Genomic DNA, 72,089 nt, shown 5'->3' on the forward strand with positions numbered 1-72,089 from the left:
TCAAACACTGTGCTACATGAAAGAAGCCGGACACAAAAGGCCACATGTTGAGTGACTCTACTTATGAGAATTGTCCAGAAAAGGCAAGTCTTTAGAGACAGAAGATAAACTAGTGGTTGCCTGGTACTGGGAGGGAGGAAATGGGGGTGACTGCTAAAGTTTATGGGGCCTGGGGGGTGGTAATGGTGAAAATATTCAGGAATTAGATACGGCGATGATACGCACTGTGAATATACTACAGCCCACTGACCTTGGAAAGGGTAAACTTTGGGGGTATGTGAATTCTCAATAAAGCTGTTATTTAAAAAAAAATAAAGAGGAACAGGTTATTATTAATGGCTGATGTTTATTGTTCAGGTTCCAATTTTGGAGGTTCTGTAAGATACACACTGAAACATTCCCATTTGCTCCGTGTGGGTTTCCCATGGTTAGAAGAGTGGCCCAGAACAGAACAAGCCCAAAAGCTTGACTAGGAAGTTCCTCACGGTCCCGTTCACTCCCCCCACATGACATCTAGGACACTGTCTGGGAGATCCACACTAAATGGCTAGTTCTGTAGATGAATCACTAAATTTTCTCTTTTTAGAAAACAGAATTATGTACATTATTAAAAAATGGCAAATTTGTTTTAAATTTATCTTTTCCTTGAATCAGGGCCCTAAGTTATCTACCTTCCCTGTGTCTGATGTCCCTTTAAATGCTTCTCTCAATAATTGCTGCTTTTTTTTTTTTTTTTTTTTTTTGGTACCAGGAATTGAACCCAGGAGCACTTAACCGCTGAGCCACATCCCCAGCCCTTTTTCCTATTTTATTTAGAGACAGGGCCTCACCAAGTTTAGAGCCTTGCTAAGTTGCTGAGGCTGGTATGAACTCACAATCCTCCTGCCTCAAGCCTCCCAAGCTGCTGTAAAGGCGTGTGCCACCACACCTGGAGCTGTTGTAGGGTTTTTTTGGGGGTTCCGGGGATTGAATTAGAGGCACTCGACCACTGAGCCACATCCCCAGCCCTATTTTGTATTTTATTTAGAGACAGCATCTCACTGAGTTGCTGGGGTTCCCTGCTCCTCCCAAAGTTTGAGGCCACATTTGGATGGAGCCCATTCTCCTATGCTCTTGTGATCCTCCTGCCTCAGCCTCCTGAGCCGCTGGGATTATTACATGTGCCACCATGCCTGGTGCTGTTGTAGTTTTATGAGCAAAGTGCTCCAAGCCCCTTGGTTGCAGGTATGGTCCAATTCCAAAACAAAAACGAACATTCCAGTCTGCCAACCCTAAGGAAGACTATGAGCAATGATGGTGGTTACATCTTTGCCTGATGCCTGGGTCTTTCCTCATAGCGGAGATGTTTTAAAGACTTCAAAGTGGTCAGCTCCCTGTCTCTGGGGTCTTTTACTATGTCAATGCGTATAGTGGGGCTTGCTGGAAATACCAGGGTACCTGCTCATGCAAGCCTGCCCCCCCAGGCCAGCCTCTACCTCGACCTGAGGCTGGCCCTCCTGTGCTGGTCAGTGGTTTACCCTATGCATTTTGGGGCTAAGCAGACAGACAGGGAATCTTAGGCCACAAAATCCAGCCTAGCTGACACCTCAGAAAAGCTACAGTGTCCAGCTGCTGTCTACAGGGGAATGACATGTCCTAATTTAGGGAAAGCGACCCAGGCATGTTGAAATACTGTCTGCACAAAGTGCACAGGGCCTTGACTTCGCGCCTCCGCCTGTGCTCTCTGGTGCTCTTCCCACCGCAGCACTGGCCTCAGCCCCGCACACGCCCGTCGGGCTCCAGCTTCAGAGGAGCTGGCGAAGGGCAGAGGTCAGGAGGGCCAGACACAGGACACAGCACACAGCTTCCGGAGGCTGGGGCTCCCTGCTCCTCCCAAAGTTTGAGGCCACGTTTGGATGGAGTCCATTCTCCTATGCTTTGTCTAGGTCCCCAGAGGGACAAATAACGCCATTACAGATGCCACACAGACCTTGAGTTTTCACTCTTTTCCTCTGCCCAATCCTAGGGGTTGTGGCCACTCATGGGAAGACCCACCAGAATATCGGAGAGCAGGAAAGGCACCTCCAATTTCACAGGTGGGGACAAAGCCCTAAAGAAGGGACTTCCTTCCGATCACTCAGTAAGTTATGGGGCAAAATGTGATTAAATTCTGTTTATTCCTCTGCTTATAGGCCACTGCTGTCCAGGCCCAGGCGATCCAGAGGGTTGGCCCAGAACAGGAATGGCCAGGAGATTTTGCTCTCATCACAATGGTACAGTCTTTGCACAACGTGCCTGTCCTTGTGAGAGTCATCCTTGTGACCTATGGGAACTACAGTCACTCACTGCCATCCATGTAGCTAGATTCATCTCAGTAACGTCAGGAGCAACAGTGACATGAAAGGGGAGGTCGGGAAGAATGGGTTCAGATGGGAGGAGCTATTCAGTCCTATAGTCTCAGAGCCTAAATTCTCAAAACTGGAAGGAGCTATGCATTAATGTAGAAAGAAAATTGGGAGACTGGCAACACGGACTCTGTATTGACATTTGGTTCTCAATAATAACATCCAAAATGCGTTCTGTTCTTATAGCATCAGGTGGAGGGTGTATGTTGCCTGAGTCTCTCTCGTGGTGGGAGAGACACGCTGATTTCTCTTTGGGACCTATGTGCAGCCAGGTGGAGGGCTGCTGTACCTTGGCTCTGATAAGGGTCGGGGAGGCAATCCCAGCCAGCCTGCAAACACATGGGCAGAGTCCCTTGCCCCGAGCCCGCAAGAACACGGTTGCTGGTGGGGCCGGCGATGGCAGCTCCAGGAGAGTGGAGAGGAGGCTGGGATGTTACATTCTTGAGGCCTTCACAGGTACATGTCATCAAAGCCCGGCGGGGGGAGATGGTCTGGGTTCGGTCTGAAATGGAAAGAGGGGCTGGTGAGTTAGAGGGAGGGAGGGCCAAGGCCACACACCCCTCGCCTGCGTGCTCTCCAGAGAGGCTGGTGGCTGTGGAGTTGAAGAGCGTGCACTTTACAGCCAGCAGCCTCCATTTCCATCCTGGCTCTCCTACGCTGGCTAAGTTAACCGAGCCCTGGGGTCTCAACTCTCACATCTATAGAGAGGACAGTACTCTCCACTGCCACAACGGCAGTGAGCTCCAGGCACATGTCGAACTGCACTACGTGTTAGTTCCTCCTGCACCCTGACAGCTCCCTGGAGAGAAGGGAGGCACAGAGGCACAGAGGGACGGTAACTCCTGGAGGCTCCCGGAAGGCAGCGGGCAGGGCCTGGAGGAGAGCCCACACTCCTGGCAGCAGCAGCGGGGGTAGTGGCAATCCTGCTGGCGGCAATCCTGCAATGCTGAGCTGGGCTAAGCTGCCGTGAGGTCGATTCTCAGCACATACTTACCCAGATGGGCTGGTCCCAATGGGCCCAAAGGGGTCAAAGCGAGCTCCTGGGGGCACAGCGCCTGGAGGAAGATGGTTTGGGAGGCCTGACGATGGGTCAATAAGAGCTCTCGGGAAACCAGATCTCAGGGGATCCACAACCATGCCACCTCTCCGACACCTGAGGCAGAAAGGACAAAGGTAAGCAGCTGAGGAAGGGACCGCCATTGGCACAGAGCCAGGAGGGCCAGAATGGACGAGGATGACTGGGAGGTCTACTCCAGGTGCCCCAGAAGGCCGTGCCAGTCAGAAGAAAGCAGGCAAAAGCAAGCCCACAAAGAGCACCTCTGCCCTGCGGAGGGGCTGGTGACAGTGCAGGAAGATGCGGAAGGCTCCCTATCCCTGCCTGTCTGTATCCCGGGGTCACCGTGATCGAAAATGGGAGAACTCGCCAGTTGGTGCACAGCTGTCTGCACAGGCTCTGGGAGGCACTCCCCAAGGTCTAGGGCTAACCGGAGCATTGAGACGATTCACCAAGCTGGGTTTCCCACCACATCCCTGAGAGCCACATGGCAATTTCTCACTGCCTGTGTGCTGCCCGAGTCCAGCTCCTGATGGCACCTGCCCTCGCGGAGTTCTGCAGACATGACCTCAAGTGCTCAAATGAGGATGAATGAGCTAGTGCTCCTTAATCCTGCAGTCACATCTGAGTGGCACTGCAGAGTTCCATGATCTCCCTACTCTCCAGCAGCAGGATGACAAAGATGAAGGCACCTTTCTGTGAGGTTAAGAGCTAGTCTCAATCATGCAGAGGATGGAGCCTGGCTGGGGCGTGATAACTCTGCTGGGTGCAAGGCGACCCACACAGAATCTAACGGGGCCCAGAGACTTCCCTTCCGCATGGAGGTGCCGTCCCCGTAGCCCTGAGCACCTAAGGTTTGGGCCCCAACGGTGCTTAACCCAGATCTGAAAGACCCTGTGTAGCTGGCATCCAAGGGAAGGCTACTGTCCCCCACCAGGTGCAGGGGACAGAGGGAGGACAGAAGAGCTGCCTGCTGGGCTTGCCCCATCCTCTCAGGCACTCAGGCCCTGCTGCAGCTCTGGGTTGGAGAGCACCCTAAGTGGCAGTGCCTTCTCAGCTGCCTGGCAGCAACTGCCTCCTTCACCCCGAAGGAGAGACTGATGAAAAGTTCTAAGATTAGAAGATGAGCTGGGGCTCAAAGCCACAAGAGCAACTGACGCTGCTGCCACCTCCCGAGTGGTACTCACCCAAAAGGGTCTAGGTCTTCTCCCCCGACAGCAAATGGGCCCAGGGGATCACACCTGAAACAAACAAGGGACAATTAGCACAAGTCCCAGATCAGCCAGGTGCCTGGGCTCCCAGGGTCCTGACCCTGATGCTTTTGGGTCTGCAAATGCATTCCTATCCCCAGGGGACAGGGGCGACACCTGCATAAGACCACAAGACGAGATATTTCAAAGTGGTCCCTGGCACAGATTGACACCAACCATTATCACAAGACCACTATGTGCGAAGAGCTGAACAAAAGCCGGCAACATGGAGGATCCCAGTTCATTTTTTCCCCCCCTTTTGCTATCCTGGGAATTGAACTCAAGGGTGCTTTACCATTGAACTACACCCCAAGCCTTTTGATTTTAAGACAGGGTCTTGGTAAGTTGCCCAATCTGGCCTTGAACTTGAGATATCCTCTTGCCCCAGCCTCCCAAATAACTGTGAAAAAGTGTGCACTGCCAAACCCAGCCAGGATCTTAGTTCTAGGTAAAGATATATTTTAACAGGGGCGACCTCCAGATACACTATTTTATCCACACCTTCTTCAAGTTTTTAAACTTTGTATAAAGAACCAAGAACTTTTACACCAGAAAAATATTGCTCAAAAACCAAACACTAAAATCACAAAGTTAAGACTGAAGAGCTTCCCAGGTGGAGAGAGAGGGCAGCACAGTCCCAAGCCACACACTGTGTCTCAGCCTTCTCTCCATCACTGCCCTTGCGTGGAGCTTCAGTGCCCCGTGTGCTGCGGGCCTGCTCTGCGCCCTCCCCACAGGAGAAGCACAGCCTACAAACCTCTCCCCTCTTCCTTGGAGGAAGCAAGGTACTGACTTCCTCCTTCTCTGAGAGTGCGTGATGAAGTGGAGCAGAAATGAGGGGACACTTTCTTAGAGCAACCCCGCAGCACCTCTACCCACACACAAAATGGCATCCCTCTTTCACTGTCGTACATAGCTTCACATTCTTTGATACAATAATTTTACACCTAGGTGTCCCCCTTGAGGAAGGAATAAGCATTCACGTTAAAATGCATCCATGAAGACCTCCATCAGGGAAACTGGAATCGGCCTCCCTGGGGACCAGTTAGGTCCAGCACCGTCTATCCCTATATGCAGGATGGAAACAAGAGAAACAATGTTCCCAGAATGCTTTAAAAATTATGTAGAAAATGCTCATGCTCGAGGCCCAAGTGTGGGGGGAGAGATCATCCAGAGCCCAGGGAACAACTGAGAAAAGTGCGTGGGGGTGGGGAGGGGACGACAGGTGTGAATAAAACTAGAGAGGAGCGTGCTGCAAGTGTGAGCAGTGGCACTCGCTCTGGGGGTCAGGTTCTTCTTTATATCTCCCATAAAGGATATGAAGATGAATGTAATAAAGCAAAAAAGGTTTAGTATTTTAAAATGCGTGCTTTGGAGGCTGCTCAGAGCCCTGGTGAGCAACACAAACCTGACGCTCTGGGGCCAGTGGGTTCCTGCCAGAACTGGAAAGCTGGCCAACGGCAGCTGATCTAAGCTTACAGGTAAGAAGCCACTAACTAGAGAAGAAATCCAAAATGCTTCTCCAGTCAGCTCCACCCAGAGGGCTGGAGAGGATACGGAAGTCTGGGTGGAACAGGGCCAGGATTCCAAGGAAAGGAACCCTTCCTGACCCAGGTTACTACCCCCCCAGCCAGGGCTCATGGAGCCGGAAGTCATGGTTTCTGGTGGCCTCCAACATCATGGGCCTCTCTGAGGACAGGCCAGGTGGTGCCTGTGGGCAGCAAGCATCTTATCTAGCTCCACAAAGTGCCCACTATAGGGCAGCGGACACAGGGCTCTGGGTGGTTGTTAAAATGCCTGGGGAAAGAGTCTGACTGTTCCTGAAATAGGAAGCCATTTTCATTTTTCTCTGACCACAGAGAATGAAAAACGCAGAAACAGAACAAGGAAGGCTGGAGGGGCAGCCACGAGGCCCACTGCAGCCATCTGCACACTCAAAATTGTCACAACATATTCTGTTCACAACAGTCTCACTGCAACACACGCACACTTCTGGGAACTCACGGTGCGTGTGCTTAGAACCCATTGGAAATAAATGGCACCCAGGATCCCTCTTCCTCTCCACAGCTCTTTTGGCCAAATCATGGTCCTAGGTATGCTGACTGAGACTCTAGGGATTTAAGTTTTTTTTCTCTCTCTCTCTTTTTTTTTTTTTGTATATGGTCCTTGAGCTCAATCCCTGGCTCCACCATCCGGAAATCAACTGAAGGACGGAGGAAACTAGCCACTGAGGAATGGCGAGGTCCTCTGGGGCAGGATGTCCTGGCTGCCAAAGCGGCCCCTCTCCTCAGGGAGTGGGTGGGGGGTGATCTGGAAGACACAGATTCCCTCCCAAGGAGCAGCCCTTTTATATCAAAAGAATAAGCCTCCCTTGGGCATGAAAGTTCAGCTGAAAGGACTAAGGACTGGGAGCAAGAAGTATGTTCTGGACTTTGGGTTTGGCCAGCAGAAGCCTGTCACAAAACCTCTGTATTTTAAAATACAAAATCTAGCAGTGCACAGAGGCCGCCATGACAGTGAGCCTCGGTTTCTGGTTGGCAGGAAAGGCCTACGAGGATGGGCTAACAGCGGTCCTGCTATTTACTGTGAGCTTGTGTCAGATCCTGTGTTATTAGTTTTTTAAAATTTAGTTTCTGAAAGATGGATTGTTCAGATTCAGTTTTCTGAATAGGTAATGCATTCCCCAGTTTCAAAATTCATGAATAAAAAAGGATACAAAGGTTCATCATTTTGGGTCAGATGTTTTGAAATTCATAATTTTTCCCTGTATTTTGGAAAGGTCAGATGGGAATACCAACATATTTTGTTTATTACTTCTAAGAAGGGCCCTGTAACCAATATGCTAATATTTGTCCAAAATGAATGAATGAATATTTACATTTAAGTGGGATTACTGAAGATATAAAGAATTTCATCCACTTCAGGTTAGGTTTTGCCATCGGTAAGGGTTTTTTTTTAATACTTATTTTTTAGTTTTTAGGTGGACACAATATCTTTATTTTATATTATATGGTACTGAAAATTGAACTCAGTGCCTCATGCATGCTAGGTGAGCGCTCTACCACTGAGCCACAACCCCAACCCCATCAGTAAGTTTTGATACCAAGCAAAATAAACTTTTTTGATTTCAAAATTGTGGACAAGAGATTATGGATCTGTAATAACTAAAATTCTCCCTCTTACTCTTGTCCCCCAGCCCACCCAGACAATACCAGTTTCTTATATGTTCTTCCAAAGATACTCTGCATCTCTGCAAATATGCATCTCTGCTACTTTTGAAACAAACCAATGTGCCGAGTTCCCCGTACACATAGTCCCGTCCTCACTGCAGCCCTGACTGAACCTAGTTATTTTTCGTATTTTATACATGAAGCTCAGAGGGGCCAGGTTTCCTGCACAAGGCCACAGATACTAGTAAATGGCAGATAGGATTCACCCTTGAACTGCCCACCTCAAAAGCCCAAAATCTTTTAATGGGGTGTGTTGAGACTAGTTACCCTTCATGTAATTATTATTATGTTCAGATTTAGATTTAGCATTTTATTATTGGTTTTCCAATCGTTCCCTTTATACTCCCATTTCCTCTTTCTTGTAATTACTTCATTTTGTTTTTGACTATTTCTTTTTTTAAATTTTGTTTTAGTTGTAGATGGACACAATATCTTTATTTTGTTTACTTTTATGTGTGCTGAGGATCAAACCCAGGGCCTCACACATGCTAGGCGAGCACTCACCCACTGAGCCCCAGCCCCTTGTCTATTTCTTTTTTTGTGCAGTTCTTTTTTTTAGTGGTTTCTCAGAAAGATTTCAATATACATAACTTTTCACAGTATACTTAAAAATAACATCTTACCATTTCAAGTGGAATGCAGAAACTTCACCAGTGCACACGTCCTCCATTTGCCATCTCTATCTCACCGCTGTCATATACTATATTACTCTGAAAACCCTATCCCAGAATATCATTAATGTTTGCTTTCAACTATAAAACACACCTTAGAGAGCTCAAGAGAACATTCTATTATATCACCCAGTTATTTTCCGTTTCTATTGCTCTGGCTTTATTTCTGACGGCCTGTTTCCATCCAGTGCCATTTCTTTCTGTCTGAAGAGTTTCCCTTTACAATTCTTTTTGTTCTCATTTTCATTTCATTGAGACAATCTTAATATCCTTCAGAAATGAAGGCAAACTAGTCACAATGGATATCGAATTCTGGATTAACAATTCGCTTTTTCTCAACACTGTAAGAATATTGTTTTACTTTTTGTAATCTCCATGGTTTATGATAAGAAATTAATAATCAAATTCTTATTTCCTGTGATTAATATACTGGTTTTCTCTAGTTGTGTTCAAGGTATTTGCCTTTACTTTTCCGCAGTCTGTGACATGTGACATCCTAGGCATGGACTTCTTCAGCTTTATCCTACTTATAATTTGCCAAGCTTTTAAGATCATTGGTTGATTTCCTTTGCTAAGCGGAGGTTGTCAGCCACGATTTTCTTTATGTATTTCTCTCTGCTGCACTCTTTCTGTGCTCCTTCTAGGACTCTAATGGCCCTAATGTGAGACCTTTTATAATCGTCTCATAGGTTTTCCCAGACTTTTAAAAATTTTTCTCTGTTGTTCAGTTCTTAGTTTTTACCGCTCTATCTTTAAATTAATAGACTCAAGTCAAATCGATTCATCCAATAATGGAGTAATTTTGTTGTATTTTTCAGTCCTAAAATGCCCACTTCATTCTTCTTTATATCTTCTATTTGCCTTTGTCTTTCTATCCATCATTCATTTCAAGACTATGTACCTTCCCGTCTTGTAGTATTTTTATAATAGCTGCTTTAAAGTCTTTGTCAAATAATTCTAACATGTGTGTCATCTTGGTATTGGCATCTGTTGACCGTCTTTTTGTGAGCTGAAATTTTCTTGGTTTTTTTACGCCCAGTAATTTTGGACTTTATCCCAGACATGGTGAACATTTTGCTATGAAAGGAAGGGAGAATCTTGTTATTTTTATTTTAGCAGGCAATTAACCCAGTTGCATTTGGGCCCCAGCTTCTGGTTTCAACGTCAGTTCTGTTTTTAAAGCCTTTGTGGTACTACTAAGATCTGTGCCATGTATGTGCTATCGGGGGGTCAGTCGGGGACCTGGACGGTGGGCTCTCCTGAGGCTCTAGCCTGGAAGTGTTTGACACACTGTTTCAGGAGCAGATCCGCTTATGGACAGTTTGCAAGGAAGGCCAGGAGTTCGTTCTGAGCGCTTTCCTCTCTGTTGTCTTTTGGTACTTTTCCAAGGGGATTTTTAAAATTTTTCAATGTGAATAATACAAAGTCCCCTTCCTTGACAGAACCCCCAGTGGCTTCCCACTGCCCCTGACCTTGGCCCCAAGGCTCTATGTAACTGGCCTGCGCCAACACCACTGTGGCACCTCCTCCCTCCACCCAATGGTGTACTGGGCTCCAGCCACTTGGACTTTCTCTTCCTTTGTTGAAAAACTAAAGCCATGATCATCATCTCTTCTGAAAGTGCTGACACACATGTCAGGAGGAGGAAACACTAAGGCTGAATCCGGCTCTAATGCTCATGAGCTGCATTGCTTTGGGCAAGCTGATCAACCTCTTGTGCTCAGTTTTCTTTTCTAGGAAATGAGGATAAGGATAGCAGCTGCCTCCCTGTCTTGTTATAAGGATTAAGAGAGACTACGTTTACATGTATTTTACACTTAATGTAACTCCTGGACACAGTTAGGACTCATTTAATATTAATCATGTTAGCATGTTAACTGTCACAATCTTATTGGATTCCTTCAGAGAAAAAAAATCTGGGGGGTCCCAACCAGGTAGTTTTTCAAAACATTCTGATGCCTCCCAAGGATCACCCAAGGATCAAATCAGCCCCGCAGCACACACTGCCCCTGGGGTTGGGTCCTGTGTTTATTTGCCTTTTCTCCCTTCACATGCTGGCACAAGCAACCCCCCACTCTGCCCGCCAACGTACAGACAAGATGGTTTCATGGCTCCACTAGTACCCACTCTTCCCTTGGCCATAAAAGCCAATTTCCCCAATGTCATAACATTTTTATTGGTCTTTTAAAGTTTGGCTTAGGCATCATCTCTGTGAAGTCTTTCTTTCTATCCTGTCCCACTTCAGGCTAATTGCTCTTCTCTGAATTTAAGCACATCTCAGACATATTTCTGTCACTGTTTTTTAAAAAAGATTTACGGTCTGGACCAAAAAAGGCAATTAGCCCTAATTTAATGGAAACTCCTTGAAGGTTGGGCCATATCTCATCGTGTATTCCGTGCCTAGGGACACATGAGGGACACTTAAACAAAATGACTTGGGGAAAAAAGCAAAGGCTTTAGTTAGCCTCAAGTTCCAATTCTGGCTTCACCAATTAACAGCTCTATGACCCCCTGGAAGTCACAAGATCTCCAAGGCCTAGTCTTTTCTTCCATAAAATACAGATAATATTGTCTATTTCTCAGGACTGTCACAGACATTAAAAGAGAATGTTTATTGCAGCACCCTGCCTGCTACATCACAAAGCAGTCAAGAAGTAGTGCCAATATTCTACTATTATAACACAACTTTCGGTTCTTACTGGCTGTGATGAAGCTAACTGTATAGGAACCTCAGCTTCCTTGCGTGTAAAATGGAGCTCTTACTGATCTGATGGAGGTGTTGAGATATTAAATAAGAACATGTGGATGAAATGCCTAGCAGGTTGTTGAGAGCAGGTAGTGCTCAATAATTAAACACGACATACAGAAATATTATTGAACTCACTTTGCTGTCCATGGGGAAGAACTATAAGGTTCAAGATTATTTGGCTCCAAGAGGAAAAGAAAGAGAGTAAAATTTAGGAATAAGTAATAATAGTTTCACAAGTAATAAAAATGAAAATTATTCAGGTGGCATAGGCAGAAGATATTCTTTTCAAAATATGCTACTGAATGAACTGGCTACCAATAGGGAAAACTATGAATTCTGTCCTGCACATAAAAATTTACTTTAAGTGGATTGAAGATCTAAAAAGGTAAAATGACAAACTTCTTAAAGAAAATATATGATATTTCTTAAACAAATCAAAACAATTACCAACTGTATAGGGAAAGACTGATAAGCTAGATTCTATTAAAAATCTAGAAAGTTTTAATAAAAAACCCACCATGCACCGAGTAGAAAGACAAGCCACAGCGGGAAGGGAGATTCATAACATAAATATCTGGCAAAGTTCAGAATATATAAGGAATGCCTGCAAGTCATAAAATGCCAGGTGAACCAACAGAGAAAATGGACAAAAGATTGAATTATATCTTCACAAAAGAAGAAATCCAAATAACCAGCAAACCCAAACACAAATAAACAAACCTCCAAACAAACAAAAACTTAAAAAAAAAAAAAAAAAAGACATCTGGCCTCTACTTTATCTTAGAAGCCTTTGGCTTTTTCCACTGTGTTGCCATCTGCGTTGAGGGTGCAGAAGCCGGGGTGAGTGAGCAGCTAAGGCCTCAGCATGAACCAAAGCAGTAGCGCCACCTAGTGGCCACATGCCTCCCTCACATCGCCCCCTCGCTTCCTGGACAGAGGAGTAAACATCAATTTTTAAAAAATTTCAATCTCAATTTTTGAGTACATGTCTTTTTAATATTGTATGATGACATGGGAAATATTGTATGCACACAGGACTTCTATTACATATAGTTATCTTGGAAAAAAAGTACTCATGCAGTTGTTTTTTACCTGAACTGCCCATTTGTGCAAGGAAAACCATTTCTACTAGAAAGAATGACAAACCATGATTACTTGACTTGGTAGTCAATATTTTCTCCAAAACAAAGTGTCCTGTTACTGGGCTGGGATTGTGGCTCAGTGGTAGAGTGCTTGCCTAGCATGCACAAGACACTGGGTTCGATCCCCAGAACAACATTAAACAAACAAACAACAACAACAAAAACTAAACAACAACAAAAACTAAGATAAAGTATTATGTCCATCTACAACTAAAAATATTTTTTTAAAAAGTATCCTGTTACTTCAAGGAAAACAAGGGACAGTATTTGCAGTCAATGATAAAATTCAAAACTTTAAGCAAAAAACAGTCAATTTGGAAATTTGTTTCCAACATGAGCTTGATGGCATTCTAGTATTCTGATGAGAATTACCAATGAAAGTGATTTTGGGATATTATAAAACAAAATGTATCATTCTTTTACCATATCTGTTAATCGATATTTTCCAAATGGCCAAATAACCTGATCTTCCAATATCGTGCATAGGGAGAGGATCCATTCAAAAAGCAGGATCCACAGTAGATTTTAATGTAACAGATGTATGCAAAGTTCACAGATATGGATTCAGATTCCACACCACCAACCCTTCAAGAAACTATCAGTTATTAAGTTTCGTGTAATAGCAAAGAAGAATAGACACACAAAGAATATTTGAAAAAGTTATTAAACTACTCTTTTTTCCAATAAAATACCTGTGTAAAACTTTAACAAAAACTAGTCCCCTAAAGATTGAATTTCACAGGCACAAGCGAGAATCCAGCTGGGGTGTAGCTCAGGGGTAGAGCATGTGCTCAGAATGCAGGAGGGCCTGGGTTCTACCCCAGCATCAGTCAGACAGACAAACTGAATCTAGCTATCTTCTATTAAGTCAGATATTAAAGAAATTTTTTTTAAATGCAAAACTATATCACTCTTCTCACTAATTTTTTTTGTTTTGAAAAGATATTTTCATCAAAGTTTGTTATTTAGGCTAACATGGGTTGCTATTTTTAAATGCATGAGTAACTGGGTATTTTTAAAGTTTGAGTTGTGATTTCTAATGCAGTAAGTGTTGGTAGACATCCAATAAGAGCTCTTTGGGGGCTCCAGTAAGTTTTTGAGAGTGCAAGAGCATTCTTGAGACCAAAAAGTTTGCGATCCACCAATAAAGGGGGTACAACTCAAGGGTAAGGGAAGTATAAGAAAAAAAAAGTGACACACACACACACACACACACACAGACACTATTTACAATAAGAAATTACAAATGCTTGAAATACCCCATGGAGGTCAGACAAAAGAAGAAAAATAATAATCAAATATCAGATACTAAAAAAGATATGTTTAGCATTTTAGTAAATGGATTATAAATATTAAAAAGAAAATAGAACACAAACTCTTGGGAACATTCAAAAATCACATGTAAAGACTGAGATTAATAGTGAATTTAGAATCACATAAACAAGAGTTTTATATCTAAAAGTGTATTTTTAGTGAAGCTGGCTAAGCTCAGGAAAAACTGGTTTTTCAAAACAAGGGACTATGGGCTGGGGCTCAGTGGCAGAGTGCCTGCCTCGCACGTGAGAGGTCCTGGGTTTGATCCTCAGCACCACATAAAAATAAATAAATAAAAGATACTGTGTCCAACTACAACTAAGACAATATTAGGAAAAAAAAAAAAAAAACAAGGGACAAGATTTGGGGCAGTTTCCTGACTATCTGAGGACAGATGAGCAAAGGGAAGTGGGTGAGACTTAAAATGACAAGAATAAAAAGTTAGGCTTAGATAGAAAAACCAAACCAAGTCCTTTCCTGATAGACAGTCTTTGCTCGTCTTTCCTAGAGCACTTGGGAGAGGGACAGACCTGCCATCAACGCTCAATTCCCCACTCCAGTGGCCCTTCCTCTCCAGCTGTACTTCTAACTCAGAAGCACCCAGCAACTAACAGCAGCAGGACACAAACCTAGTGGCAGACCAGGCTCCCTCGACAGGCTCCAGACACAGCGCACCCACACTCTGGAAGACAGACGTCTCTATCTAATGTTAGGGCAGACACCCGACTTGGGTGTGCATTTGGAGGTTTCCAGGTGTGAGACAGGTAGAATGTGGGTATGTCAGTGCACGGGGCAGGGATACACCTCGATGGCTGCTCAGGGTCTAAAAATTTTTACTTCAGGTCTAAAAATCTTCCCCCTCAACTGCTCTCTGGGGATTATTTTCTTAAATCTTGCCACCGTACTCTAATTAGATCACAGCCAGAGCACTTCATAGGGAGTGAGGACATCTGGAGGCCCAGCTCTGCCTCTTTATGAATGGCTGGTGACCTTAGGCAGGTCTTACTTCTGTTCCCTTCTGTGAAATAGGAGGTTACATCAGATACACCCTTCCCAACTTTTTCAATCACTCCTTATTGTTCTCCACCCTCACAAGAGGACCTAATATTTTCAAAGATTTTTGCCAAATAGGCTTATCTCCTATTACTTAAATAGAGGTATATAATTGCAAATCAGAGTAAAAAATTAATGGCAGTTCACATTTATCGAGCGCTTACAAGCCCCACAGGGAACTGTCCCTTCTACCCTGTCAACCCCAGCCTTACTACCTCAGCGTGGGCTCCAGACTGGGAGGTGCTCAGCTAGAGACTAAGGTCCCTGGTCTGTTGCCTTCTTCAGAGCAGAAGCCTGCAGTCTAATGCTGCCACCCTAACCTGCAGAGACCCTGGATGCGGCTCCCTCATGCAGCATGCTGTTTTGGAAAACTTCTAAGTTGTCGGAGAGGTCAAGAAAAAAAGGAACACTGGAATGCATCCCCTTCCCAAAAGTCCTTCTACATCTTTGCATTTTGCCAAAAAGCCTGGCCCGGGCCCTGTACCAAGAGCTCTGGAATGAACAGCTGACTCAACGCCTGGGCAGTACCCTCGACTGCTGCACGCAAGCCCCAGAGAAATGACCCGGGGCAGACTCTGGAGAGGAGACCACGCAGCCTTCAGAACCACCTGCGTCTCCCTTTTCTGCCTGGATACACCAAGACTTGGACAGTTCTGTTGAACACTTGGAGGCCAGGGAGGCGGCAGAGCGGCCGGCTGGGAAGGATGGCCGGATCCTGCAGCAGAGGCACGGGCCACCTATAGAGGACTGTACTCACCAGGGAGGCTGCCGGCTGGTGTGCGGATGGTGAGAGGGAATCCGGAGGGGGTCCACCTCTCTGGCTGTGGCAGGGGGGAACTCCCGATGGGGACTGCTCACACTAGCCTTGTCCCACTGCTCATGGATGGGTGAGATGATTCCAGACAGGATCCGAGACCGGAGCTCCTCACTGTTCTTGTAGGTCCTGCGGGAAGGAGATGAGGAGTCAGTAGCTTCTCGCAGTCCTCTGGCAACCCTGCATACCGTGTTCTGGCAGCGGCGGCGGGGGCGGCGGCCGTGATGGCCCTTGGGCTGTCTGCAGCGGTGGGATCGGGCCGTCTGGCGGACCTGGGTGAGGGGGGCAACAGCCCGGCACTGTCTCCGAGATTTGGGCCTAAGCTTCTTAGGCATCTGAGTTGCCCCTCCTCGCTTACCACCCCATTAGAAAGAGGTGAGGGTGTGGGGGCACAGGGCCTGGACTGGCTGCCTCTGCCTGCACCCCACCCCTCCTGCAGCCTCATTGTGTGTTCATCACCCCGTGTCATGGGAAGGGTCATGGAAGGGTGAACCAGTTCCTGATCTGGGCAGGCAGGGATCTGTGGGCTCAGGGCCCACTGCTGTCAGGAATGGGGGTCACTGGGAAGGCTGATTCTATCTTCTGTCCCTTCCTGCCTGGGGCTCCTTTTTCTGCCTGAGACACAAGCAACGGGGTGGGGCTGAGGCACTGGGCAGGCTGGGACTCCAGTCTCCTGGGGTTTTACCACGAGCCATGGTCTGGGCCACAGGGCAAAGCACATAACTGAAATCACACAGAATGTGTTCCCTGACCATAAGGAGTCCCGTTAGCAATGCAACAAAAAGGAAGTCTTTAAATACAGGGACATTAAACAAAGCACACTTCTAGATAATCCAAGGATCAAAAAAGAAGACCTGAAAAAAATTATAACATACTGAATTAGAATGAGAACAACATATTAAAACATGTGGGGTCTAGCTAAGGACTGCTGAGAGGAAACGATCACATTCAGTGCGTGCATCAGAAAACAGGAAAGGCTTCAGATCAATAACCAAAATTCTGACCTCAAGAATCTGGAAAACGGGCTGGGGAGATAGCTCAGTTGGTAGAGTGCTTGCCTTGCATGCACAAGGCCCTGGGTTCAATCCCCAGCACCACCCCCCCCCCCACACACACACACAAAGAAGAACCTAGAAAAAGGAAAGCAAATTAAACCCAAAGCAAGCAGAGGTAAAGAAATAAGAAAGTAAGAAACCAGTAACATTGAAAACAGGAAAACAATAAGAGAAAATTAATGAAACAAAAAGCTGGTCCTTCAAAAAATGAATAACATCGACAAACTTCTATTAAAATTGACAAACATAAAAAAAAGATAAGACACTAAGAATGAAATGGAATATTATAAAAGATCTGTAACCACTGAAAGGATAAGCGAATGCTAAGAAAAACTTAATCCAACAACTTAGAATAACTGATTCTTCCTAAACTATAACTAAAACATTTCTGAAATATATAATCTAAATAGTTCTCTTAGAGTAACTGAATTCATACTTAAGCAAGCTCTTCCCCCAAATCTTCAGTTGTAGATGATTACTTTTAAGTCTACAAGAATTAACACCAATTTTACTGTTGCTCCCAGAAAATATAAGAGGAGAGATCGTTTCCAAAGTCAGTTTATAAGTCAGTATTAGTTGAATATCAAAATCAGACAAAGTAGAAAAAAAAAATCCCTACAGACTAGCATCACCTATGAACTTAGAAGCAAACCCCCCCCAAACAAAACATTAATCAACTAAATTCAAAAAATCTAAAAATTATATACCATAGAATTTATTCTAGGTATGCAAGGATAGTCTAATAATCATAAATTAATCCATGTAATCTACCATATCAATAAACTATAAAGTTCATATGATCATGTCTATTGTACAGAAAGAACAGTGGACACTAATTGATAGGATAGCTGGGTGTGGTGGTAATCCCAGTGACTTGGGAGGCTGAGGCAGGAGGATCACAAGTTTAAGGCCAGCCTCAGCAACTTAGCAAGATCCTGTCTCAAAATAAAAATAAAAAAGGCTAGCGATGTGGTTCAGTGGTTAAACATGTCTGGGTTCAAACCCTGGTACCAAAAACAAACAAACAAACAAAACCCAACAAGATAAATCCATTCATGATTTAAAAAAAAAAAACCCTCAACAAATTAAGGAAGGAGGGAACTAAGAACAGAGGAAAACTTCCTCAGTTTAGTAAAGAGCATCAACAAAACACCCACAGCTACCAAGACACCTACTGGTGGAGAACTGAACACCTTGCCCCTAGTGTTGGGAACAAGGGAAGACGTTCTTCTCACCAACTTGTGTACCATAATACAGGCACTTCAATAAGGCAAGAAAAAGAAGACACCTAAAGATTAGAAAGTGAGGAATAAAACAGTCTCTATTTGCCTATGACATAACAGTCTACCTTGAAATTCCCAACAAAATCTACCAGAAAAATTGCAAATTAAAACCTTTATAAGACACCACTGCACATCTGTCAGAATAATCACATATAACCAATGCTGGCAAAGATGCAAAGATGTGCATCACACGCATACCAGTGGTGGGTACAAAATGGAACAGACACTCTGGAACAAAGATTTTGACTATCTCTTATAAAACTAAACATGAGATTATCATTGTTCTCTTGGGCATTTATCCCAGAGAAACGAAACTTACCACCACCCATAAGCTTGGGCAGGAATGTTCACAGCACTTCTATCTGTAATAGCCCAAAGCTGGAAACCATCCAGGTGTCCTTTAACCAACAGATGGTTAAGTTATGGCACATTCACACCATGAAATACTGCTCAGCAAACAGAATGAACAAATATTAATGTACATACGACTCAGATGGACCACAAGGATATTATGTTGAGAAAAGCCAATCTCAAAAGATTACACGTTATGTAATTCCATTTATAAACGTCAAAATGTTTGAAATGACAAAAATTCTAGAAATGAGAACAAATTCCCAGGGGGTTAGAAAGCTAAGGTTGGGGGTGGGTATAGCTATAAAAGAGCATCAGCAGAGATCCTTGTGGTGATGAAAGTGTTTGGCTTCACTGCATCTAGTTAACAACCTGCGAGTGACACTGCAGGATACTTCTGGAAGACGGAGCATATCACTGAGTAAAATGTAAAATAGCTACAAGGGTCTACTAAGAACAGAGGAAAACTTCCTCAGTTTAGTAAAGAGCATCAAGAGTTTCTTAGAACTGCACATTAAGTCCACAATGATCTCAAAACAAAAAGTTTAATTAAAAATCATTATTATTATTGTACAGCTGTAAAGTGACTTGGGGACACGAGGTTAGGCGGGAGTTTCAGGTTTCTCCAGCACAGGAGGCCGGCGAGGGCAGGCGAGGAGCTGGGCGGAGGCCGGCCTGGGTCCTCCGGCCACAGCAGCTCGGCTCTTACCAAAGCCAAGCCTGAAGAGCCTCACTGAGGAGAGCTCCACCAGCAGGAAGCGCACAGGCTGCCATGGCTGCGCAGCTCTGGGAGCCCGTGGCCCATCCCCCCCCCCCCCCAAAAAAAAACCGGGCTCGGGCTCGGGCTCCACACGGGGAACCTGGGCCACTCTGCGGCTTCCCCGCCCCACCGTGGTGGGGATAAAGCTCACTGCTCTCCTCTTTCCATCAGAGGAGCTGTGGGACTCGGTGGAGGCTGTGTCCCTCCAGGTAGGTGTGTGTCAGTAGAACTTGGGCCTGACAGAAGAACTGCCGAGTCCCGGATTGGGTTTTTGTGGTGGCAAAAGACCACCCATCATCCCGTCTGACGGAGAAAAGGCGTGGCAGAGAGGACCCAAGTAGGCCGACACTCCTTCGCAAGTCCCAGCGTACCCATGGAGGGGCACAACAGGGTCCTACCAAGAGGAGGGGAGCCGGCTGCAGTGACCAGGGGAGGGCCAGATGGAGGAAGGAGGCGGAGCAGCTGCGGCTGAAGCTGAGGGGAAGGGCTGGGCGGTGGTGAGGTCTCCATGGAGACGATTCCTGGAGATGGAGAGTTTTTCTTTTGCATATTCCTAGAGCTGGCCCAGACTGGCACTCCATGGCTGCTCCCCCTGTTCTCAGCACACCGCTCTGGCAGTGCTACTGCGGCTCTTACTCCACGGTAATCAAACAGGAAAACAGAACAAGACAAAACATCCTCCCCCCCCACACACACAAACCCCAGGAACGAGCGTATTTAGAAAAACAAACGGAGATTTAATGCCAACTCTCCCTGGGCTTGCAGGGTATATTCGAGGCTCTAATGAGCGTGAGCGGCCTGGACAGCTCCTGGGTTCTCCCATTGGTTTTGTCAATCTCTCTCCCAGTGGAATTCTAGAATGAAGTCAAGAAAGAGACCACATTCCAAATGGCCTTCTCTTAGCATCAAGGGGACCAGGGGTCAAGCTTGTACATCACCCAGGAGAGCAGCTCTCTGCAAGGCCAGGGCCTGGCCCTTCCTTGTCTACTTAGTATGACAAAAGACACAGACTTGCCCTCCAGGCAGCCTCTGACAGTGGGGAAGAAAAACTCCAAGAAGCTAATCAGAAAATCCTCAGGAAATCCTACAAGACTTTAAAACACCCATCATGGTGGCCAGGGGAGGTTTCTCTGAGGAACTGACATTTGAATTAGAGGGACCAATGAATAGATAGGAGTTGGCCGACCGAGGTTGGGAAGAACACTCTAGGCAAAGGGGTCTGAAGAGGGCAGAAGGGAAGCGGCAGTTGGCTCAGAAGGACAGGTACGGGAAGGAGAGTGAGAGAAGGCTAGGGGTGGACCTCAGGCTTCAAGGCCCATCAAGGATTTTGTTCTTTATTCTGGAGCTATGGATATTCACTGATGGGTTTTATTTTCAACAACTAAAACTATTTTTTTCTTACTGTGGTAAAATACACATAAAATTTACCATCTTAACCACTTTCAAGTGGACAGTTCAGCGACAGGAAGGACACTTGCACTGTTGGCCAACCATCACCACCACCCCTCTCTAGAACATCTTCATTTTCCCAAACTGAAACTTCATACCCTTTTTTGACAGTAATCCACATTTGACAGTATTTTAATTTTCCAAAACTCCAAAAATCTGTTAACATTTATGTAAGTTTTATTCAAGAGGTAATATTTAAGAAGAGGTGAATTCTAAAAGAAAAATTTACCAGTTAACCACCCTACAGTAAAAAGTAGAAGTGGGTGCCACTTATGACACATAAATAAATTCCACCTTAACATTTCTGAATAAAGCTGTAATCACTTCTCTGTCATTTAACTTTTGATATTTAATAAGGCTATGTGAATCGTGTTCAGAAACTTTGAGAACACACACAAACTTCAAATAGAAGTACCACCTAGGATTTTCACTTCAGGCTGAGTACCTAGGATCTACAACTTAAGACTGCATATTACTATACGATTTCAATTTGAATCACCTTCACTATGTTCACCAAAATTATTTTTAAAAATAATTAGATCAGGGCTGAGGTTGTGGCTCAGCCACAGAGCCCTTGCCTAGCACATGCGAGGCCCTGGGTTTGATCGTCAGCACCACATAAAAATAAATAAATAAAATAAAGGTATTGTGTCCAACTACAACTAAAAAATAAATGTTTTTTTAAAAAATAGATCAATGGTAATCAAACAGGAAAACAGAACAAGACAAAAAATCCTCCCCCACACACACAAACCCCAGGAACGAGTAAGCGTATTTAGAAAACAAACAGAGATTTAACGCCAACTCTCCCTGGCGTTATAACTCAAATTATACTTCTAAATATTTAACATGGTAGATTCAAAACTAAATATTCAATGCCCCAGTTTTAAATTTTCTTTCAATATAATCCACGTTAATAACAAATCTTAAGAGCACTATCTGAAAATAAATCAGCTTTTTTCTAAAACTTAACATTACATTACAGATTGCATTCTGTTCCATAATTCTGATAATCTTTTTTGGTAATGAAACAAGGCCTTAAGATGATTCATTTCTTGGGAAATCTTAATGGCAGTCACTCAATAAATTCAGTCATTTTTGAAGTCACAAACACTCAAAACTGTTGTTGGCAATGACCAAGTTTCTGGGGTCTTTTTTTTTTTTTTTTTTTTGGTGGTTATTGCTTTAGTTGGCAATATCTAAATTTAAGACAAAGAACATCTCCCATTAAGCCTTCCATGAAATATTACAAAATTCATACAGAAGATAGACTCATAGAGGCTAGCTATAAAGCTGGTGTTTTAAATAACTCATCCTTGAAATGGGTGCAATGTTTAGAGGATATCCAATAACTTTTTTGCTCTAAAATATACGCCCCTATTTTTCAATGTTCCCATTCAATAGGAGATTTGAGAAGCTTAACAGTTTTGCTATAAAAACTCACTATTCTTAACAAATCAAAACGTAAAAGGAAACCAATAAAGGACATATTTTTCACAGTTCACAATAAGTAAAAGTGCACTAAGTGTTTAAAAACTACATGTGACTATTTGGCATAGGTCATCTTTTAAAGGCTCTTGGAGGATCCCTGACATTACTTATTGTGGTCATGACTGTTTGATTATTAGCAGCTCCTGGTAGCTGTGGATTGATAAGTCCCTGGATATTGCTTCTACCAGCATATGAAAGTTGGTATTCCCTTGATTCAGGGCCAGTTTGAAGGCCATTTCCCACTGATCCAAATGTACCTGTACCTGTTACTATTCATGGAATCAGTCTTCTGTTCACTGTGAGCCCCTCTGTTCTGCAGTCCTTGATAATCTGGGCTGGGCTCACTGAAATTTGGCACTTCTGAATAAACCATACAAATTCTCCAATTTTCTGAAGTTTGCTGCCCCTCCCAGTACAAAGCATCAGACATCCTTTCCACATGGATGTGTATCCCGGGTCCACAGACACTATCCCCTGGCTGAAGGAGACCGCCATCCCAGCCCACACGGAACAGTGACGCTGCCCGTTTTATCTGCTGCTGTGCGCAATCTCACTTTAAGGCTGTCTTGGGTTATCTCCAGGAAAATGAAGATGACATTTAAGTTTTTCAGTCCGGGGTTAATATCTTTTATAAAAAGAGGTGGGCTGTTGACCCCACTCATACAGAGCAGTGAGCGGGGACAAGGCTTCCTACCTTCTCAGGTCCGGGGCAAGGGTGGAGGGACAACTGGGGCTGGGGTGGCCCAAGGAGAATTGTTGGGTTTTACGGTGAATTTAGTTTCTGAGGAACTGTCATTCTGCTTTTCACATCCCCTTCCCACACAGGGGTTCAAGTTTCTCCATGTTCCCTCTCTTGCTTCACAGTAGTCGTCCTAATGGGCATGAGGTGGTGTCCCTGGATGCTTTTAACTAAGATTTATAATCATGATCTAATCAATTTTTTAAAAAGACTGGTCCTACTGCCGTGTGGGAAAGCCACTAAGGGTGGGTAAGCAGGAGGGACGTACATAAAGGACCTGCTCAGAATCTGCATGGAAGAGGGGAGAGACAAAGAGCAGGTGGCCTGAATGATGCGGGTGGGTGGTGTGGAAGTCTGAGGAGTGAGTCCAAGGTGGTTACTGCTGACTAAACAAATCAACACAATAGGGGTCGTGGGCAATTCCTAGTTCAGTTAATCTTTGATGATGGTGAATTTATAGTGATGCAAAGCTTCCTCCAGAATCCTGAGGTCAAAAAGGATGGGGAAAAAGTTGTTCCTAAAATGGAATAACTTCAGTACACTGATTTAAAAAAAACAACAAATATTAATCTAAGTTTTGAACATAATACTTTTGACTGCATACATTCTCGATGGGAAACAGTCAAAGAACAAAAAGAACTGGGAAGAAGTCACATCTGGATCTGTACTTAGTAGGCTTACTCTTGGTAGACAGTGGTAGGCAGTTCAGAAACTGCAAATTTTTGGATCAAGTGAATGAGTAAATAAATTGATGCTGTTGGGAATCAGAGTTCTTGCTACAGGAGAAGGGAAATATAAGTTTGGAATAAGAGAAGAATCATGTGATGTTAGATTTAAAACAGAGTTATCAGTTTGAACTCAAAATCTAATGAAAAAATGATTCCTGGGCTCTGTTCACTCAAAGGGCCCAGAAGCTGTGACACCTTCATATTAATGAGCATGCCTGAGGCCCAGACTTTGGTTTTTAAATACTATTCTCCACTAAGAGAAATTAAGGCTCTCAGGGGAATGGCTGATTCCCAGCCATAGGCAAGGCAAGCACAAGGTACACTTAGAACATCATATTCTGCCAGAAAGTAGAAAATGCTCAAGGATGTTGTCAAAAGGATAATGGAGGCAGCTTGCAGGGACTCCCACTCTGGGACAACTTAAACATTCAAAGACTGATAAAAAAGAATCCAAATCCACCAGTCCATACTGACATTTAATAAACTAAAAATAATGGGGCAGGAAAAAAAATGGTAACTAAAAATGTAGAAAAAAAATGATAGACATAGAAAATGACTATTTTACAATCATCTCTGTAATAACGGATGCAGGCAAAAATCATATATAGATGTTGAATCACTGGGCAAAAGACCATCAGGAAACAGAACATCCATAGGCTGCTAGCAGGATCCCAGATTATTAAACACAGATGCCCTATGGCACAGAAATCTGGTGGACACTGTCTTCACACATGATCAAATTTAAGAACACCAATGATAAGATAGACTGGGTCCCGGATGTGAAGCACTGAGGAGGATGCGGCTCACCTGTGAACTGTTGTTCTCAGCAATGTTCAACCTGAATCTAACGATGCAGAAACAACTGGATGAAGCCAATCATATGGAAACGATCTGCACATTTTGCACAACCAATCTTGAGTCTTCACAACTGTCAACATGAGGGCTGGGGGTAGGTATGTCTCAGTCTTAGTGCACTTGCCTGGCATGTGCGAGACTCTGTGATTCAGTCCCCAGCACCGCAAAAAACAAACAAGTTATATACATACATTTTGTGTGTGTGTGTGTGTGTGTATGTCTTGAAAAGCAACAAAGGGAAAGTCTAGGAAACTGCTGGAATAAAGGGAAGTAAAGAGACATGAAAATGCAAGGTATGATTTGGGGATGGATGGATATGGGAAAACTAAAGGAGCAGCTACACAGGACGCTGTTGGGATGACTGTGGGAATCTGATCTTGGGCTGAGTATTAAATGACAGCATTGTGTCAGTGCTGCACTTCCAAGTGTGAAGACAGTATTAAGGTCAGGTCAGAGGATGCCCTGTAAGAACAACGAGATACACGCTGCAGTGTGCAGGGATAAAAGTTCATGACATCTGCAAATCATTCTCAGATGGTTCAAGAACAACAAAAAAATTTAAGAAAATTAAGCAAAAGTGGCAAGACATTAAAAATTGGTGAATCTAAGTGATGGGCAATTGGGTGTTCACTGAGTATTGTTGCAAACCATTTCTTCTGTGGTGCTGCACATTTCAAAATAAAAAAGTTTAGGATTTAGAATGAGAAAACAAGCCACAGTCTGGGAGAAAATATTTGCAAAACACTTGTCATATAAAAGACTGTTAACCAAAGTATACAATGAACTTCTAAAACGACCCATTTAAAAAGTGAGCAAAGGATCTGCCCAGATACTACATTAAAGAAGAAATATGAACAGCAAATAAGCATAAGCAAAGAAACTTCCCAACATGTCTCTAAGAAAATGAAAATTAAACAATGAGGTACCACCGTTAGACTGGCCTAAATCTAAAACACTGACAAATCAGACGCTGGCAAGGGTGCAGAATGACATGAGCTCCCGCCTTCATTCCTGGGGGGATGCAATGGTGCAGCCACTTTGGAAGACAGTTTGCATGGAATCATATTCCAGCTGCACGACCTTCTGAAAAGGCAAAACTATGGAGACAGTAAAAAGACCAGTGGTTGCCAGGGACTGAGGGAGGGGAAGGAACACGCAGAACACAGGGTTTTTATGGAAGGGAAACTACTCCACGTGATACTGCAGTGGTGGTGACAAGGCATTACACACCTGCCCAAACCCTCAGAATGTGTAACACCAAGAGTGAGCCCTCATGTGGACGCCATGATGTGGGATCATGATCTATCACATAGGTTCACTGACTATAATGGAGGCATTGTTCTGGTCCCAAAAGAAGAGGGGGGAGGCCCAGCGTCTGTGGAGTGGGGGTTCACGGGAACTCTGATCAGGCACAGGTCCTGCAGGAAGCCTACTCCCGACTGAGCCAATGGCCTGGCCCCACCTTTACTCTGGAGCCACTGAGCACTGTGGACTCCTGACTGCATCATTTTATTTCATGGGGCATTTCCTACGTGAATCCTGCCTTTAACAGAAACAAAAAGCAAACAAAAACCAGAAAAGAGAGTTGAGAAGTGTTTGTGCCAAGGAGTGAAAAATTTTGTTAATCTCCCTTGAATCTCTGGACGCCAAAACCTCATTCTTTATTTCTTGCCATTGGTTCTCAGTTTGGAAAAAAGACATCATTTAGAAGTACCTGTGGAAGTCACGCAGGTCTTCTGCACTGATATAATCATCCAAGTTCAGGGTCAAGTCTGCCACCTGCTGCGAGCCATATTCCTAGAAAAGTGAAATAGAAAATGAGAGATGGGGTATTTCTGGGCTAATGAGTGCATGGGTGGGAAGAACAGCATACAACCTAAAAAATACAGATGTTCAAAGAGACACTGATGAGGACTCTTTGTAATACATGACACAGTCTTCTAATGCTTAGGGACTTCCTTGATATAGAAATACTGCCTTTCCAAGGCCAGACAATCTATTTCCCAGGTTCTTTTGCAGACAGGATGCAGGTATGTAATTTTCTGGTTTGCAACTAAGAACCTTGTCTGATACAAGATCTAAATGTTTGTCAACAGGGAAAGGATAATGGAATACTATGTAGAAGTTAAAGCAAATGAGGTATACCTATGTGTGTTCCCAGGTGAAGGCCTCCAAAACAGAGTGAGAAAAGCAAACGGCAGCAAATCACATTCTGCAGGATACCTTACAACACACGGACCACAAGACAAAACTTAACAAAAAGCAAGCTACTGCCCTCGTGGTGCTTCAGTAGCAGCTCACTGACATTAAAGTAAAGCACCAGTAAGGACACAATCACAAGCTGGCACGAAAATAAAATGATGAAGTAGAGAAGCAGGATTTAGATTTTTCTGGCAGGTGGGGTGGGTAGTAGGAATGTATTTCTGAGTAAGTGACAAAAGAGGGGGAGTCAGGCAGACTGAAGAGAAGGCGGAGGCTGCGTATGTACGTGAGGTGGCAGATGGGAGAGGGTGGGGATTACAGCACAAGAAACATCAAGTGTACAGGTTCCAAGGCAGCAAGAACGCTGCTCGCTTACAAAGCTAAAAGCAGCCCACTGGGGCTACAACAGCCTTTCTTCCTGCATTGTCCCTGAATGGCTTGTCTTGATTTCTTTAACCTGTGGATTTCTTTAACCTTTAACCTTTAACCTCCTTTATAATCCAGGCAGCGACCATCTTTGTGCACAAAGCATTTCTATGTTTAGGGTTCTCACCTCAGGATAAAGCTCTTGAAGTAGGTCACTGGGCAAAGGCTTCAGGGACACTTACAGCTCTGCAGTCACTGTTAAATGGGTTTTAGAACAGCCACCCCAATACCCACTGCCATCCGCAGACCCCACAGGTCTGAGACTCACCAGCACATTGATGATCATGCTGGTCTCCATGGTGATGGCTTTCACAAGGAGCTTCCTGGAGCCATCCTTGGACTCATACCGGAGGGCATACAGGTCTTTACTGTTGTTCCACCCAGCTGGCAGCAGCTCTGACTTCTTATCACTGGGACCTGGCTGAGAAGACATTGGGATTGAGGAGAAAGATCATGACCTCAGAACAGGGACCTACAAAGAATCTTACAGATAATCTATCAGCACCTCTCACTTCACAGACAAGGCTACGGAGGTCAAGAGAGTGACCTGTCCAAGGTCACGCACCAGTTAGAGGTCTGGGGCCCAGGTATCTGGAATGTTCTCTCCCCCCTGGCTGTCTTTATGACACAGCACTGACACCTGTCAAGAACCTGCAATCTCAGTTTAATAATCATCTCCCTCTCCATCACTGCCAAGAATAAAGTTAATTAACTTAAGGGACACTGTGGAATTCTAAAGCACTGATTTTCAGGGTTTGGACCTTGATCTATGTGCCACAGGGTCACCAAAATGTTGACTAAAAACACCAACTGTTTAACAAAAGTTACAGATGATTTTCACATATACCTAAAATGTAATATACATACAAGAATTTAAAAATTACAAAGTGGAGGGCTGAGGTTGTGGCTCAGTGATAGAACACTTGATTGCCTAGCACATGTGAAGCACTAGGTTTGATTCTCAATACTGCATAAAAATAAATAAAGGTATTGTGTCCATCTACAACTAAAACATATACATAATATATATTTAAATACATATATATATATATATATATAAATACATATATGGGGGTAGAGAGAGAGAGAGGGAGAGAGAGAGGGAGGGAGGGAGGGAGGTGTATGCGGCTACAAATTGCTTAGGAAAAAGAACATTGCAATCATCACAAAAGCCTTGGGTAGCAAATCCCCAAATTCTTCTTTCTTTCCCTTCAAGAGTAATACTACTCTGTATTTTTAAAAAACTTTTTTTCTCACTTTTCCTATAAGTTGTATTACTATACATGCAACCATAAAAATACAGTTTCCAATGTTTCTAAATTTAACACAAACAGCATCACTTCCACCAGTTGCCATTTTCACGTGAAGAGATTAATCCCTGCCAGTGCTTCAGTGTTTTTGCTATAGCTGATTCACATTCACCACTATGTGGCGCTCCATTGTGCGAATGGGCTTCAAGACTTGCTCACTGGCTGGTGGAGACAGACAAGTTTCCAGTTCACTTACTTTGCTATTATAAATAATGCTATGAACATCCTGGACACACCTGACACACATTTGAATTAATTTCTATGCCTGGAGGTAGAACCTTCTATTGATGAGATAAAATCAAATTGTTTACCAAAGAGGTGCTGATGTCTACTGCCACTAGCCCGGAGGGAGAGCCCCTGCTGTTGCACCTGGTCAGCAACACTGCTTTCATCTGACTTTTTCATCTTCCCACCTCACTGGTGTAAAATGCATCTACTGTGAGTTATGATGTTTCTCCTTTCTTTTCCTTTTTAGATAACCTAGAACTTTATTTTCACACACTAAAGTTTGAGAAATAGTTAACTAATTTCTACAGTAAAAATGAACCGTGATTTCTGGGGGCAAGGGGGAGATTTCTTAACAAGATCCATACAAGATAAAAATACCGCCATTGGAACTGCTGATAATTTACAGCTTCTGCTCAACAACAGGCAATATGAAGTCAAGACAGTCACGGCTAGGAAAAGACATTTGCTAGGCTGCAGAAAAACGAAAAGTCAGGCTGAAACAATGAGATAGCAGGGTTACACACACCTGTCAGACCGGTGTTACCCATTTGTTATTTTTATTTTTTTACCAGACTTGTATGGGAGACCTCCAGGCACTGCTGGTGAGCATTTAAACTCCTTTAGGGAGTTTTTAAAATTTAAACAGCCCCTTTAGGGAGCAATCTGGTAGTATTTAGTAAAATTAGGTGAGTCAATATCCCATAACCCAAATTCCCTACTTCTGGAAGAACCCTGTGCAGAGATAGGACAAGGGATCTTCATCACAGCCTTAGCTAGGACAGCCAAGGAGGAGGTAAAAGGCAAAATACACTTACAGTGGGTTACTCTCAGCAATCAGAATGAGCAAGGTAGATCTAATTGTAGTATTACTAATCAAAGTAAAAAATATGATTTAAAATCCAGAAAAAATGAGATTTACAGACCAGCACCATTAGTATAAACAATTTAAAAAGCACACAGAAAATGATATATGTCTTTTTTAAAAATTTCTTTTAGTTGCAGGTGGACATAATACCCTTAATGTTTATTTCTATGTGATGCTGAGGATCGAACCCAGTGCCTCACATGTGCTAGGCGAGCGCTCCACCACTGAGCCACAGCCCCAGTACCAATGTACATCATTTTATGGATGCATATTTATATTGCTCAGCATGGAGCAGGCAGTCTGGGAAGATCTGTATTAATAAAAGTATGATGGGAAGGAATGGAACCAGAGAAGAACACCAGCAAAGGCCAGAAACGCAAAACTCGACACGCACTAAGGACAATAGGAGGCCACAATCAAGGACTGCTTAGGTTCTCTTCTTTGGTCACCCTGGTGCTCAGGAATTCATTAGGAGGAGTGGTCATAAGTCAAATTCAGGATGTCGCAATTGGCAGTGGTTTAAGAACTGGCTGGATGACAAATCAATTCATACTCCCGAAACGAAACAGAGGGACAAAAAACAAAAGTGAAACTAACCAATCGGTCCACTAAGGGAGAAGGAGAAACCATCTCCCACTCTGAACAGAGTACACTTCCTGTTACATGTTTACTGTTGTGGGTGAAGTTTTACTTCAGAAGCCAGGGATTTGATGACATGCCTTATCTTTGCTCTGTCGAGGGGTGTTTTAATTTCTATTACGCCCTCGTATACAGCATTCGTCTACCAGAACTGGAATGTGGGAAACCTGGCTGCTCACCACCTTTGCTTCCAGAGTAAAGTCCTGGAAGAACGACGCCTCTTGCTGAAATGGGACCTATGTTCCCCAGAAAACAGAGGTGGCACTATGAGACAGGCTCTGGTGTTATCAAGCCAAACATGGCATTCAATTGCACTCGGGGCCCTCAGCTCAAATATCAAGTGTCCCAGAAAGCTACAGTTGGAATGTAGCCAAAGTGTACAGTCATGTAGTTTGACACCCTTGGATGAAAACTCTAAGACCTGGGGGAGCTGACACTCACGCAAGGTCACAGCACATGAGATATAAAGCTGGATTTGAGATTCAGAATTCTCAGCTGCCAGTCTATGGCTGGAGATTTTTCCCAGCCAGGTCCACCAAACTGGCCCCATGAAAATTTTTCTTGAGAAAAATCCTCAAAACCCCGGGGAGGAAGTATTCCTTAATAGCTGAGTGTTCACCCCAGTGCCTCTGGGCTTCAGCCAGAGAAACGAAACAGATCGTTCTGGGCATTTTCTCTTTCTTATAACCCTTAAATCCCCACAACACAACACAAAACCAATCTCTAATTTAACTCTACGGCCATCTCCATCCCCTGCCACTTAACCTGCCTGACATAGCTATAAAGCTCTCATGAGGAGTGGTGCTGAAAGAAAGAAATCCAAATTCAAATGCTGGACTTCAGTTGAGGCCAACAGAAGTGCTACTCTTCAGTCAAGTTTTACAGACCAATCCTACTGCGCCAGAGGAGGCTAAACCAAAGAGAGCAGACAGCCTTGCTCTCTACTCAACTGTTGATGTGTTAGTCAAACAGACACTCTGGGGACACTGTTTCCCTCTTATCACCCCCAGGAAGATGGGGGCAGGAGGTGACTAGAGCAGCAACACAAACATCCCCTGAACTTGGCAAACACTATGGACTCAGCCAATTCTGCTGGCTCCAGTCTGAATATTAAACCTCAATAAACTAACAGGAAAGACACTGCTCCAGATGGCTTCTGCTCTGAATATGAGTACCCTCAACCAATGTGAGCAGAGGTCAAGTGCAACCTGAGCCTGCAGCCACTTCAGGAGAAAAAGCAAAAAGAAGCACAGACACAGCAGACTCTGTTGACAGTCCCGACACTCATTCCTTTGAGGGCATGTAAGGTTGAGCGCTGAGGTGGACAGGGGGACAGTGCCTTCCAAAACTCCCATTCCCCAGCTCTTTGGCCTCCCCAGAGAAGTGTGGAGCTGACTTTTTTTTCTGGTCCGCAGGAGCTTGACCCGTCACCATTAACTGAGGAGGTAGACTTTGGGAATCTGTCACGGATCTTTTTTTTTTTTTTTAAACCACTATTGAAATGAGATTTGTTTTCACATTTCATTTGAAAATTTTGGGGGCCTAGAGTATTTTGCAAGAGGGTGATGCCAGGGAAGACACCAACCCATAAGAACTGACATCCATAACCTGGCAAAGTGACAGACACAGGCGCTGACAGGATGTGCGGGGGGACAAGTGGGGGAGCAGTTCTTCAGGGTTCATATATGCCTGTGAAGTGGTGAGCAGGGGGCCAGGTAAGCCCTCTGTGACAAGCTCTTGGTCCTGGACCAAGCTCTTGGTCCCCTGAGGAAAGGGTTATGATAGTGGGGCAGAGAACAAACCGACAGGCAGTAAGGTGGAGAGGGGCTTGAGGACAGGATGGAGCAGACCTGCTCCATCTGAAGAGTGCGACCAACGGGCAAGCTCCAGAGTAAATCCACGTCTTACTCCACACCCTGTCCTGTCCCACACATCGGCTCTCTGAAGAACTTCCCAGGAGAAGTTGATATGAAGTGACTGGGCCAAGTGAAAGAGCTGTTAAAGACTAGAAAGCCAGAGCGGAGCAAGTCAAGAGCCATAGGGTTCCTGTTGGAGGAAATGTGCAGTGAAAGGGGACCCTGACACCGGGGAGTGGGGGAAGGCAGCATCTCTCCCAGGTCCCAAGGTCTGAACTGCTGGGAGGAAGAAATGTTCCCCTGTGTGTGTGTCTGCGTGTGTGGGTGTGTGTGTGTGTGTGGTTGTTGCCGACTCTGCTTTCCCAGCCTTTTCTTCTTTAGGGGTGTGTTAGAGGGTGTGTTGTTGTTGCTGCTTGTTTCCTCCTGTAGCCCATGTAAGCCACGAAGGATGTGTGCCCTTGGAGGTAGCAGTGGGCTGCTGAGCACACATCTGGGGTCCCAGTGAAATAGCTGAGACTGGGGGCGGGAGAGACAGAACTCAATGATAGTTCCTGTGCTCTGATTCTGCTGATGGGAGTAGTGCTAAAGGGTGTGGTGGTCTTGGTCCTAGCTCTATGGGAGAGAGGAATAGAAGCAGTAGCAGTGATTCAGGGGGATATCTGGCTAAATGCTTGGAATGTGTAAAGCATTTGTGGGGGCGGGGAGGGAGGGTCCAGAAAGCTATATACCTGAGAAAGATAAAAATGGGTTCGGGGCTTGAGAAATAAAGGTAAGAAATGAGAGGAAGGTTAAAATCTCACTGGGAGACACAAGGGGTGGGGTGGCTTGCTCCTCAGAGCTGGTCTTGGTTCTGGGAATGAGAGGACTGGGGCAGTGAGGGTCAGGCCTGGAGTCCTGAGTGTCTGTGTGTATGTGGGAGTGTGGCTGGAAGGAGCAGATGGGAAACAAAGGGGCCAGGTCCAGTTTTCATAGGAAGGCTGATGTGACAGGGAAGGGACAGGGAAGGGAGACATTCGTGAGATGGGCTGAGTCCAGGTGTCCTGGGGGCTCTGTGAGGACACTCCAGCTGTTAAGAAGCAGAACCTATGGATGGGAGAACAGGAGGGGCTGACCCTGTGGGGAAAACTATAGGTAGGAATCCTAACCTAACCCTCACATCCAGGATGTATGGGTACATGTGTGTGTGAGCTGATGATGACGGGGCGACTGTGCCCAGAGCCCTTCAGTAAAAGGTAAGAGTGTGTGAGCCCACCCAAAACCTCATGTTCGGATCCAGATGTCCCGTGGAGGCTCGAGGTGGGAATGGAGGCAGTTTTGAGTCCGGCCTCCCCATCCCTGCTCCGTGACTGTGTGGCCAGAGTTTAGGGGGAGCAGGTGGGGTGAGGACTCTGGGGAGATACACCTTGTCTCGGGGTCAGATCCACAGAATCCTGGCCCGAGCGACCGCCAGGCTGAGCTGAAAACTTTCTGTCCCCCGGTTTACAAACCAGGCTGTGCCAGCTGCGCGGGGAGGGGTCCCGGGCCCCAGCGGCGTCAGGATCCCCCGGGCCCGGACCTGGGGTGACGGGCAGAGGCCAGGCGCTCGGGACGAAGTCTTTGGCCTCCGGGATTCGGCAGAAGACAGCTCCCCCCTCCCCAGCGGACGGCTCCGCGGCGTACCTGGTCGCCGGTACCCAGGCCGTAGTAGCCGTGCGTCACCACCTCCCAGTGCAGGAAGCAGACCAGCGCGTCCTGCGTGCAGGTGATGGACGGCGCCGCCGACTCGTAGAGCACCTCCAAGCCCGCCATCAGTGCGCTCGGCTCCTGCGGGCGGAAGGAGGAAGGTAACACTTCAGGGATGGCTCCGCCCACGCGTCGCTATTACTCCGCCCCGCCCTCCAGCGGCTTCTGCCGAGTTTCTCCCGACGACCCGAAGGGAGCAGTCCGGGGGCGTCAGAGCAGCCGCCGGAAGTAGTTCCCAAACGGCAGCGCAGCTTCTCTAAGAGTGCCGGGCTGGAAACGTGAGCTGGGCACTGAAGGGTTCCCAGAGGGAGTCCGCGCACGGGGCGTGCGTGGCCTCTCAGAGCCGGGATCGCGTTCTCCCCGCAGCCTGCAGGACCGCTGCGCGCTGAGCGCTGAGTCCTGGGAGAGGACACCTCGCTGCAAACTAGATTTCCCATCCGCAAAGTGGGTGGGGCTAAGCCCGGAAACAACTTAGGAAATGTGGGGAAAATTAATTTATTAGCACGTATGCAGTGCTTGCTACGAGTCACCTTATTCTAAATCCTTTTCTTGTATACATGGGTTGACCCCCACCCCGAAGTGGTAAAACCACTAAGGAAAATCGAGGTACAAAGGGACAATTTGACCTCGATGACACAGCCAGCCAGTGAAGGGCAGAGATGGTACTGGAATCTACCAGTCTGGTTCCTAGGATAGCTTTTATTATGGTGTTTGTTGGGTGCTGCATCCTGTGCCAAAAGCTTACTTTGTTCTTTCAACAAATCTTATATTCTGTTATCATCCCCATTTTGCAAGTGACAAAACTGGTCAGAGTTGAAGCTACTTCCCTAAGAAGATGGGAGCTCTGGACTATAGAACTGAAACTCCGACCCACTACCTAATTTAATCTTTTTTTAAAATACCTATCTCCTCCATGATTTTTACCACCTATTATATCTTCAACAAGTTTCTTGAAGTCCCATTATTGTTTTTATTCAAATTTATTTTTCCACATCCAGTCAGCATCATGGTTCGTGCCACCCACTGTTCTTTCTCACTTGGATGCCTGGTGTCAGCCTTTGAACAACATCCCTGTCTGCCTATAGTCTGTTTTGCACCCTGAAACCAGACAGAATCTGTTAGAACACAAGTCAGATGGTGTCCTTCCACTCAAAACCTGGCAGAGTTCCCACCAAGCTCAAAAGGAAGAGTCCTCCCCAGGGAACCTATGTATGGTCTAACCCCCACTGCCATCCCTACTGTCCTTCTGAATCAGAATATCAGTGGAAACACACCTGGAGGCTAACCTGTAGAAATATTAATAAGAACCCCATCAGGGCCTATTTCATATAAAAGATCTTGAGGGTCCCCTGGGGGAACACCTCCAAGCCATTCCTTTGTCCCTGAGGTAGAAATCAGAACACGGGGTGAAGCTGGATGGAAGTTATAGGAAGGCCATAGTCTTGGTGCTGTTTTCAATGCCTGTTTTACATCCATTTTGCTCCATGCTCTACCCAGAACTGAGATAGGGATTTAGGATAAGGGAAAAGGGAAATATCCTCAAGCCATTGCAATGCAGAATCAAGCCATTGAGATGCAGAAAACACTGTTGCAAACAGCCCATGCCCTGGCAATACAAAAGCACAGGAAAACTGGCTTCACCCTGGATCCACTTCCAGTCCAGCCCCTGAGACAGCCCTTCTATAAATATTGGACCGCAGGCCAAGTCAGGGCTGCTTCTCACTCTGCAGACTGCCTGCATTCTCCCTTATGTGTATCTACCTTCTTATATAAACCTCTGTCTGTGCCTTTATCTGGCTAGTGTTGAAATTCTTTTCCATCCTTTGGGCCCAGAGTTGAGTTTCCTCTCTCTTCTGGGAACTCCTTAGACCTGTCTCCAGGGACATCTCTTCTCCTGTGACACTGCCATACATTTTAACCTCTAAACACTAAGCAAATAGTTGTTCTACTGTATTGCTTAGGGAAAACAAGTTTGAACTTATTCTGTATGGACATAGTTTTTTCTTTTTTTCCTGGATATTTTCTATCCCCTGTTGGTTGAATCTGCAGATAAGGAATCCACAGATACAGAGGGCCAATTGTACTTCTTGCTCTGCCTACAGCACTCTTTTCCCAAACATCTTCATGGTTTGCTCCTTTATTTTAAATATGGTAGTTCCTTACCTCACTTTCTACCATCTCAGCAGAGGGCTTCCCTGGCCATCCATCCAAAACAACCTTCTCCTGTTTTTTTCCCCATTTCCATGCTTTTCTGAAAGGCATTCAGTGTAACCTAACACGATAGTAAGTATTTATCTATTTGCTTATTTACTTGTAACTTTCTTCCCACTAGACTGTGAGAGAGAGCAGGGACCATGTCTGTCTTGTACACAGCTGAACCTGAATGCCCTCTGGGCTTGGTCCATACTTAGTGAATGAAAGAGGGAATGGATACAGAATGAGAGAATTCTTGATCTCAAGTGGGCCAGTCTCACCCCATCACCACCACTGACCCTGTCCACGGGCCTTGCTTCTCCAAACTCTGTGTTCTTCCATTTTCCCTGGGGTGCCCCGATTCTTGAACCCCATCTGTAAAGCTTCCAGATGAGCAGCCTGAGGAGCAGTTCGGCTGAAGGAAATAGAGACTTACAAAAACTTCAGGGAAATAGGGAGCTCAGGAATCTGACCTGTCGTAATCTCCCTTATCTGCCCAAATCCCCCTGCTCCCCGAAAAGCCTGCCAAAAGTAACCAACCGACTCCTCCCGTGACCTGGTCCTGCTAAACCCTATAAAACGCAGGCACTTGGAGCCCCCCGCCATTTTCCCTTTTGAAAACATGCTCCTCTGTGGCTTAATAAAGCATTGCTGATCCCTTGAGTCCTTTCTGGGTTTCTTCTTCTTTGTGTTCTCTCTCATGTGCTTTCTCAGGTGTGCTGACCACACTCGGGATGCTAGGCTGACGGCCATGGCGCTCCTCTGTGAGACGTACTTCCCATGACATAAAGCTCTTTCCACTGAGAAGCCCTCCATTTTCAGTCTGTCCTGATCTTGCTTGCTTGGTCCCTTCTACTACTCATGTCTCTCCCCAGTTATGAAAAATTCCCACAGAGCCATTCATTCCCCCGATACCTTCATAGGCCGGGAGGCCATGGTGGGGTCCCCCAGGCTGTGGACCACTGAAATGTGTCCCCCAGTGGCAGCCCTGATCTCAGTTCGTGCTGCAAGGCAGGCCTAGATGAAAAGCCATAATTCCGTCCCTACAGAGCTCACGTCTAGTGGTTAAAAAAAAGAGTTATAAACAAAGGTAACCCGGCGTGAAAACTGCCATGCCAGAGGAGTGCGAGGAGGTCTCGCAAACACACAGGAGGGATCTAACTCAGAGTGAGGGAGGGCTTCTCAGTGGAAAGAGAGTTCTAGCCCACGGCCTAGAACTTCAACCAGTGGGACCCTGTCGTCTTGCACACCATTAATTACTCTCTCTCTCTCTATCTGGGTGTCACTGGGGTGCCAAAGTGAGAAGGGTGAAAGTCCCAGGAGCGAGGAGAATTTTATCTTGGAAGTTGCTGGAATTGCTGGTTCATGATAACGTAAAGCAGACCAGCTTTGGGGCGGTTTTGTGATGGCTTTAACCCCTTGGCTCCACACAGTTTTGCCTGCGGTTGCTTGTGGCCTGCATCTCACAGAGCTTGGGTCCCCTGTTCCACAGCATCGTCCTGTCTGAGCGGAGCTGATCCCAGGGAATAGCAGGAGAGGAGTGGGAAGGGAGGTGGGCAGGGAAGGGGGTGCAGGACCTGTCAGTCATCTCCGCGGGCAGCTGGGTCTCACTGCTTCTGTGGGACAGGTCTCAGAGTTGTCCCAGTTGAGAACATGGGAACTGGGATTTCCTTTTCACTCCTACCTGATCGGTCACAGGTGAGACCTGCTTTCTGGGGTCATGGAGAGTCCTCAGGCAAGAGTCGTAGAATTTAGAGAAAGTAGGCTTGGGTGTTTACAAGTGACTTCAGAGGGGGAGAAGGGCATTGAAGCAGCCTCAGCTGTGGTCCTCCCAACCTCCAACTCAGGGTGGGACAAGCCTTCTAAAGTCTGTGTCCAGCAGCCAGCGGGCAAGAGGCATTAGCCCCGGGCTGAGCTGTGACTCCTGCACCAGCCGGTGGTGTTCGGTCCACCCTGAGTCCCAGGGTCTTTCAAGAATGGGGGCAAATGGGAGGATGTCCTGGGACTAGAAGTGCCCCGGTCCATCCAGCACTTTCTGTGGACTCACCTACATCAGCAAGAATCCCAATCTGCCCTGCGAGTTCTGGGAGCGGCTGAGAGGAGAAGCAGGTGGCCAGTGCCTCCCCCACTGGGCCCCCACCACCTGGGCAGAACAGAGCCCATAGCAGAGACCAGGGCCCCCAGGGAAGGGAAGAACTTTCAGGCGGCAGCCACCAGTTCCTGGTTGCTAAGTGACAGCAATGTGGGTATTCCAAGCTCCTCTGTGTCCCTGGGAACCATGAAGTTGAGCTAAGGGCAGGCCCAGGGCAGGGAGTTGGAGTCACTCACTCACCAGCAAGTTCTTCTCCTTTGGCCAAGTGTCAGCTCCACCACCTCACCTCCTCCGGGACGCTAACTTGACACCCAGAGATACTCGGCATCCTTGGCGCCCAGAGAAAACGACTTTTTAAAACTGTAATTCTAAAGTAATAAGATTATTATTAATTTTGGGAGGGGATATTGAATTGATACTGGGGATTGAACTCAGGGGCACTTAACCACTGAGCCACATCCCCAGCTCTTTTGTGATATTTAGAGATATTTAGAGATCTTGCTGAGTTGCTTAGATCCTCAGTAAGTTGCTGAGGCTGGCTTTGAACTTGCGTTCCTCCTACCCCAGCCTCCGGAGCCACTGGGATTACAGGTGTGCACCGCCGCGCCTGGCTCCACATTCCGCTCTCTATCTCTGTGAATTTGACCTCTCTAGGTATCTCTTTTAAGTGAAATCATCCAGTATCTATCCTTTTTGTGACTGGATTATTTCATTGAGCATGATTCCCTCCAGATCCATCTCTGTTTGCCGAATGTTTCAGAATCCTTCTCTTTCTAAAGGCAGAATAGTATTCCATCATCTGTATATTCTACATTTTGTTTATTCATTCATCCACCCAAATGTAGGCTGCTTCCACCTTTTGGCTATTGTGAACAATGCTGCCGTGAACACGGTTGTACAAATGTCTTTCTTCAAGATCCTGTTTGCAGATCTCTGGGGCTGTGTATCTACAAGTGGAATCACTGATTCTTGTGGTAAGTCTACCAACAGGCTGTTCTCTGGAGAAGCTTCCGACAATGCACAAAGGTTACAATTGCTGCACATCTGGTCGGCATTTGTTTTTAATTTATTTTTTATTTTATTTTTTATAGTAGTCATCCTAATGAGGTGGTCTCTTACTGTGATTTCTATTTCCATTTCCCCATGATCCCTGAGGCTGAACATCATGTCCTGTATTTATTGACCACTTGTGTATCTTCTTCAGAGAAGTATGGATTCATATTTACTCATTTTGAACTGAATTGTTTTTGGGGTGTTTATGTATTCCCTTATCTGATATATATGATTTGCAAATTTTTGTTGTTGTTATTGGTATCAAGGATTGAACTCAGGGCACTCGACCACTGAGCCACATTCCCCAGCCCTGTTTTGTATTTTATTTAGAGACAGGGTCTCACTGAATTGCTTAGTGCCTTGCTTTTGCTGAGGCTGGCTTTGAACTCATGATCTTCCTGTCTCAGCCTCCTGAGCCCCTGGGATTACAGGCATGCACTACCATGCCCCGGCTAATAGTGTCTTTGGATGCACAAAACTTTTAATTGTCCTCAAGTCTGGGCTGGGCGGGCTGCCTTGGAAGAGCAGGGCTTCAGTGCGGCCCTGTGGACCACAACTGGAGGCCATTAGCTAGCATCCCGCACCCCTCACAGTGCTTGGCCACGTGTTTCTTGAAAACAGATTGGCCCCCTCCACGGCTGGCACATAAAAAATACTCCTTTGGCCTGGCTTTTCTGCTCATCAGCTTGTCTGAGACTCATCCCTGTTATCCTTTGGATCTCTCTCTCCCTTTTTTATTGCTGAGTGATATTCTACTGTATGGATATATCAGAGTTTATCTGTTCCCTCATCAATAGACATCTGGGATGTTTCTAGTTTCTGGTGATTACCATTCATGCAGCGATGGACTTTCCCGTACGGGGGATCGTGATGTCAACAAACATTTTCATGAGTCACTGGTACATGGTGGTAGTGTATGTTGGTAATGTGACGGGGGAGCCAGACCTGACTATAAAATGAAATTGAAAGAATATTATGATGAAGAACCAAAGCCTGCGCAAGGGGCCAATCCCTCCCCAGCAGCTTCTCTGGAGGGAACCTGATTACCATGGTCCCTGTCTATTGAATCCTAAACATCCGCTGTGACCGGCTTTCAAGGCCAGAGATTCCTCAGGTGTCTGTGAAAAGGAGTCATTTCTTCTTCCACTTGTGACTTGCTGAACTCTGTAGGAACGTAGCTACATCATCACTTCCTTCCTAGGCCAACGAACTGCCCTCCAAGCTGTGACCTCACAGGCCTAGTTCTTAGGACTGTAGCCTCAGGGAGGTAAACTCTAGTCATCTGGAGTCACGGCTGCCTGTGCTGAAGGCCACGTCACAGTAACTCCTGCACTGCGTTCTACACCTGTGAACTACTTATCAGAAATTCCCTGTGCATGGTTTTTGGTCAGGTAGGCTAAGAATTCAAACCCACCCAAGTTGCAATGGTTAAGAAACGATGTCAAATTTCCTATAAAAGCCCCCATGTTGCCGGGTGCAGTGGTGCATGCCTGTAATCCCAGAGGCTTGGAGGCTGAGGCAGGAGGATTGAAAGTTGGAGGCCAGACTCAGCAATGGTGAGGTGCTAAGCAACTCAGTGAGATCCTGTCTCTAAATAAAATACAAAATAGGGCTGGGGGTGTGGCTCAGTGGTCAAGTGTCCCTGAGATCAATTCCTAGTACAAAAATAAATAAATAAAAGCCCATGTAACCTCAACTCAGGGCACAGAACTTGAGAGCACTAGCTCATCTGGTGTAATAAACCTGTTTTCCAACCCTCAGAGTGGTGCTTGGTCTCTTGCTGAGCACAATTTCCATAACAATAAGATCTGCCAAAAGGATCTCCAAGGTGGTTGTACCCCTCCAACCCACCAACCATGAGCCCCAGTTGCTCCCCATCAGCAGGAAAAGATTTAACATGAAAAATGTGCTCACAAAACCATTGGATGGATTGGAAGGTAAAGATTAGGGGAAGTTTTCGGAGATCCTGGATGGTCCATGCAGAGACAAGGAAAGCCACAAGAGGGCGCCCCGGCCCACCTAAATGGCCACAAAGGGCAGCCATGCAGGGCAAGGCACAGGTCTCCTATGAGGCCCTTTTTGCAGAGACGTCCAGGGAAGCTCTGGACATGGCCCCCAAAAGGAACGTCTAACAGTCAGTCTTCACACCTGGAAATTCTTGCTTTTAACTCTGGGCATCGGTGACATCAGGGAGAGACAGTCCTCAGAGAACCCAAGCTCCAGGGCCACCAAAAGTCTGTTTCTGAGGGAGCAAGGACCAGGAGGGGTAGTCTTCAGGACCACTCTGTAAGAATCCGGCACTGGTAGCTACGGCCCTATTAAAAGATCATTTTCAAGCCAGGCCCAGTGGTGCACACCTGAAATCCCAGTGATTTGGGAGGCAGAGGCAGGAGGATCGAAAGTTTGAGGCCAGACTCAGCAACTTAAGGAGATCCTGTCTCAATATAAAAAAAACGAAATAAAAAGAACTGGGGATGTAGCTCAGTGGTGAAGTACCCTGGGGTCCAATCCCCTGTATAAAAAAACAAAAATAAAAACATAATTTTCAGAAAAAAGCTAAAATCATGACTGTCATGTCGCTATAGCTATGAAATGAACATCTTTGAAGATTTGGTTTTACTTGTTAAACATGAAGGAACCTCACTGATATTATAACTGGCTCAAAGGAAAAGTAATAAAAGCACATGGAGTAGAGAAGTAGAATTATAAATGAAGAATTATGTGGTTTTCCACTAAGGAGAGGGAAGGTGGTTCCATCAGACAAGACCTAGTTCGTGTGTTTGTCTGTGATCTTCCGTTTACAAGGAGGCAGGAAACAGCTCAAATGAGCAGAGTCAGAAGGTCCGGAGAGGCCAGCTTCTCATGCTGGGGAAAACAGCACTTCTCAGTTTTCCTGGGACTTGGTTTCCTCATCTGTAAAATGGGATTCACAGCTGCATTTCCTCCTTGAGTCGTAGGGAAAGGGCAACAAGCTGGTAGAGGCTGAGGATAGCTCACAGAGAGCGAGCTACTGTCTCAGGGCACTCAACCACCGAGTACACCCCAGCCCTGTTTTGTATTTTATTTAGAGACAGGGTCTCGCTGAATTGCTGAGGGCCTCACTAAGTTGCTGAGGCTGGCTTTGAACTCGAGACCCTCCTGCCTCAGCCTCCCGAGCCTCTGGGGTTCCAGGCGTGGCCACTGCGCCCTGCAAGCTGCCGTCTTTCAGGGCTCCAAACTCTTCCTGCAGCAGTGACCACATGAGGCTCAGATGCCCCGTTGGTGAGTGGCCTCATTTTCTCCCCTCACAACCCACTCTGAGGGAGAGACCGTGATCAGAGGGCCGAAGCTCTCAGAAGTGGTGGCACTTGCCCGGGGCCACTCCGATAGTCACCACAAACTGGGTGAAAACCCAGTTCTGTGCAGCTCACAGCGATTTGATTCTGTGGAGTGCCCATGTGACCTTGGTAGCTGGGCCTCCTCCTGCCCATCTCTCCAGGGGGTTGGGTCAGCCAACCCCGGGACGCCCTTTCTCCCCTCCCCTCCCCTCCACTCTGTGGGGCACTTCCCAGCTGCCAAGCTGACCAGGCCACAGCAGCTCTGGCATCGGCCTGGCAGGTGGTGGCATGGGTGTGGAGGGTCAGGGACGATGTCTAGCCTCCAGCAGGTGGGCCTCAGCCTGTCCAGGACGGCCAGAGTTTCCACCTTCTTCACACGGCCTGGTGGCAAGGGCTGGCCCTGGTTGGACTTGAACAAGAGCAAAGGAAGAGATGTTCCCGGGGTTGAGCCCCAAGTCGGCAGCGAGGCAGGAACGAGGGCCGAGTCCAGCTCCATCTGCATCGGTGTCCCCCCTGCCTTGGCGGTGGCCCAGCTGTCACCCGGCTCAGCACTGTCATCTCAGGGCATCTCTGTGCCACCTGCAGCAGGAAAGTCCTCTTGCTTTGGGGCAGGGCCTCCGATGTCCCCAGCTCCAAGCCAAGCTCTCTGCAGGGCCAGGAGGAGCCCCGGTCTTCAGACTCAGTCTGCAGCTAAAGCTCGCTGGGCAACAGCAAGTTTATTTGTTTATGTAACAAATTGTCCCAAGGGAAAAAAGCAAAGCAGAGAGGCGCGGGGCGTCGGGGTGAGGCAGGCCAGGGGAGGCCAGGGGAGGCCAGGGGAGGCCTCACTAACAAAAGACATTGGAGCAAAGACGTGAAGAAGTGAGTCGGGAAACGTCCCAGGCCCAGGGAACAGGGACCGCACCGAGGGTACCTGGCCTGTGTGTCCAGAGCCCAGAGAGGGAGACGCGGGGCACAGGGTGAGGTCAGGGGGTCACAGGGAAGCCAAATATCAGCAGGGCCTTGTAGCCTAGAGAAGGAGGGAAATACGTGCTCAGGGAAGTCCTTCAGCCCTGGTCCAGAGCAGAGCCAGGCGCCCGCGGGCTTCTGTGGAGAGGGACGAGGTGGGAGCAGAGGACAGCCCCGGCAGGCAGACGTCTCCTCTGGAGTCACCTGGAGTTCTGGGCTGGGCCAGAGCAATCTGAGGGCTGCTGCTGCCCGCCAAGGAAGGACTCTGGGTAGACAGGGCACCCTCTGTAGCAGCAGTGCCCAGGCCTGGCCCCAGCCAGGGCTCCCAACTTTATGGGACAGTCTGGGGTGTGCACTCCAAGTTCTGGGGAAACCCCAAACCCCGGGACAGAACAGACGCTCTCGGTCACTGCTTCACTTTACACACGGAGAAACTGAGGCCGAGGGAAGGAGTGGGCCCTCCAAGGCCCACGTGATGGGGACAGCAGCAAAGTGGGACTTGAGGAGTCTGTGGGAAGCTCGTTCTCTTGCCAGCCGTGGGATAAAGGGCTTTAAAAAAAGAAAATCCAACTTCCTGATTCCTGGAGTCCGTGTGGCTTTCTCCATTCTGACAGGACAGAAATGCCAGTGAGCACACCAGCCCTAGAGTCCAGCTGTTGGAATCCTGGCTCTACCACCTGTTGGCTGTGTGACCATGGGCAAGTCGCTTCACCTCTCTGGGCCTCAGATTCCTCATCTGTAAACATGGAGATAATGATAAAAATAACCCCCGCCTCATGGGGTTGTGTTGAAAATGAAATGAGGCAATGTCTACAAAAGAATTAGGGCAAAGATGTAATCAGTGACGACTGTGGGACTGTGGAGGTACACTTGCAAAAACTGTCTCTTCCACAAGTGCAGCAAAGAAACTGGCAACGGTGGTCAGCGTCGACCTTTTCAGAACTCTCAAGATGAATCAAGGGCTTGCAGCAATTGAGGGATCACTTATTCGTTGTTCTTATTTGCCTGTCACATCCTCCTCTTCCCAGCTCTATAATATGAGTTATAAATAAGAGAACCAAATAGAAATTTCGAAGCTAAAAGTACAATAATTAAAATAAAAAAGTCACTAGGACACAACAGAAAGTTGGGGCAGCCAACTTGGGAATCGGCAGCCACATTCATAGTGAAAACCAGCAGTCTGGCAGCCACCACCAGAAGGGACAGAATGGGGTGGCTCCTTCAAAGCCACAGTCCCGGAGAACTGTCATTAGTTGGTGTATCCAGTGGTGGCCGAGGACTTCCCTCGCAAGGTTGTCTTTGCTCCACCTGACTCTGAGCCTGCCCAGTGCAGGAAGTCTCTTCCCTATCACCAACATTTACAGGCAATGACTTAATTTGGGGATTATTTTGGTGATGGTAAAATTTGGGACAAACAATAGGCTAATCAAAAAACTTAAAAGAGGGCTGGGGATACAGCTCAGTGGGTAGAGTGCTTACCTTGCAGGCACACGGCCCTAGGTTCAGATCCCAGCACCTCACACACAAAAAAACTTAAAAGATGAACAATGAGATGTTCACAGGAGCCTTTAAAAACTCTGATATCTTTTAGCTGTGTAATCCTGTGCTGCAGCCATGTTTGGTCTTCTCGGGAGTTTCCTACACATTCTCGACTTATTGTTAGGTCATTGCCGCGCAATTTCCGGTTTTTTTTTTTTTTTGTTGTTACATCTTTTCTTTGGAATACTTTTGGTTGACTTTTTGGTTGACCTTTTTTGGATTGATTTGGTTTTCTACTCACCTTGTGTTTAGCCCATCGGGGCCCCGGATACCTGGCATATTTTTTTTCCCCTTGGCCCAACCGGGCTGTGGATACCGGCCTTTTATTTTTATTTATTTACTTTTTAAAATGTGCCCTTGGGGACTGTGGATACCTACTCTTTATATGCATATTTTTTATTCGCCCATCCAGGCTGCGGATACCTGCTGGGTCTGTCTCATCTCAAAGCCCGCCCATCCGGGGCCTCGGATACCTGCTCTTATTTTTTTTTTCTTTTTTCTTTTTGATTTGCCCATCGGGGCCTCGGATACCTGCTCTTATTTTTTTTTTCTTTTTTCTTTTTGATTTGCCCATCGGGGCCGCGGATACCTGCTTCCATTTTTGTTTTCATCTTCCATTGAGATGTTTTGGATCAAAATGTGCTGTTGTTGTGGGTTATTGCAGTACCTGAACGATCCGGTTGTGTTGGTGTGTGAGTGGGCATGCGGGCTGTGGGCCCCATGTTGGCCTCGCTGCATGTGTGGGCAGAGGTCGAGTCAATTGTGCTGAATATATACGGAGGCAGAATGGATGCCCCACCCTACCCCCCTGCAGAGCAGTCATGTGCTTTGCACGAGGTATAACGAGAGATTTTGGTGCTCAACCATTCTGTAGGTGAAAGTGGAGGGCAAGGAAGCAGGGGCAGGGCTCAAAATGGCGCATTTGAAAATCTCTGCATTGTGTAGCTTGGCTTTGCCTTCTTGAACTGCACAAAATGGCGGATCCACTTTTTTCAAGTGGCGGGAAGGCCACATGAAGTGGCAAGCCTTTGTTCTGAAGTAGCATGGTGGTGAATCATTTTGCTGTTGCAAAAGATGGCTAATAAAGCCTCTGCAAAAGTATAAAAATACTTCCGGTTTTGTTTTTGTCATGTGGATTTCAGGGTGGATTTTGCTGCAGGGGCTTACCTGGTTGCTAACAGGGAGTTTGTTACATTGTTGACATGGCAGGGTTTTGGTTGATACAATCTAAAGTGGTTTTTGCAGAGGTGGTCCTGCTTTGTTTCCTTAGGCTGCCAGAGACAAAAGCCAGAGAGAAAAATGGTTTGGCACTGCTGGATTGCTCCACGACCTAACCAATTGGAAATGCAAGTGGAATTTAATTGCACACAGCCAATTGAAGCATATGATTGAATTAGACTTGGGCAAAAGAATTGGAAAGGCTGTGCTGGTGGACCTTTCATGTAGAGAGATACCTTTATGTGTATCTCTCTACATAAGAGCATGAGAGAGATACACTTATGCTCTTTGGCTCCATTTCAGCATTTGAAGTGTTGGAAAGAAATCAGGATGGGCAGGATGAATTCCTGTTTTATTGTGATGGCCAAAGGCTAATCTACTCCTTGGCCACTGATCTAACCTGCACTGTGGCCAGGTTTGTCTGGTGTGGACAAGGTCAAGGACCAAAATGGATCTTAGATGGTCATTGAGCAACAAGTGTTGGAAGAGAAACCCCTGCATTCCTCAACAGGAACACTACCTCATGGCTAATGCTGGGGTCAGATTTTGATTTCAGTGAGAAGTCTGTGTGGCTTGCTAGTGTTTGAATTTAAATAAGAAAGCAAATTTCCTGGTTAATAAATCTCCTTGATGGGAGCAGTGTCACATGCCTGTAATCCCAGCGATGCAATAGGCTGAGGCAGGAAGATTGAAAATTCCAGGCCAGCCTGGACAACTTAGTGAGACCCTATTTCAGAATTAAAAAAAAAAAAATCAATAAAAAGGGCTGGGATATAGCTCAGTGGTAGAGTACCCCTGGGGTTCAATCCCCAGCATTGCAAAACAAAGCAAACAAACCAGAAAACAACAACAAAAAAAACCCCAACAACACCCATATTCTCTTTTTTATGTGGCAGTTGTACAATGCTAATTGCCAAGATATGATCAGAAAGTTGCTGTTAATTTTCTTAAAAAAAAAAAATTTGAAGACAGACGTTTGGAATTGCAAGGTGGAATTGATTACCTGGCCCTTAATTATTTTGAAGACAAGAATCCACTTATACGATGTACCCAAAGATCATTGTCTCTCATTTTACTCAGAGTGATGAGTCTGTGGACAGACCACTTTGACTCTTGCTATTTTAGTATTTAAAAAGGAGTACCAGAATACAACTCTTAAGACCAGTATCTTTCTTACTAAGCAAAAGATCAGCTATACAGGGAGATAGAGGTTATAAAAAACAAACAAACAGAAATCCTAGAAATGCAGGAAGCAATAAACCAACTTAAAAACTCAATTGAGAATACTACCAGCAGAGTAGAACACATAGAAGATAGAACATCAGACAATGAAGATAAAGTATTTCAACTTGAAAAGAATATAGCTCAACAAGACTGTTAAGAAACCATGAGCAGAACATCCAAGAAATATGGGATAACATCAAGAGACCAAATTTAAGAGTCATTGGGATACAGGAAGGGACAGAATTTCAAACCAAAGGAATGAGCAATCTATTCAATGAAATAATAGGAGAAAACTTCCCAGACTTGAAGAACGAGACAGAATCCCAAATCCTAGAAGCCTACAGGATGCCGAATGTGCAAAATCATAAGAGACCCACACCTAGAAACATTATAATGAAGATGCCCAACATACAGAATAAGGAGAGAATTTTAAAAGCTACAAGAGAAAGGAAGCAGATCACATTTAGGGGTAAGCCAATCAGGATAACAGCTGATCTTTCAACACAGACTCTGAAAGCTAGAAGATCCTGGAATAACATATTTCAAACACTGAAAGAAAATGGGTTCCAACCAAGAATTGTGTATCCAGCGAAATTAAGCTTCAGGATGGAAGATGAAATTAAAACCTTCCACGATAAACAAAAGTTAAAAGAATTTGCAGCTAGAAAACCATCTCTTCAAAACATCCTCGGCAAAACATTACAGGAAGAGGAAATGGAAAATAACAATGAAAACCAACAGTGGGAGGTAGGACAGTAAAGGGAGGAAAAATAATCAAAGAGGAAAACAAACCATGTTTAGTAACATAAATAAACAAATATGGCTGGAAGAACAACCCATATCTCAATAATAACCCTAAATGTTAATAGCTTAGACTCACCAATTAAGAGACTAGTAGAATGGATCAAAAAACAAGACCCAACAATATGCTGCCTACAGGAGACGCATTTGATAGGAAAAGACATACATAGGCTGAAGGTGAAAGGTTGGGAAAAATCATATCACTCATATGGACTTCGGAAACAAGCAGGAGTGTCCATACTCATATCAAATAAAATAGATTTCAAGCCAAAGTTAATCAAAAGGGATAAAGAGGGACACTACATACTGCTTAAGGGAACCATACACCAACAAGACATAACAATCATAAATATATATGCCCCAAACAATGGTGCAGCTATGTTCATCAAACAAACTCTTCTCAAGTTCAAGAGTCTAATAGACCACCATATAATAATCATGGGAGACTTCAACACACCTCTCTCGCCACTGGACAGATCTTCCAAACAAAAGTTGAATAAGGAAACTATAGAACTCAATAACACAATTAATAACCTAGACTTAATTGACATATATAGAATATACCACCCAACATCAAGCAGTTACACTTATTTCTCAGCAGCACATGGATCCTTCTCAAAAATAGATCATATATTATGTCACAGGGCAACTCTTAGACAATATAAAGGAGTAGAGATAATACCATGCATCCTATCTGATCATAATGGAATGGAACTGAAAATCAACGATAAAAGAAGGAAGGAAAAAGCATACATCACTTGGAGAATGAACAATAGGTTACTGAATGCTCAATGGGCTATAGAAGACATCAAGGAGGAAATTAAAAAATTCTTAGAGATTAATGAAAACACAGACACAACATATCGGAATCTATGGGACACATTGAAAGCAGTTCTAAGAGGAAAATTCATTGCTTGGAGTTCATTCCTTAAAAAAAGAAAAAACCAACAAATAAATGATCTCATACTTCATCTCAAAATCCTAGAAAAAGAAGAGCAAAACAACAGCAAAAGAAGTAGAAGGCAAGAAATAATTAAAATCAGAGCTGAAATTAAAGAAATCGAAACAAAAGAAACAATTGAAAAAATTGACAAAACTAAAAGTTGGTTCTTTGAAAAAATAAACAAAATCGACAGACCCTTAGCCATGCTAGCGAAGAGAAGAAGAGAGAGAACTCAAATTACTATCATATGGGATGAAAAAGGCAATATCACAACAGACACTTCAGAAATACAGAAGATAATCAAAAATTATTTTGAATCCTTATACTCCAATAAATTAGAAGATAGTGAAGGCATCGATAAATTTCTTAAGTCATATGATCTGCCCAGATTGAGTCAGGAGGATATAGACAACCTAAACAGACCAATATCAATTGAGGAAATTGAAGAAACCATCAAAAGACTACCAACTAAGAAAAGCCCAGGACCGGATGGGTATACAGCAGAGTTTTACAAAACCTTTAAAGAGGAACTAATACCAATACTTTTCAAGCTACTTCAGGAAATAGAAAAAGAGGGAGAACTTCCAAATTCATTCTACGAGGCCAACATCACCCTGATACCTAAACCAGACAAAGACACTTCAAAGAAAGAAAACTACAGACCAATATCTCTAATGAACCTAGATGCAAAAATCCTCAATAAAACTCTGGCGAATCGGATACAAAAACATATCAAAAAAATTGTGCACCATGATCAAGTAGGATTCATCCCTGGGATGCAAGGCTGGTTCAATATACGGAAATCAATAAATGTTATTCACCACATCAATAGACTTAAAAATAAGAACCATATGATCATCTGGATAGATGCGGAAAAAGCATTCGACAAAGTACAGCATCCCTTTATGTTCAAAACTCTAGAAAAACTAGGGATAACAGGAACATACCTCAATATTGTAAAAGCAATCTATGCTAAGCCTCAGGCTAGCATCATTCTGAATGGAGAAAAATTGAAGGCATTCCCTCTAAAATCTGGAACAAGACAGGGATGCCCTCTCTCACCACTTCTGTTCAACATAGTTCTCGAAACACTGGCCAGAGCAATTAGACAGACGAAAGAAATTAAAGGCATCAAAATAGGAAAAGAAGAACTTAAATTATCACTATTTGCAGATGACATGATTCTATACCTAGCAGACCCAAAAGGGTCTACAAAGAAACTATTAGAGCTAATAAATGAATTCAGCAAAGTGGCAGGATATAAAATCAACACGCATAAATCAAAGGCATTCCTGTATATCAGCGACAAATCCTCTGAAATGGAAATGAGGACAACCACTGCATTCACAATATCTTCAAAAAAAATAAAATACTTGGGAATCAACCTAACAAAAGAGGTGAAAGACTTATACAATGAAAACTACAGAACCCTAAAGAGAGAAATAGAAGAAGATCTTAGAAGATGGAAAAATATACCCTGTTCATGGATAGGCAGAACTAACATCATCAAAATGGCGATATTACCAAAAGTTCTCTATAGGTTTAATGCAATGCCAATCAAAATCCCAACGGCATTTCTTGTAGAAATAGAGAAAGCAATCATGAGATTCATATGGAAAAATAAACGACCCAGAATAGCAAAAACAATGCTAAGCAGGAAGTGTGAATCAGGCGGTATAGCGATACCAGACTTCAAACTATACTACAGAGTAATAGTAACAAAAACAGCATGGTACTGGTACCAAAACAGGCGGGTGGACCAATGGTACAGAATAGAGGACACAGAAACCAATCCACAAAACTACAACTATCTTATATTTGATAAAGGGGCTAAAAGCATGCAATGGAGGAAGGATAGCATCTTCAACAAATGGTGCTGGGAAAACTGGAAATCCATATGCGACAAAATGAAACTGAATCCCTTTCTCTCGCCATGCACAAAAGTGAATTCAAAATGGATCAAGGAGCTTGATATCAAATCAGAGACACGCCGTCTGATAGAAGAAAAAGTTGGCTACGATCTACATACTGTGGGGTCGGGCTCCAAATTCCTCAATAGGACACCCATAGCACAAAAGTTAATAACTAGAATCAACAAATGGGACTTACTCAAACTAAAAAGTTTTTTCTCAGCAAAAGAAACAATAAGAGAGGTAAATAGAGAGCCTACATCCTGGGAACAAATCTTTACTCCTCACACTTCAGATAGAGCCCTAATATCCAGAGTATACAAAGAACTCAAAAAATTAGACAATAAGAGAACAAACAACCCAATCAACAAATGGGCCAAGGACCTGAACAGACACTTCTCAGAGGAGGACATAAAATCAGTCAACAAGTACATGAAAAAATGCTCACCATCTCTAGCAGTCAGAGAAATGCAAATCAAAACCACCCTAAGATACCATCTCACTCCAGTTAGATTGGCAGCCATTATGAAGTCAAACAACAACAAGTGCTGGCGAGGATGTGGGGAAAAGGGTACACTTGTACATTGCTGGTGGGACTGCAAATTGGTGCAGCCAATTTGGAAAGCAGTATGGAGATTTCTTGGAAAGCTGGGAATGGAGCCACCATTTGACCCAGCTATTCCCCTTCTCGGTCTATTCCCTAAAGACCTAAAAAGAGCATGCTACAGGGACACTGCTACATCGATGTTCATAGCAGCACAATTCACAATAGCAAGACTGTGGAACCAACCTAGATGCCCTTCAATGGATGAATGGATAAAAAAAATGTGGCATTTATACACAATGGAGTATTACTCTGCATTAAAAAATGACAAAATCATAGAATTTACAGGGAAATGGATGGCATTAGAGGAGATTATGCTAAGTGAAGCTAGCCAATCCCTAAAAAACAAATGCCAAATGTCTTCTTTGATATAAGGAGAGTAACTAAGAACAGAGTAGGGTCGAAGAGCATGAGAAGAAGATTAACATTAAACAGGGATGAGAGGTGGGAGGGAAAGGGAGAGAGAAGGGAAATTGCATGGAAATGGAAGGAGACCCTCAGAGTTATACAAAAGTACATACAAGAGGAAGTGAGGGGAAAGGGAACAATAATACAAGGGGGAGAAATGAAGGACAGTAGAGGGGGTAGAGAGAGAAGAGGGGAGGGGAGGGGAGGGGAGGGGGGATAGTAGAGGATAGGAAAGGCAGCAGAGCACAACAGACACTAGTATGGTAGTATGTAAATCAATGGATGTGTAACTGATGTGATTCTGCAATCTGTATATGGGGTAAAAATGGGAGCTCATAACCCACTTGAATCAAAGTGTGAAATATGATATATCAAGAAATTTGTAATGTTTTGAACAACCAACAATAAAAAAACAAAAAACAAACAAACAAAAAAACTCTGATATACTCTTGAGAGCCTGGAGGTCCATGTGTGCATGTGGAATTCCACAGGAAAGACCTGAGAAGGCCCTGAATGCTCACCTTTAATCTCTACTTAAGCAGGAGGTGAAGGCTAAGGCAGAGTTATGAATGTCCTGGTTGGCTTTTTTTTTTTTTTTTTTGTATTGAGGATTGAACCCAGGGGCACTTAACACTGAGCCACATCCCCAGCCCTTTTTTCGTATTTTATGTAGAGACAGGGCTTCTATGTTGCTTAGGGCTTCACTAAACTGCTGAGGCTGGCTTTGAACTCTTGATTCTCCTGCCTCAGCCTCCTGAGCCACTGGGATTACAGACGTGCACTATCACACCTGGCTGCCTTGCTGACTTTTAAGAGTGGCCCTCAACAGAAAAGCCCCTCAGAGAAGATGGGGAGACTTATTATTCCAAGGTGTTTAAAGACATCTCTGCCTAACCATTAATTGACCACTAAGGTAACTGAGCAGAGATTTTATTACCACCACAAAAAAAAAAGGATACAGATTATGCAGAATCAATTCAGAAAAATCTGAAAAAGCAAATAATAGCAACAAACCCTGGAGAGGGAAGAGAATCTAATTTCCAGATGATGCACATTATGTTATAGAAAATGTCCAGTTTAAAAAAAAAAAAGTTTTGAGAGAGTATAAGAAATAAAAATGTATGGTCCCTACACAGAAGAAAAGCAATCAATAGAAACGGATCCTGAGGAAGCCCAGACATTGGACTTACTAGAAAAAGACTTTGAAGAATCTATTTTAAATATATTCAAAGAGTCAAAGGAAATCATGTCTAAAGAACTAATGGAAAGTGGAATGATGCCTCATGAAATAGAGGATAATAAGAGATACAAGTTATAAATAAGAGAACCAAATAGAAATTTTGAAGCTAAAAAGTACAATAATTAAAATTAAAAATTCACTAGGACACAACAGCAGGTTCACTAGGACACAACAGCAGGTTCACTAGGACACAACAGCCAACTTGAAGTAGGTCAATCAAGACTATTCAATCTGCAGAAGAAAGAAAAAAAGAATGAACGAGAATGAACAGAGCCTCAAAAACCTGAGGGAGACCATCAAGCATGATGTCTTGTTTCCAAAGGGAAAGAATTAGATGCAAAACCTTGATCTAGCTGGATGCGCTGGTGCACGCCTATAATCCCTGTGGCTCGGAAGGCTGAGGCGGGAGGATTGTGAGATCAAAGCCAACCTCAGCAATTTAGTGAGGTCCTGAGCAATTCAGAGACCCCATCTCTAAATAAAATACAAAAAGAGCTGGGGATGTGACTGTGATTGAGTGTCCTGGGTTCAACCCCCAGTACCAACAACAACAACAACAAACAAAACCCACAAAAAAACCCCTTAGTCTGCACATCCAAGCAGCTCCACACACTCTAAGTAGAATAAACTTAGAGATACCCACCAAATATATCATAATCAAGCTGTTGAAAGTCAAAGACAAGGACAGAATCTTGAAAGCAGGAAGCAAAAAACAGACTCATCTAAATTCCCTTAATCTTATTAAGGAATCCTTCATAAGATTAGCAGCTGATTTCTCATTAGAAACCAGGGAGGCCAGAAGTCAGTGGAATAACACCTTCCAAGACTTCTCTATCTTGCAGAATTATCCTGAAAAAAAAAAAACAAGAAGTTAAGGCATTTTAAAATAAACTAAAATGGAGAGAATTTGTTGTAAGCAAATCTCCCCTTCAAGGAATATTAAAGAGAATTCTTCAGGCCAAAACAAAAGGATATTGCACAATTACTAAAATCCACATGAAGAAACAGAGAACACCACTAAAGGTATACAGCATAAATAAACACAGTGTAAATAGATATTTTTGTTTATAAATATTTTTCTCTTAGATGACTATGTCAAGAAGTAATTAGATAAATGGGTCAATGTCCATACAATCTGTAAAGATATAATTTGTATGATAATAACAACACAAAAGAAATAAAAGGCCCATATCGGACAGGAAGAAGTAAGAGTATTTCCTTTTGTAAATGACATGATCATGATCTTGTAGAAAATCCCAAGGATTACATACACACACACACACACACACACACACACACTATAAAGTTAATAAAAGAATTCAGCAAGATTGAAGGATGTAAGATCTACATGGGAAAAAAATCAATTACATTTCTATTCATCAAAAATAAACAACCAGAAAGTGAAATGAAGAACAAAAGTCTATTTACGATAACATCAAAAATAAACAAAATGCTTCTGAATAAATTTAACAAAAAAGTACAAGATTTGTACATAGGAAACTACAAGATACCATTAAAAGGAATTAAAGGTCTTAAGCAAATGGAAGACATCTATATTTATGGGTTGGAAGATAAGATATTAGTAATAGTCTCCAAATTGACATATGAATTCAATGCAATTCCTGTTAAAATATCAGCTGATAATTTTGCAGATACTGATAAGCTGACCCTAAAATTTACATGGCATATAAGGGCCCCAAAAGAATCAAAATGATCTGAGGACTCAGACCCTACTTCAAAATCTACTACAGAGCTATAGTAGTCTAGATATGTGGCACTGGCATAAGGATAGACAAGAGTCCAGAAATAAATCCACACATTTATGGGAAACTGATTTTTGACAAAGGTACCAAGATTATTCAATTGAGGAAAGAATAGTTTTTTTCAACAAATGGTACTGTGACAATCTGGTGCAAAAGACTGAAGAGAGAGCCTTATCTCCATCCAGATAGATAGACAGACAGACAAACTAAAAGTAGATGAAAGTCTTAAATCTAAGAGAGGACACTACAAGACTCTTAGAATAAAACTTAGAAAAGTCGTCAGCACCTTAGGATGGACAATGGTTTCCTATACAGGCTACCTGAACAACCAAAGGAAAAAACAACCAAAGAGAAAAATTACAACTTCAAAAAATTCAAGGTGAGCTATCAAGAAAATGAAAAGACAATCCACAGAATGCAAGAAAATATTTTCTTTTTTTTTTTTAATTTTTTATTGTTGGCTGTTCAAAACATTACATAGTTCTTGATATATCATATTTCACAATTTGATTCAAGTGGGTTATGAGCTCCCATTTTTACCCCATGTACAGATTGCAGAATCACATCAGTTACACATCCATTGATTTACATATTGCCATACTAGTGTCTGTTGTGTTCTGCTGCCTTTCCTATCCTCTACTATCCCCCCTCCCCTCCCCTCCCCTCCCCTCCCCTCCCCTCTTCTCTCTCTGCTCCCTCTACTGACATTCGTTTGTCCCCCTTATATTATTTTTCCCCTTCCCCTCACTTCCTCTTGTATGTACTTTTGTATAACTCTGAGGGTCTCCTTCCATTTCCATGCATTTTCCCTTCTCTCTCCCTTTCCCTCCCACCTCTCATCCCTGTTTAATGTTAATCTTCTTCTCATGCTCTTCGACCCTACTCTGTTCTTAGTTACTCTCCTTATATCAAAGAAGACATTTGGCATTTGTTTTTTAGGGATTGGCTAGCTTCACTTAGCATAATCTGCTCTAATGCCATCCATTTCTCTGTAAATTCTATGATTTTGTCATTTTTTAATGCAGAGTAATACTCCATTGTGTATAAATGCCACATTTTTTTTTATCCATTCATCCATTGAAGGGCATCTAGGTTGGTTCCACAGTCTTGCTATTGTGAATTGTGCTGCTATGAACATCGATGTAGCAGTGTCCCTGTAGCATGCTCTTTTTAGGTCTTTAGGGAATAGACCGAGAAGGGGAATAGCTGGGTCAAATGGTGGCTCCATTCCCAGCTTTCCAAGAAATCTCCATACTGCTTTCCAAATTGTCTGCACCAATTTGCAGTCCCACCAGCAATGTACAAGTGTACCCTTTTCCCCACATCCTCGCCAGCACTTGTTGTTGTTTGACTTCATAATGGCTGCCAATCTAACTGGAGTGAGATGGTATCTTAGGGTGGTTTTGATTTGCATTTCTCTGACTGCTAGAGATGTTGAGCATCTTTTCATGTACTTGTTGATTGATTGTATGTGCTCCTCTGAGAAGTGTCTGTTCAGGTCCTTGGCCCATTTGTTGATTGGGTTGTTTGTTCTCTTATTGTCTAATTTTTTGAGTTCTTTGTATACTCTGGATATTAGGGCTCTATCTGAAGTGTGAGGAGTAGAGATTTGTTCCCAGGATGTAGGCTCTCTATTTACCTCTCTTATTGTATCTTTTGCTGAGAAAAAACTTTTTAGTTTGAGTAAGTCCCATTTGTTGATTCTAGTTATTAACTTTTGTGCTATGGGTGTCCTATTGAGGAATTTGGAGCCCGACCCCACAGTATGTAGATCGTAGCCAACTTAAGAAAATATTTTCAAATCACATATCAAATAAAGTCTTAGTGTCCATAATAGACACGGAACCCTTAAAACTCAACAATAAAAAAGAAATAAGTAATCCAATGTGAAAATGGGCAAAGAATTTGTGTAGATCTTTTTCCATAGAAGATACACAAATGACCAATCTGCACCTGAAAAGGTGTTCGGCCTCAGGAGTCTTTATGGAAATACACATCAAAGCCACAGTGAGATTCCATTGCACACCCCCTGGAACGGACGAAACCAAAAAAGGGGGATAATAACAAATATTCATGAGATTGTGGAGGAATTGTAACTCTAGTACATCGCCAGTGGAAATGTAAAATAATGCAGCCCTTTTAGACAAAGACTTGACAGTTCCTCAAAAAGTTAAATGTAGAGTTACCATGTACCCATGATCCTAATCCTAGATATACATGTTCATAAAAACCTGTTTATCGATGTCTGTAACAGAATGACTTAAAATAACAGAAAGGTGAAAATATTCTCAAATCATATCAGATTAAGTTTTAGTGTCCATAATAGACACAGAATTCCTCCAACTCAACAATAAAAAATAAGTAACCCCATGTAAAAATGGGCAATGAATATGAGTAGGTATTTTTATAACCATACAGAGAAATATGAACCTTGAAAATGTCATGCTACGTGATAGAAGCCAGACTGAAAAGGCTACATGTTGCATGATTCTATTTATATAAAATGTTCCAAATGGGCAATTCATATAAAAGGACAAGGTAAGGGACAAAATAAGAGAACATATTTGCTGTATGTTTTGCTTTTTGTTTTTTGTGGGTGCTGGGGATTGAATTTGGGGGTACTTGACCCCTGAGCCACATCTCCAGCCCTATTTTGTATTTTTATTCAGAGTCACGGTCTCACTGAGATACTTAGCCTCTCTCTTTCACTGAGCCTGGCTTTGAGCTCATGATCCTCCTGCCTCAGCCTCCACAGCTGCTGGGATTACAGGTGTGTGCCACTGAGCCTGACTCATATTTGCTGTATGAACAAGCAACAAAGGACTTGTTAACCGGAACAAAGAACACCTCCAGTCATTAAGGAAAACACAATTTAATTTCAAAAGGGACCACCCCCACAGATAAGTTCTTCTTAAAAGAGAATATATCTAAGTGGCCACCAAGCTCAAGACATTACTGGGAAAATGTAAATTTAAGCGTCAAGGAGGTACTTCTTCACATTCACTAGGATGGCTAAAAACTCCGACAATACCAAGTGTAGACAAGAGTACAGAGCTGCTGGAACTTTCATACACCTTGGTTTAAATTGTTGTCACAACTTTGGAAAACAGAATCTATTAAAACCACACATATGCACACTAATGGCCCAGAAATTCCCCTCCTGGTTTATACCCAACATAAATGAGTCCTCTTGTGGTGTGTACCAGATGTACACAGTACAAAGTGTTCACAGAGTTATTATTTGTAATAGCCCTAAACTGAGAACAATTCCAAAGTACATTGCCAGTAGATGAATGAACAAATTGTGGTGTACTCATGTGATAGAAAGCTAAAGAGAAACAAAAATAATTGAGTTTCTATTTCATGCAATGCCATGGATGAATCTCACAATAACTTTGGGTGAAAGAAGCCAGACCCAGGCAAGCCTACTCCACCATGGTGTTAGAAGTCATGTCAGGGGCCACTGTTTGGAAAAGGAAAGGGGCAGTAGCTGGGAGGAGCCCTGGGAGGTCCCAGTGTGCTCCCTCTGTGATAGGAAACTGAGCCCGTGGGGACTCTGCACTTTTCTGTAGAGAAGTTACACTTGAATCAAATGGTTTGATCAGCAGGCATAAAGGTTATACCAACTGTTGGGGGGATAGATGAGAAGAGCAATAGCTAAGATCACTGAGTTCTGCTCACGTAAATGCTTTGCAGAAAGACCAGGCGCGGTGGCATATGCTTGTAATCCCAGCAGCTCCCTGAGGCAAGAGGATCACAAGCTCAAAGCCAGTCTCAGCAAAAATGAGGCGCTAAGCAACTCCGTGAGACCCTGTCTCTCAAAAAAATACAAAATAGGGCTGGGGATGTGGCTCAGTGGTCAAGTGCCCTGAGTTCCATTCCTGGTAGCCACCCCCTGCAAAAAAACAAAAACGAACGAACAAACAAACAAAAAATGCTTTGCAAAAGTATAATAAAAATTAAAATCTTGAAATATTTCAACTTGCTTTTTCTCTTTTTCTCTTCCTTTGTCCCTGAACTTTCCCCAGAGGAAGTCATTTGTTTTCAGTGAGAATCAGATTTCCTGCAGCAGGAGCTCAAGGGAAAAGCTCAAGTTTAACCATGGACTCCCAATGCGGGGGTTCCTGAATCCTCACAGGGAAACAGTCTTGAAGGCCAGCATTACTTAAAAAGAGACCAATTTCATCAAGTCTTTACGGTCCCGCTGGTATGGAAGTGCCTGGCCTGGTGGGTAGGAAGGTGGTTGAAAAAATCCGGAAGAAGTTGTTAGGGAGTTTGGGAAGGAAGATGAAAGAAGAGAGAGAGAAGTCAAGGAGAAAGAGGTGGGGAGAGAAGCAGATCCCCAGGAGCTTCACACACACACACACACACACACCACACACCACACACCACACACACATACCACACACACACACACACCACACACACACCACACACACACACACACCACACAGCACACACACACACACACCACACACCACACACACATACCACACACACACACCACACACACACACCACACACACCACACACACCACACACACACACCACACACACCACACACACACACACACCACACACACACACCACACACACACACCACACACACACCACACACCACACACACCACACACACACACCACACACACACACCACACACACACACACACCACACACCACACACACACACACCACACACACACACCACACACCACACACCACACACACACACCACACACACACACCACATACACACACACCACACACCACACACACCACACACACCACACACACACACCACACACCACACACACCACACACACACACCACACACACACACACCACACACACACCACACACCACACACACCACATACACACACACCACACACACACACACACACCACACACCACACACACACACCACACACACCACACACCACACACACACCACACACACACACCACACACACACACCACACACACACATCACACACACACACACCACACACACACCACACACACACACACCACACACACACACCACACACACCACACACACACACCACACACACACACACCACACACACACACACCACACACACACCACACACACACACCACACACCACACACACACACACCACACACACACCACACACACACACCACACACACCACACACACACACCACACACCACACACACACCACACACACACACACCACACACCACACACCCACACACCACACACACCACACACACACACACCACACACACACACACCACACACCACACACACACACCACACACACCACACACACACACCACACACCACACACACCACACACACACACACACACAGCACACACACACACACACACCACACACACACCACACACACACACCACACACACATCACACACACACACACCACACACACACACCACACACACCACACACACACCACACACACACCACACACACCACACACACACACACCACACACACACACACCACACACACACACCACACACACCACACACACACCACACACACACACACCACACACACACCACACACACACACCACACACCACACACACACACACACACCACACACACACCACACACACCACACACACACCACACACACACCACACACACACACACCACACACACACCACACACACACACCACACACCACACACACACACACACACCACACACACACCACACACACCACACACACACCACACACACCACACACACACCACACACACACCACACACACACACACCACACACCACACACACACACACACCACACACCACACACACACCACACACACACACACACCACACACCACACACACACACCACACACACCACACACACACACACACCACACACACACACCACACACCACACACACACCACACACACACACACCACACACACCACACACACACACCACACACACACACACAGCACACACACACACACCACACACACACACCACACAGACACCACACACACACCACACACACCACACACCACACACACACACACACCCACACACCACACACCACACACACACACACACACCACACACCACACACACACACACACCACACACACACACACACACACCACACACCACACACACACACACACCACACACACACACACCACACACACACACACACACACCACACACACACACACCAGAGGCACAGCGAGGTAGGCTGCTGCTGAAACGCCCAGAGAGGTTCAGAGATCAGTGAGGAGGTGTTGTTCCTGCAAATCCTGACCCTACAAACACGTGCTTCCATTTCATTCTCTGGACAAGATTCTTCCTTCACATGTGAAACTGAGAGAGAGAGAGAGAGGGTGATGTGCTCGTGGAGGTCATTGGCTGGCCCCATACATTGCTCTTCTCTGTGATGGTGCAGGATTCATACAGCACTAAGCCAGCACCTCGTATGTTAGGAGATATGATTGTTACTGTTTTCCAAGTCCCTCCTCCCAAATAATTGTAGATAATGCTATAATTAAGGATCAGAGGACTCAACTGGTAAAAAGACCCAAATCTGCTACCAACAGATGCCCTTGAATGCAACAAGAGCTAATGCATGCCTGGGTTTCCTACCCATCACCAGGTCCACTCCCTCTCCTGTCTGCTTCATGAAGGGAGCCCTGGCAGGTGATGGGGGAGCCAGCGACCCATTAGGCTCTTTCCTGCTACTGTAATGAAACACCTGAGACAATAAACTTACGAAGAGAAAGAGCTTATTTTCCAAGATTGCTGGCTCCATTGCTATGGATCTATGGCCAGGGTAGCACATCGTGGTGCAGAGCGCAGCAGAGAAAACAGCATACAGCCTGAGCCAGGAAGCAGAACAGAGAATCAGAAGAGACCAGGGTTCCATAATCCCCTTCAACAGGGCACCCCAATGACCCACAAGACCCCACCTCCTGAAGGCTCTGTATTCTCAGTAGCTCCCCCCTGGAGACCAAGGCTTTAACATGGGGAGCTTTGGAAGACACTCATCCCAACCGCAGCAGCACCATTCTGTCTTACAGATAAAGAACCAGAGGACTTGGAGCTGCTTGCTTTAGGTTACCTCTCAGCTTAGCAAGAATTGTGACTCAGCAAGTTACTGTTCCTCCCTGGCCCAGAGTGTCCCCTTCTGTAAAATGGGGACAAGAGCCCTTAGGCTGGACAGTTTCTGAGAGGCAGAGTGTTAAAGGGGTGGTTTGAACTTCAGCTTTAATATATTTTTTTAAAGTCATAATGAGACAGATTCAAACCAGATGTTGTCCTGGTGACTTGCAGTAGCCAAGAATGAAACTGTGTTGTGATAATCCCACATTAGCATGAGGCAATATATCTATCAACAGCCCCCGTCAGGGGAAAGCATTTGGCATTTGCAGGAACCATGTCCCCATGTTTGATTTTAGTATTTGAAAGGACCTCAGACTCCCACTGGGTTTCCAAACTCTTCCAGGAAGAGCCCATCCTTCAAAGAGTGTCCAGCCCCCAGCTCCCACTCACACCTCACTCACAGGGCAGGGCAGGGACCCCTGCCACTCACTTGGCGACACTTTTGAGGCAGGCTGGGGAGGCAGGAAGAGCAGCAGCCGAGGAGAGCCAAGCCCAGTGGGGGCTCATGGAGCGTGGCCCAATCAGCCCACAGGGTCACAGGCCACATGGTTATTACTTTTTAATTAAAACGGCGTCTTTTTCCCTTATTACAAAAGCCACGTCTGTTTATTTTAGCAAAATTAGAAAAGACAGACCAGGAAAAAGAAAAAAGTTAAAGAAACGACCCATGACCCAGACAGAGTCATTGTTAATGTCCAACTAGATCCAGGGGTCACAGACTAAACGCCCGTAAGATAAACCATTAATGTAAATGTGATCTGGGTGGCATAATATGTATGTGTGCGTGGGGTGAATTAATTTGTGCGAAAATTATTATAAATATGTGAACTGTGATACTAAAAAGTATTAGGAGTGTCTGCATCTGTGAGTCATAGAGAGCATGTGGCCAGGGTAAGGATGTTCAAAAGTCACAGAGATCTTCAATACTCATTTAGACGGTAGGGGCCACCACGTTGAAGTTTCTGCTAGGCAGCCTTCTAAATCTTTCTATATGTACACACATATGTATGGATGCATCTATATAAGAATCTATAAATAAAGATCTTACATATTATACATATAAAGATATCACACACATATACACACACATCAAGTGGGATTTTACGCACACACTAAATGCCATATTCAGATGCAGGTGGAAGTGTTTGTGTTGAGGGAAGATTGAGAGCTGCTACCTCTGACCCTTCCCTCTACTTCTCACCCTAATGAAAGCCCCTGAATAACATTGGAAACACAGGAATCTGATTTTGAAAATCAGTTATCTATTCGAGTAGTTTCGTGGGCCAGTAAATTTCATTTTCCAAAAATTATTGGAAACTGCTCTGGGGTTGCCAACTTTCCCCCGGGGGTGCGGGGGCAGCATGGTTATCTGTTCTTTCTATCGCTAGTTCCTGCCACTCTATCCCTGCCCTTCCTGGTTTTGTTTGAGGGGCCCATGTGCCCTGCCCTGGGCAGTGAGTCATCATCATCAGTAAACCCAGCCCCCTTCCCAGATTCCCCATGTCCCAGACTCCCTTGCAGCTAACTGTGGCCTTAGGACCACATTTAGCCCATAGGACATAGGAAGAAGTCTACTGCAGCCTTCAGGAAAAACTTTTGCTTTTCTGTAAAAGGTGTCCTTTTGTCCTCCCTCTTCCTACTTTGGACACAAGTCCCATGCTAAGGTCAGCACCAGTCATTTTGGAACCATCAGGAAAAGGGCAGGAGAATCACAGAGACCCCTACTTGCCTGGCACTGGTGAGCACCGACCCCTTGCTAGCCTACAGACTTCTTTGTATTTTGTGTTACTATTAACTGGATTTTTTTGTTATTTGCCTGTTGGAAAAAAGAAAAAAAAAACATTCATTATCATCAACTCAAAGTGGAGTGGAGAAATGTCACAAAAAAATAAAGTTTTATTAACATCTTGCGTTGTCTCTGTTTTTCTGATTCTGTTATAGACTACTAAAAACCTTTCCAGACAGCAGCTCTTCCCCATGGACAAAAATGTCTGGGAATTGTTAATTTTTATTATAGAGTGTAATGGTTAATTTGAATTGTCAACTTGGATTAAGAGAAGCCAAGGATTAAGAGGCTTAAGTGTGTGTCAATGAGGGTGCCTGCCTAGGAATGATTGGCATGTGGGATAGCCAACTGAAATGGAGACCCTCCCTAAGTGTGGGCAGCCCCATCCAATAGGATGATGGCTTGGATGGAAAAAGAGTTGAAAGAACAAGGATGCAAGCTCAATTCTTCTTGAACCGGTTCTTGATTGCTGCTGCGATCCTCTGAGGATATTGGATCCTCGCTTCTTCACTCTCCCGAAGCAGACTCTGACAGTGATTCCAGAAGCCTTCAGTCTCAGATAGGGTAGCACCATTGATCCCTCTTTTTTTTTAATTTTTTTTTTTTTTTTTTTTTTTAGTTTTCGGTGGACACAACATCTTTATTTTTTTATTTTATGTGGTGCTGAGGATCGAACCCAGCGCCCCGCGCATGCCCAGGCGAGCACGCTACCGCTTGAACCTGATCCCCAGCCCCATTGATCCCTCTTGTTCTGGGACTTCATCCTCTTGGGCTGTGCAGCTACAGGTTCTTCCAACTCTCAAGCCTGCAGATGACCATTGTGGACTATCCAGTTTCTGGTGGCATAAGTCAACCTAATAATTTCCTTTTTATAATTATACTTCCTGTTGATTGTGTTCCTCCAGAGAACCCTGACTAACACATAGAGACAGACTGAATGACTAAAGCTGCCCATCATCAGTCTGCTAGTCATTACAGACCACGTTCTTACTGTTGGGCTTTCAGATCATTTCCTGTTATTTCCTTTTTAACGGGGTTTCGAGGAACATTCTTGAAGGTAAATCTTTGCCTCATTTTCATTGATTTTCTTGGTGTGAATGCCTAGAAGTGGAATTTCTAGGTGGAAGAATAATTATGTTTTAGGCTTCAGCTCTTCTTGCCTTCCAGAAAGAAAATACCAAGTTACACCAACAACTTCCCATGGAGGTGTCACACGACTTGGGTTGATGACACAAGAGGCCCCAAGATCCTGCCTCGACTGTGCTTTAGGCCAAGGCAGCTTGTGCTGGCTGACTAATGTCCCCTGCATTCAGAAATCCTGATCTACACACCTGGACCACCCTCCAGCTCTCCCAAGATCAGAGCCACCTGCATATTCACAAGTGGTCACTCCACATCTGAAATTCCTCCTCTGCCCTCCCAGCTCTCCCAGGGCTAGGGGACTGAAGCCAAGCATCTGCTCAGCTTTAGCAGCAGCGCAGTCTCATCAGAACTGTCTGGCAACCTCAGCTCCATGCTGTTGGTATAAATGAACACCACAGACTGGTCATCTATAAAGAATAAATGTTGATTCAGCTCACAGTTCTGGGCTTGGGAGGTCCAAGGTCCAGGGACCACATCTGGTGAGGGTTTCCTTGCTGGTGGGGATGGTCTGCCAGAATATCAGGGCATTATGAGTCGAGAGAGGTGCATAGACAGAGCCAGGCTGGGTTTCTTTTTTTTTTTTTTGGGGGGGGGGTTACCAGGGATTGAACCCAGGGCCACTTAACCACTGACCCACATCCCCAGCCCCTTTTTGAATTTTATTTTGAGACAGGATCTCATCGAGTTGCTTAGGGCCTTGCTAAATTGCTGAGGCTGGCTTTGAATTTGCAATCCTCCTGCCTCAGGCTCCTGAGCTCCTGGGATTACAGATGTGTGCTGCCTTGCCTGGCTCCAGGCTGATTTTTATTACAGATCCCCTCTCAAGATAACCCGTTAATCCATGAAGGGATTAGTCCATTCAAGAGGGCAAAGCCCTCACAATCTAATCAGTTCTTAACGGTCCCATCCCAATACTTCACACTGAGGATTAAATTTCAACACAGTTTTTGGTGGGAACATTGAAACCATAGAAATTGTTCCTTCTCAATGGCACACCTAGCTGTATGGAGCCGTTTACTGTTTTAACAGCTTGTCAGGAACTTTATATACGTTGTCATCACTGGGTAGACCCTTCCTCTCCTCTTGCTATGCTCATCTTTCAAAATTCAGCTCAAACATCCCTGCTACCAGGCAGCCTCCTTGGCCTACCCAAGTTGGGAAAGGGCCTGTGCTTGGGTCACCCTCCTCTATGCAATGCTTCCCTCTAAACTCCAAGGTCACATTCAGCCCATCAGCCTCACTCCACGACAGACTGTCAGGTCCTTGGAGAAAGAGCCAGTGAGGGGCAACTCCGGTGGAGAGGAGCCCTGTCCTCCTCCCTGCTCACTCACAAACTCTGCCCTTGCTCAATGACCTGCACACCCCTTCCTCACCCACTCCAGAAATATTCTCTGCTGGCTTCAGAGTCCCCATTGAATTCTTCAGGGCCCGACTCATGTGCTCTTGCTCCTGAAGAGGTCCAGGAGAATGCCCAGTGGATCCTTCCCTCTCCAGGTTCTGAGGGAGGAACAGTAAGGGGATTTTTCAACCAGGTCCCCCGGTGGGAGTCTAAGAATCAATTACAGTCTCAAATGGTTTAGTCAGACTAAGGAAACTAAATAGTTTCCCAGAAGAGTTGGCAGGGAGTAGGGGACCCAGCCATCTCTAAGGGGCTTTAAGGTATATGACTCCATATCGCTCAGCATTCATTCCCCTTCCTTCTTGCAAAAGCCCTGAATTTGGGGGGAGATTCATCCCTTTCCTTCAGTCAGTCTAAGAGGGAAAGGGTAGAACACTGGCACTGGCCAATCAGATTTATGGGTGCCTTGGGCCACCATGATTGGTTCAGATATGTGTGCGTGTGACCTGGGATCCAATCAGAGTTAAGTATTCCCTGGACCTTCTTGATTGGTTCAGGTCTTTGGGTGTGTGACCTGAGATCCAATCAGAGCCAAGTATTCCCTGGACCATCTGATTGGTGCAGGACTTTGGCGCGTGACCTGGTCAGTTAGAGTGAAACCCAAACTGCTGCTGAGATTGCTGGGGGAGTGCGAGTGCTCTGTGTGACTTTGTGTTCCAGAGGCTGTAGCCCCCATACTGCTGGAGAACGGGGTCCACAGTGATGGATCCACACAGAATCCGGATTCTGATGTTGTTTGAACCCTGTATCCGGCCTCTCCTGGATGGTTTGGTTCTTTCTTTGGTCTCCCCTTTTTCCTTTTCTCTTCCTCTCCTTGATTTCTTCTTCCTCTTCTGCCGCCTCTCCCCGCTGATGAGCATGGCTATCATCCATGCTACCCACCAGACTGAAGATGTTTCAGGTCTCTCCCAGGTTGGACACTGGCCCAGCAGGGCTGGGAATGAGGTCCTCAGGGAGCAGAAGGTACATGGAAGGGGCAGAGTGACTTGGTGGCAGGCAATGTTCCTGGAACCCTCCATTGGGCATTTGTTCATTCTGGGCTCATGACTCAGTTGGGGTCAAGGCCAAGTTACTGGCTTAGGAGCTTGCCCCAGCGAGCACGGGGCTCTCTGCAGGTTGTTCACAGGGCCTGGGGAAATGCTTCCTTCCTGACAGTCCCCTTTGCTTTTTAAGGACTGTTCAATGGAAGCGACCCTGCAGAGAGAATTAAAAGGAATGGTTGCCATTACATTGCTCTTGTCATGTTGATTGGCAGGGCGCATGAAAGACATCCATGCCACCATCTGGATCCATTCGTGCTGCCCAAGCCTGGGCCCATTACCTCATCTTGGGAACATTACCCTTTGATGCTCACCTTCCCGTCAGCCTCTAATCTGCCTTCCAAATCTCCAACCCTGTGCTTTGTCCATAACATAATCTATTCAGTCCCCTCAGAATTGCAGAGAGTGAGGTAGTTCCATATCACAGTGTAATAAATTATAAAATGTAGTGGTTTGTAGAGGTTGGCAAACTATAACCCTCAGGCCAAATCAGACCTGCTGCTTGTTTTTGTAAATAAAGTAGTTTTCTTTCTTTCTTCCTTCCTCCCTCCCTCCCTCCCTCCCTTCCTTCCTTCCTTCCTTCCTTCCTTCCTTCCTTCCTTCCTTCCTTCCTTTGTTTCCCAGAGATTGAACTCAAGGGAACTCAACCACTGAGCCATACCCCCAGCCTTATTTGGTATTTTATTTAGAGATAGGGTCTTACTAAGTTGCTTAGCACCTCGCTGTTGCTGAGGCTGGCTTTGAACTCGCGATCTTCCTGTCTCAGCCTCCTGAGCTGCTGAGATTATAGGCATCGGCCACTGCACCCAGCGTAAATAAAGTTTTATTGAAACACAGCCACACCCATTTGTTTATGTATAGTGTGTGGCTGCTTTTGTAGAGTTAAATAGTGGTCCGGTCTGCAAAGACTAGTCTGTTAACTATCTGGTCCTTACAGAAATAGTTTAACTTTACACAACAATAGTCATTTATAATCTCTCATAGTTTTCTATGGGCTGAGAATTTGAGAGCCTCTTGGTCAGGTGGTTCTGGCTCAGGGTATAAGAGACCTCATAAAAGCAGATTGCAGTCAGGTACTGGTTGGGTCTGTGCTCCTATGAAAGCTCGACTGGGGCTAAAGTATGTATGTACAAAGAGGTCCATTCAGATGGCTGGCCATCGGGTTGCTGTGAGGGTCTCAGCATCCCTTTAAGTGGGTGGGTTAGCTTTGTGTCACTATAACAAATCTCTAAGATAATCAATCAATTTATAAAGAGAAAAGGTTTATTTGAGCTCATGGTTTCAGATGTTCCAGTACATGATTGGCTGACTCCATTGCTTTTAGGCCTGCAATGAGGGGCACACTATGGCAGGGAGTGCCTGGGAGAGCCAAGCCACCGACCTCATCGCCAGGAAGCAAAAGAGGGAGGAGGAGGAAGATACTGGGGCCCCACAGTCCTCTCTGAAGGCACATCCCCAGACCTCCCACTGGGTCCTGCTTTACCATGTGGACCTTTGGTGGACATTTGGACCACCATCACATCGGCCTCAACAGAGGACAGCTTGACCTTCCTCATGGCTTGGTGACTGCTGTCCCTGGAGTGAGGGACTCAAAAGGTCAAGGTGCAACTTCAGTGACTTTTTGATCTGGCTTCACTTCTGCCATATTTTGCTGCCCACACAAGCCACCCCTGGTCCTGTGTAAGCAGTGAGTAAGGACCTGAGCTGGGATCATTGGAGGTCATCCTAGAGGCTGGCCGGAGAACGTGGCAGATGCAGATTCAGGTCCCATGAAGAGCTTTTGGCCTGTGGACGTATTTTCTTAGGCTTGTGCCATGCTTTAATTCAATATCTAAGATTGGAAGGTTTTCAAAATATTTAAATCATTCCACATTGTCGCATGAAACAGTGGGGGTGGGGTGAACAGCAGTGGTCATCTGTGTATGGGGCATGATTCTTCCTCATTTCCCACAGTCCCAACCTTCCTTCTTGTATTTTTGACAGGGAAAAAAATTTTTTTTGGTCCCAGGGAGTGAACCCAGAGGTGCTTTTTAACCACTGAGCCCCATCCCCAGCCCTTTTTATAATTCATATTTTTATATTTTATTTAAAACATGCAATATATTTCAAATAAAATCTATTTTATTTAATGAATAATGAAGTTGCTTAGGGCCTCGATAAATTGCTGAGGCTGACCTTGAACTTGCAATCCCCCTGCCTCAGCCTCCTGAGCTACTGGGATTACAGGTATGCACCACACTGCCAGGTGGGAAACTTTATTTCAGTGACTATTAGCAATAATTCTCTGAATTTATCCCAAAAAAAGGACAAAGAAAAGATACTTGAAGAGGATCTTTAATTTTAAGACCAATCAGGGACCCCATTTCTTATTAGGAAGGAAAATAATCCGTATATTTAATACAAATATGTTAATATGTATGCCCACATAATATACACATAAAGTGTATGTGTTAAACAACTGTAACCACAGATTGTAAATATTACTGCTTTTGCAATTTGACCCCTCCATACCTTAAGACAATGAGATGAAAAGTTCTTGTACTGGGATCAGACAATATGGGTTCAAATACCAAAATGCCACCTCTAGATTTAGCAATTGTGTCCTCAATTTGCTCATCTCAAAAATGGGGATAGTAACAGTAGCCACCTTGTGTCGGGTTTTAAGACGGCCCTTCCAGCTCTGTTGCAAGCCCTGCCAGCACTCCAGCTGCCCGGGTGCTTCAACCTCTTATAGGGCTCCGGGTCTTTGCATGTCCTGCTCCTTCTGTCTGCAATCCATATGTCCTGCTTGTCTGCACCATGAATTCACAGGGGTCCCCTGAGGTTATCCTAACACCATTCCCACTTCTGCTGGGCCCCCCGGGGTTGGGTTTGGGGCCCCAGGATAAGATCTGGTCCATGAGTTGTGGGTCCAAGTAACATGTGTCTCTTCCAGGCAGGAGTACTGCACAGCAGGCTGAGGGCTCTGCAGAATTCCCTCTTCCCTTTGCCTTAGCCACCAGGCTCTGGATGGAGGAGGAGGGTGGTGTGGGCCGGGCTGCAGCTAAGCCACGGCAGATGCTTTGAGCACGAGGGTCCATGTAGCAGTTTGAGACTGCGGGGTTATCACAACAGCCTCCACGGATCCTGCTCCTCTCCACAGCTTCCCTAATCCTCCCGAACATGGCGACCAGCACAAGGCTCTGTAGATAAATCATTCCCTCTGTTCTGAACTGAGCCGCTGGCTTATATAGATCATGGTGCCCTCAGGCACTGTTTCCCCCTCAGAGTGGCCTCCCCTGCTGTAAAGATAATTCTTACCTGGATAAAGGCTGTAGCTGATTTATTTAGTCCTTGACACTTTATTTTCAACAGTGGGAAACTTTTTGGTTTACTTATTCTTTGCCTTTCCTACTGAACAATAAGCTTATGGGCCTGGAGCCAAACTCTGGCTGCACAGAGAAATCAGTGCATGAATAATGGAATGAATGAGCCACCAAGGAAGACCTACTCGCAGTGCTCTGCGTGGTACTCGGCGCCCAGCACTGAGCCTGACTGACTGACTGACCGACTTCTGGTGCAGCTCCGGACTCACCCACCCTTGGTCCTATTGGCGAGGTCCTCCTTCGGGTCACATCTCGACTTGAAAGGCAGCAGGAGGCCCAGCGTTTGGGGCTCCTACTACTGGCTTTTTGTTTATCCCCCTTTCTGCAAAATCTCCTGTGACTGTTTGAAGCCAGGAAGCAAAATCAAAGGGCCCTGGATTCAAAGGACGCTAATTACCTTTCAAAGAGTTCCCCTTGGCTTTAGCCACACAGTTCCCGTCAGGGCCGCGGGAGTTTGGGGGAGGGATTAATGGGACTTGATTAAACCACAAATGTCAGGAAGTGCAGAGGGCAGCTAGGAGTGCCAGCCACCTCCGTCCTGGAGACGGGGGACCACTGACCTCCTCTCCCCACCCTGGGCTTAATCTTCTGATAAGGAGGCTTTAGGGGGAAGGCACCTTCCTCCCGGTACTCTCAAGAGTCCTGCTTTCAGGCTTATGATGACGTGGGAATGACTGACATACTAATGAGAGAATTGAGTTTTGCCTTTGAAACCTGCCCACTAATTTTCCATGGCTCAATGTCTGAAAAAAAAAAAAAAAGAATCATTTAAGAAAAATCTGTGTCCCAGACTCTCAAGCTATGTTAAGAGGCGGACAAACGGTCCTGTCACCAAATGATTTCAGGAAATGAGTCAATAAAGTTTTCTTTACTGTGGGAAAAGGCAGAGTCTTTATCATGTTAATATAAGCAATGGATCTCAAGAGAAAGACCTGCAGCATTTCCCTGAACTTGATTTACTCACAAAATGCTTTTTTTAAAAATATAAATCCTTGTAAGTATTTTGTGACATGCTCCTATTCAGTAGAGCAAGGAGAAATCAAAGTAAAGCATCAATGTGCATCAATGAGAAATCAGTAAATAAATAATCGAATGAATGAACTTTTTTTTTTTTCTTCCTGGTACTGGGGATTGAACCCAAGGGTGCTTAACCACTGAGCCACATCCCCACCCTTTTTTTGTTTTTTATTTTGAGACAAGGTTTCACTGAGTTGCTTCAGGCCTTGCTAAATTACTGAGGCTGGGTTTGAACTTGTGATCTTCCTGTCTCAGCCTCCTGAGCCACTGGGATTATGGGTATGCACCACTGTGTCCGGCTTGCG

At 45.0% G+C, this 72,089-nt stretch overlaps 1 protein-coding gene and 1 pseudogene across 2 annotated transcripts; both read right to left on the bottom strand.

The window, feature by feature from the left end:
* Window positions 1–326: 326 nt before the first annotated feature.
* On the bottom strand, window positions 327–33,812 carry Psmf1 (proteasome inhibitor subunit 1). 2 transcript variants are annotated; one of them, XM_046433067.2, is made up of 7 exons: window positions 33,558–33,812; window positions 27,269–27,421; window positions 26,087–26,169; window positions 15,605–15,790; window positions 4,626–4,679; window positions 3,379–3,537; window positions 327–2,886 (listed from the first exon to the last, which is right to left on the bottom strand). In XM_046433067.2, the coding sequence occupies exons 1-7, from the start codon at window positions 33,684–33,686 to the stop codon at window positions 2,835–2,837; spliced, it is 816 nt and encodes a 271-aa protein (XP_046289023.1). In that variant the 5' UTR covers window positions 33,687–33,812; the 3' UTR covers window positions 327–2,834. The 2 variants fall into 2 exon arrangements, with proteins under 2 accessions (XP_046289023.1, XP_046289024.1); XM_046433068.2 differs by having other exon boundaries at window positions 27,269–27,417; window positions 33,558–33,689.
* On the bottom strand, window positions 19,257–22,680 carry LOC131423755 (SOSS complex subunit B2-like; annotated as a pseudogene).
* Window positions 33,813–72,089: the final 38,277 nt, after the last annotated feature.

This window comes from Marmota monax, unplaced genomic scaffold (genome assembly GCF_021218885.2).
Source record: "Marmota monax isolate L192 unplaced genomic scaffold, Marmota_monax_Labrador192_F-V1.1 WCK01_AAM20220418_F8-fsc00014, whole genome shotgun sequence".
Classification (NCBI taxonomy): Eukaryota; Metazoa; Chordata; class Mammalia; order Rodentia; family Sciuridae; genus Marmota; species Marmota monax.

Bases quoted from the DNA above. Each gene is read 5' to 3' on its own strand.
- Psmf1 (XM_046433067.2), bottom strand. From the start codon at position 33,686: ATGGCGGGCTTGGAGGTGCTCTACGAGTCGGCGGCGCCGTCCATCACC. The intron at 4,680-15,604 runs GTGAGTACAGTC...TGTTTGTTTCAG, and splicing joins ACCAGCCGGCAGCCTCCCTG to GTGTGATCCCCTGGGCCCAT. The intron at 2,887-3,378 runs GTAAGTATGTGC...TTTCCATTTCAG, and splicing joins ATTGGGACCAGCCCATCTGG to ACCGAACCCAGACCATCTCC.